The 72089-nt window shown below is 32.3% G+C and overlaps 4 protein-coding genes and 1 long non-coding RNA gene across 7 annotated transcripts in view; 2 read left to right on the forward strand and 3 right to left on the reverse strand.

The window, feature by feature from the left end:
* LOC107925688 (60S ribosomal protein L19-1) overlaps positions 1–2251 on the reverse strand; it is a 2952-nt gene extending 701 nt beyond the window's left edge. Inside the window, exons 1-3 of the mRNA XM_041082936.1 lie at positions 1971–2251; positions 440–562; positions 1–119 (exon numbers count right to left, since the gene is read on the reverse strand). The exon at positions 1–119 is cut by the window's left edge and continues 195 nt beyond it. Of these exons, the coding sequence (XP_040938870.1) occupies positions 1–119; positions 440–562; positions 1971–2082 (354 nt within the window). The 5' untranslated portion in view covers positions 2083–2251. The remainder of the gene's footprint in view (positions 120–439; positions 563–1970) is intronic.
* A 1035-nt stretch (positions 2252–3286) lies between these two features.
* Positions 3287–9714, forward strand: LOC107925605 (proline-rich protein 3). Its single transcript, XM_016856320.1, has 3 exons — positions 3287–3830; positions 9156–9290; positions 9374–9714. Exons 1-3 carry the CDS (start codon positions 3287–3289, stop codon positions 9712–9714), a joined length of 1020 nt encoding a protein of 339 aa, XP_016711809.1.
* Positions 9715–10615: 901 nt separating this feature from the next.
* LOC107925691 (putative GTP diphosphokinase RSH1, chloroplastic) lies at positions 10616–18010 on the reverse strand. Of its 3 annotated transcripts, none has more exons than XM_016856406.2 (24): positions 17630–18010; positions 17186–17375; positions 16458–16628; positions 16279–16344; positions 16090–16182; positions 15874–16005; positions 15649–15750; positions 15483–15560; positions 15335–15406; positions 15132–15239; positions 14847–14944; positions 14307–14367; positions 14145–14207; positions 14001–14057; positions 13812–13913; positions 13410–13568; positions 13160–13291; positions 12972–13058; positions 12811–12882; positions 12292–12378; positions 11753–12203; positions 11389–11450; positions 11230–11298; positions 10616–11075 (listed from the first exon to the last, which is right to left on the reverse strand). In XM_016856406.2, the coding sequence occupies exons 1-24, from the start codon at positions 17695–17697 to the stop codon at positions 10971–10973; spliced, it is 2685 nt and encodes an 894-aa protein (XP_016711895.2). In that variant the 5' UTR covers positions 17698–18010; the 3' UTR covers positions 10616–10970. The 3 variants fall into 3 exon arrangements, 2 of the variants coding, with proteins under 2 accessions (XP_016711895.2, XP_016711896.2); XM_016856407.2 differs by having other exon boundaries at positions 14307–14337; positions 17630–18003; XR_005906207.1 differs by having other exon boundaries at positions 11057–11075; positions 11859–12203; positions 17630–18003.
* A 3030-nt stretch (positions 18011–21040) lies between these two features.
* Positions 21041–22357, forward strand: LOC121210932 (uncharacterized). Its single transcript, XR_005906208.1, has 3 exons — positions 21041–21688; positions 21882–21972; positions 22269–22357. It is a non-coding gene; the product is annotated as an uncharacterized lncRNA (long non-coding RNA).
* A 26313-nt stretch (positions 22358–48670) lies between these two features.
* On the reverse strand, positions 48671–53491 carry LOC107925604 (proline-rich receptor-like protein kinase PERK13). Its single transcript, XM_016856319.2, has 8 exons — positions 53156–53491; positions 52947–53044; positions 52238–52857; positions 51985–52145; positions 51830–51894; positions 51554–51686; positions 51307–51453; positions 48671–48766 (listed from the first exon to the last, which is right to left on the reverse strand). The coding sequence occupies exons 1-8, from the start codon at positions 53489–53491 to the stop codon at positions 48671–48673; spliced, it is 1656 nt and encodes a 551-aa protein (XP_016711808.1).
* Positions 53492–72089: the final 18598 nt, after the last annotated feature.

The raw sequence follows: 72089 nt of genomic DNA on the forward strand, positions 1-72089 counted from the left end.
GTGCTTGTCAATCTTCTTTGATTCCCTATACTTGCGGAGCAAGCGTCTCAGAACACGCATCCTCCTCATCCACAAGATCTTTGTGGGCAACCTTGCCTCCCTTGTACCCTTGCGCTTACCTAAAATCAGCGTGGAAGTTAAGACCCAGTTAATCAATATACACAAATTTCCAACAATCAAAGTTTTTGATGGCTAACAAAAGATTCCTCACATGATTAAGAATCCTTGCAGTACTTCATTTAATCTATTAATAAAATGGTTTTGGACATTGTAACTTGGAAAACATGATGCATAATCAAGACGCAAGAATATAATATGATTTCTACATGATACAGAATCTGCAAGCATGTAATGAAGTAATTCAAGCTACCTACCCTGCATCAGTAAATAACTTCTCCCGTTAAATCTAACCATGATAAAGTACATAAAGAAGACATACCATAACCAGAGTGACGCCCCTTTCTCTTGGCTTCCTTCATGCGGCGTGCACGAGACCTAGAGTGAATCTTGGTTGGCTTCCTGATGATAAAACCATCTTTAACCAGCTTCCTTATATTCTGGCCTGCATGCAAACCAAATATGAACACGGTTATAACCAAAAACAATAACGGAATCATTTTTTGTGCTAAGCTACAAACAAACTACCAAATCCATAGACTATTCAATCTCTTATAATAGATTACATCAACTTCAACTTGCTACTAATTGTTCAGAATTACAGCTAGTAAAATATAAAAAAATTTCTTAAAAAATATCAGAGGAGAAAACAACGATTTAACCTTGTACAGCATTCAACGACTAATCTGAAATTTTAGTCTTCACATGCAGGAAATCTCAAGTCAATTAAAGTAGCATTCGCTATATGCTTTAGTTGAAAATATTTTCTCTCACAAGCAAACAAATAAATAATAGCATAATAAAAAATCAAATTGTATATATGCCAAAGCTCATCTAAGTGAACTATATAACACTTTACTGTTATAAATCACTTTAGTTTGGATGGGCGGTGTGTTTACCTCCGTGAGGTTAAAAATAGCGGTGGCAGTGAGATTAATTACTGTAGCGGTGAGATTAGAAATAGCGGTGGAGTGTGTGTTTAAATTCAAATGCAGCTGTAGCGGTGAGGTGAAAATAAAAAATGACTATTGAGGACATTAGATTAGAATTGATATATAATAGAAGTTTTCAACTTATTTTACTTATATAAAATTATTATAATATGTGAATTTATAAATTCATTTAATAAAATATTAAAATGTATCTTCCAATATTTTATTATAAATATTTTAATGAATTATATAATCAATTATTTATTAGATAAAATGATAATAATTTTAAATTTTTTATAGTTAAATATTCTTTTATAAAGATGATAAATATTATTTTAGTAAATAATAACATTATACTTGGATCAAATTTTGAAGTATCTAAACGAATGATTTTTAATAAAAAAAATATATAGTAACATAAGACCTAACAAGTTTCATTATTACTAGAAATTAGGTTACGATACAAAATTATTTTTACAAATATTGATTCATTAAACTAGGCCAAAATTTCAAGGATAAAATGGTAAAAAAATAAATAAAAATATGCCTATTTTCCCAGTTGCCTTTAATTGCTACTGAAAGCTTCAGTCCCGTTTCAGCACCAGCAGTGAGATTGAAATGAAATTTCACTACACTGGACTGGTGAACCAAACAGCAGTTCAGTGAGGTTGGGTAACCCAACTGAAACTCACTGGTGAAAAAAGCGGTACCAAAGGCAGCCTAAAGAAGTTTAAATGTAAACTACATCAGCAATCAGATATTAAATTCCTAAAAATTTAAAACATCTTGCTTCGTTTTCACTATTTACCAACAAAACGATGCGAAATCAAGTCCAAATCATACCTCAACTTAAAAATAATTATTACGGAAGCTATACTACTGGAGTCAGTAAAAAAAGTGAAGGAGAAGAGGAAAACGTACGAGAGTTGGCCATGGAGATCTCGTTGACTTCATTTGGATCGAGCCAAACCTTTCCTTTTCCACACTTTAGAACGCTCGCTGAGAGCCGTTTCTGGAGCTTAAGCGATACCATCTCTCTCTCTCTCTCTCACCCTCTCTTTGGTGTGCAGCTAACTGCTGTTAGCAAAGAAGGATAATGCAGAAGGGATAGCGGCTTATTTATATGACCGCTAACCCTAGGGTTTGGAGGGTGTCTGCTTGCTTGCTTTTAATTTTTGGACTGGGTTCTTTAACATTTTGGCGGTGATTTTTTTGTACGGAATGTCCTTTCAGTTGTATGTTTATAGGCCGTTAGCCCAATTAACTTGTTCATGGGCCCTGTAAACAATGAAGGATTTAAGATTAGATTCCGAGGTGTCAAAAAATGATCCAATTTCGAAATTTTAATTCATTACTTATGCTAACTTTATAGCACACTCAAAAAATTAGCAAATATACATATTAAAAATTCATATAAAATCAAATAAAATTTTGCTATTATGATATTATTTTATTAAAAAATATAAAAGGACAATAAAAAAATATTCTCGTATTTGTTACTTTGTATATAAAAAATATTTTAATAATATCCTAACTATTTAGTCGATTTATAACACTCAGGCTTATTACTACTATATCATACCATGTATTCAAAGGTTTAATTGATATATTATGGCACACTCCTCGTCGACCGTCCTACCTAGGCCTTAGCTTTGTTATACAAATCATATATGGGTCAATTCCACTGTACCTCCTAATACTATATCAGAATTCTAAATTAATCCTTACACTTCAAAATATTTCAATTGAATATATTATACTAATCAAGTTTTTCTGTCAACTTGAATGTTAATTGCTATCTCGTCTATATCTTGAAGTATGTTTAAACATGTGTATATAGCTCGGATTTGATGCATTACAAATCAAACTGTGTCACTCAAATTTATGAAAAATTTGTCAATGTAATAAGTTCACATGTATCTAGAATTAGATTTGGTAATGATACTTTGATGACTTAATTAGAACATTTTGAAGTTTAAGGATCAATTTAGAATTTGAATCATAGTCAGGGGATGGTTGGTGGAATTAACCTAAAATATATTAGTTAGTGGTAGTCAAGTATGTAGATGTTTCTGCCATCGTGCAACCAAATCATGACAAAGCCTATTTCTTCTATTGCTTAATCAATGGCGCAATATACCAAAATTTCCTCTATATATACGACGGTGAAGGTATCTCCCTGCACTTCATCCCATCATATTTCTTCTCTTTGTGCTCGGTAGTTACAGTTGGAAAATATGGCTATCGCCCGTTCCTTGTTGGCTACCTGCTTGCTTTTATGTTCATTGCTTGTCATTGCTTATGCGAATGACTATGGTGGTTATGATTCATCCAAAAGCCCTGCATATGATTATGATGCAAAACCAGAAGCAGAACAGAAGACTAACTATGAAACAAAACCGATGCCAAATGGAGAAGAGAAACCCAAGTATGGCACCAAGCCAGTCAACCAACAACAGCCAGAAGAGGAAGAAAGGCCTGATTATGGCACCAAGAAAAATTTCTATAAACTAGAGCTAGAAGACAAGGAGAAGGCAACGCCTGAAGAGCCAGAGAAGCCTGGTTATAGCACAAACCCACAGCCAGAAGAGGAAGGGAAGCCTGAGTATGGCACTAAACCACATCCAGAAGACAAGGAAAAGGAAATGGCAGAGCCAGAAGAGACAGAGAAGCCTGGTTATAGCACGAAACCAGTCTACCAAACACAACTAGAAAAGGAAGAAAAGCCTGAATATGGCACTAAAAATAACTTCTACCAACAGCAACCAGAAGAAAAAGAAGGTAAAGAGTGTTGTTCCAATAGGGTCGGAAGCGTGTAAATTATTGTACTAAAAAATCACACAAAGTTCAATTCCCAGGAAAGAGAGGTGGATCACATGGATCTCTTAAATACCAAGTCTTTCCTTAGACAGAATATCCCTTCTATAGTAATTTAATAGCACAATTAAATACTACTATTATACCCTCAAATATTGAAAGAAAAATAGGACAAGAAAGAACACAAGAGTTTTAACGAGGTTCGGTAAATTATACCTACGTCCTCGGGCACTAACACCAGATGATAACTTTACTATCTCCAAAATATTACAAACAAATAGAATTCCTTAAGAATTCTCAAATGGGAGAAGAGAGAAAACTAAGAGAGAAAGATTGGTTGGGATGGTTGAAATGAGAAATGATTAGGCCTATTTATAGTTGAGGTTCAGGGACTAACTTGCAAATGGCCTAAAAAATTAGGGACCAAAATTGCAATTATCCCATTCAACTTTAAACAACTTGCCTATCACTTTTTTCTTTCGGTGCCACTTGCACCTCCCATTTTTGACTTTTCAACAATCTCCACCTTGAAGATTTGATTAGGATAATCACATCTTCACACACTTCCTTCAACTCCCCAAATTCGATAAAGCTATCTTTTGTAGTGCCTCCAAATGCGCTCTCGAGCGCCATACACCTAAAGGTGTTCAAATTCTTAGGATGTTAATCAAGTTCAAACAATGATTAAACTTGATTGTTGTTACCACCTTGGTCATCATATCTGCGGGATTATCTGCTGTCGGAATCTTTTGAAGTAGAATTTTTTCTTTTTCAAAGACTTCCCGCACAAAGTGATATCTTACGTCGATATGCTTGGTTCTTGAATGATAGACTTGATTTTTCGCTAAATGAATAGCACTCTGACTGTCACAATATAGACTAATGTGACTTTGAACAACTCCCAAGTCTTTCAATAATCCATTAAGCCAAATAGCCTCCTTAACAGCTTCTGTAACTGCCATATATTCTGCCTCTGTAGTAGACACAGCTACTGTAGACTGTAAGGTAGACTTCCAACTCACTGGGGCTTTCACAAGAGTAAACAGATACCCCGTAGTTGAACGACGTTTATCTAAATCACCAGCAAAGTCGAAATCAATATATCCAACTATAAACTGACCAAGTGCTTCATCCTGTTCAAAAATTAAACCAACATCTACGGTTTTTCGAAGATACCGTAGAATCCATTTCACAGCTTGCCAATGTCCTTTTCCAGGATCATGCATATACCTGCTCACAACTCCAACAGCTTGTGAAATGTCAGGCCTCGTACACACCATCGCATACATCAAACTCCCAACTGCATTAGCATATGGGACTTTCGCCATATATTCTCTTTCATCTTCAGTCTTCGGAGATAATTGAGCACTAAGTTTCAAATGAGAAGCAAGTGGGGTACTTACATGTTTTGTGTTTTCATTTACACCAAAACATTGTAATACCTTTTTCAGATATTGCTTCTGATTTAAACAGAGCTTGCCTCTCGGTCTATCTCTACTTATCTCCATGCCGAGAATCTTCTTGGCCTCACCTAGATCTTTCATCTCGAACTCTTGATTCAACTGAGCCTTCAGCTTATCTATCTCATTTTGGCTCTTTGAAGCGATTAACATATCATCAACATACAAGAGTAGATAAATGAAAGATCCGTCATGCAGCTTCTGCAAATATACACAATTGTCATATTTGCTTCTTGTGTACTTCTGCCTTCTCATAAAGCTATCAAATCGCTTGTACCACTGCCTCGGGGATTGCTTCAATCCATATAGCGATTTGTTCAGCTTACAAACCCAATTTCTACCACCAACATCTGTGTATCCTTCGGGCTGAGTCATATAGATCTCCTCTTCTAACTCACCATGCAAGAAAGCCGTCTTAACATCAAGTTGAGCTAGCTCCAAATTCAACTGTGCTACCAAGGCCAACAAAATTCTAATGGAGGAATGCTTCACAACAGGGGAAAATACATCATTGTAGTCAATTCCCTCCTTCTGAGCGTAGCCTTTAGCTACCAATCTTGCCTTGTAGCGAATATCCTTCTTGCTAGGAGATCCATCTTTCTTTGCGAATACCCACTTGCATCCGATTGCCCTTTTACCTTTCGGTAATTGCGCCAATTCCCAAGTATTGTTCTTCAGGAGAGACTGCATTTCTTCATCCATGGCGCTTTTCCATTTATCACTTTCTAAGCTTTGCATTGCTTCTTGATAAGTGATAGGAATATCATCAACAACGGGAAAGGCGTAGGCCACCATATCAGTAAATCGAGTAGGTTTACGAATTTCTCTCCGTGGCCTTACAACTGCAACTGGTTCTGGTGTACTTAGTGGTTCTTGGGTCAGAACCTCTTCAACCTCTAATTCCTCCACTGTGGCTGGAGAATTAGACTTATTAACTGGGCAAATCCCCATCTGCTCAAACTCCACCTGTTTTGGAGTACACTCCACCTGCTGTGGAGTATTGCTCGTCTGAATATCTTTATCTGCTACCTTTTTCAATGTGGCAGATTCATCAAAGGTAACATCTCTGCTACAGATCATTTTCTTTGTGCTTAAGCACCAAAGACGAAATCCCTTCACTCCAGAAGTGATTCCCATAAAGAGAGCTTTCTTTGCCCTCGGATCTAACTTTGACTCCTTCACATGGTAATATGCAGTGGATCCAAACACATGTAAGGAATCATAATCTGTAGCCGGTTTTCCAGACCATACCTCCATAGGAGTTTTTCTTTCTAATGCAGATGATGGCAAACGATTAATAAGATGGCCAGCGTATGTCACAGCCTCAGCCCAAAATTGCTTGCCCAACCCAGCATTGGACAACATACATCGAACTTTCTCAAGCAATGTTCGATTCATACGCTCTGCCAATCCATTCTGCTGTGGTGTATCCCTAACTGTGAAGTGTCGAACAATACCATACTCTTGGCACACATCGAAGAACGGATCACTTTTATATTCCCCTCCATTGTCCGTCCTAAGCCGCTTGATTTTCTTGCCAGTCTGGTTTTCGATCATAGTTTTCCATTTAAGAAAAACTCTAAGCACTTCATCCTTAGTTCTCATGGTATACACCCAAATTCTTCTGGAAAAGTCATCAACAAAAGTAACAAAGTAGTGTTTTCCTCCCAATGAAGGTGTCTTGGAAGGCCCCCACACATCTGAGTGAACATATTCCAAAATACCTTTTATATTATGGATAGCAGTACCGAATTTCACTCTCTTTTGCTTTCCCAGAACACAATGCTCACAAAATTTTAATTTGTAAGCCTTTGCACCTTTCAACAATCCTTGCTTTGCCAGAATTTGCAAGGATTTTTCGCTGGCATGTCCCAACTTCATATGCCACAACTGCATTGAGTCCAATTCTTTGTTACCGGAAGCTGTAGCGACTGCTCCAATAACTGTACTACCTTGGTAGTAATACAAGTTATTTTTCCTGATGCCCTTCAATATCACAAGTGCACCAGATGTCACTTTCAAAATCCCATCTCTCATAGTAACAACTGAACCATTGGATTCCAAGGCTCCCAATGAGATGAGATTTTTCTTCAAACTGGGCACGTACCGAACATCAGTCAGAACTCTGGTTGATCCATCTTGATTCTTTAATTGGATTGAACCTATCCCAACAGTTTTACAGGCATTGTCATTGCCCATATAAACAACTCCTCCATTTAGTTCTACTAAATCAGAGAACCACTCCCGGTTAGGGGACATATGATAGGTACAACTCGAATCCAATATCCACTCATCTGAATGGAACGACAATGATGATGCAACCAGTGATAGTTCAGAGTCACTAGTATCATGCTTAGCAACACAAGCATCTACAGCAGCTTTTCCCTTATTCTTCAGCTTTGGACAATTTTTCTTCCAGTGGCATTTCTCATGACAAAAAGCACATTCATCTTTCCCGAGTCTGGACTTTGACTTTGATCTCCCCTTTTGAGTTTTCTTCTGAGTGTATGAACGACCTCGGACTACTAAAGCTTCTGTATCTCTGATTGAGTTTTTCTGTTTGTCCTTCTTTCTCTGTTCATAACTGTATAAAGCCGCACAGACTTCGCTCAGAGATATATCACTCCTGCCATGAAGTAGAGTAGTTTCTAGGAACTCAAACTCCTCAGGAAGTGACCCCAACAGCATCAAAGCCAAATCTTCATCTTTGAATGTCTCATCCATATTCAGCAAATCAGTGACTAACTGATTAAATTTGGTGATGTGATCATTCATTGTGGTACTTGGGACGTATGTGAAGCGAAACAGTCTTTTCTTCAAGTGGAGCTTATTTTGACTGTTTTTCTTCAAAAAATTTTCTTCAAGTGCCACCCACAACTTATTTGCAGAAGTCTCCTTTGAAAAAGCATACCTCTGCTCTCGAGAAAGGCATGATCGAATTGTGCCACATGCCAACCGATTGATCGCCTTCCAATCTTTCTCCTGTACATCATCTGGTTTCTCTTCATCAATGGCAATGTCTAGACCCTGCTGAAAAAGGGCATCTAGAACCTCACTTTGCCACATACCAAAATGGCCTGTGCCATCAAAGATCTCCACGGCCAGTCTTGCATTTGCAATTGTCGGTCTTGTCCACATGGACGATGTTGAAGCTCCTACACCGACCGTTTTCTCCATAATCTTTCAATATACCTAAGGAAATCTTTTCTGATGTGGAAGATCAGTTTAAACTGCAACCACAGAGCATACTACGATTAACCTTCGGCTCTTGATACCACTTGTTGTTCCAATAGGGTCGGAAGCGTGTAAATTATTGTACTAAAAAATCACACAAAGTTCAATTCCCAGGAAAGAGAGGTGGATCACATAGATCTCTTAAATACCAAGTCTTTCCTTAGACAGAATATCCCTTCTATAGTAATTTAATAGCACAATTAAATACTACTATTATACCCTCAAATATTGAAAGAAAAATAGGACAAGAAAGAACACAAGAGTTTTAACGAGGTTCGGTAAATTATACCTACGTCCTCGAGCACTAACACCAGATGATAACTTTACTATCTCCAAAATATTACAAACAAGTAGAATTCTTTAAGAATTCTCAAATGGGAGAAGAGAGAAAACTAAGAGAGAAAGATTGGTTGGGATGGTTGAAATGAGAAATGGTTAGGCCTATTTATAGTTGAGGTTCAGGGACTAACTTGCAAATGGCCTAAAAAATTAGGGACCAAAATTGCAATTATCCCATTCAACTTTAAACAACTTGCCTATCACTTTTTTTCTTTCGGTGCCACTTGCACCTCCCATTTTTGACTTTTCAACAAAGAGAAGCCTGATTATGACAACAAAGAACAACCAGAAGAATACAATAAGCCAGAAGGAGAAGAACAGCCTAATCTTCCCATTGGTGTTGAAGGGCTTGTTTTATGTAAATCAGGTCCCAAGTATTCTCCTATTCAAGGTATAATCCATTTGAGATGCACACTATTTAAGCATTTATATTTTATGTTTAAAGACTATTCAAATTTGTTTCAATGATCACAGGTGCTTTGGCAAGGATAACATGCCTAGTTGTTGATGAGAACGGGTACGAGAAGACTCATTCGGTTTGCAGTGGAGAAACCGATGCAAAGGGTTACTTCTTTGCGAGATTGTCTCCTTCGGTTTCAGAGGACGGAAGTTTAAGCAAGCTCACAGAGTGCAAGGCATTACTTGAAAGCTCTCCATTGGAGACTTGTAATGTTCCCGTGAATGTCAACAAAGGCATTAGTGGTGTTCCTCTTTCTGATTTCCGTATTCTCAATCACATAAGGATCAAGCTTTACTCCGTTGGACCTTTCTTCTTCACCTCTCAACCTAATAATTCAGTCCCTAATGGTTACTAAATAAGCAGCTTTAATTCTATATTATTTTTGTCCGACTGCTTTGGTGTTGAAGAAGGGGAGTGGGGTTTATTTCTATTTAATCGATTTGTTTTATTAACGTGTTAAGTGCTTAATTTGCTTTATTAATATTTCCTACGATTGTTTTGTTGTACTAATAAAGTTCAATGATTTATTTCCCCATTTTCTAAAATCCAATTGCATTTAAATAGTATATTAATTATCTAACCCAAGTTCACAATTAAAGCAAGTTAAAAAAGGGAAGAGAGAGTGTAGCGATTAGCGATTAGCAATCATCACATCGAATTACATTGACCACCGCATTGACCTCCACCAGTAATTTATTTAATTGGCACAAATAATATTGTAAAATCTTGAAGTACACTTATGAATTTAATGTTTTTCTAAGTGAGTATATTTGGGAATATAAATAAAGGTGTAAATGAGATACTAGTACACGCAAACTACTCGAGTTTGACTCGAAAAAAGTTCTTACTTGATTCGATAATTATCAAGTTGAATGATCAGTCGAGCCGAATTCGAACTTAATATTACTTGACTCAAACGGTTTAAGAACTTTATCAAGCTTTTCATATTTTTATATTATTAAATTATATTGCCCTTAATATATTATTAACTCTAAGCTTAATTATCGAACCAAACTCGAATTCAAACTTGAGTACAAAAATTGGAAAACAAGTTTAATCGAGCTCAAACTTGAGTCTTAAAAATAGATATTCGATCGAGCTCAAGTATCAAACTCTGAATTTTGAGTTGAGCTCAAGCTTGACAGTATTAAATTTAGCTTGACTCAGTTACACCCCTAAATACAATTAGGGAAAGGTTTTCCGATAAGTATAACTACGGAAGGGTTTGCGGGGTTAAGGGTATATTAAAAAATGTATTTAAAGAAAAACCAAATTATGAGGGTATTTATATGAAATACTTAAAAAGAAACTTGTATAAAGTGTTCACCTATGATCCTTTTCATACGAGTATCTTTACAAGTGTATACTCAACTCTAACCTTCTCTTTTTCTTCTACATACAGTGCGGGCGTTGATGCAGAGTCAACTTACTTGACTCCTGGTTTATTTGGTTATGAGCGTCTAACAAATAGATAAAGATTATGGAGTGGCGACGTAAAATTTGCTATAAGAAAGAACAATAGGTCTTTAGCTATATGTGGGACAAAACTTCATACCCAAGCTTGCATCTGGCTGGGTCAACTAGTTCGATTTGATGGATCCATTGTTTAAATTAGCACTCGAGGAGTTGGTTATTTTCCGTCGAGCTTGGCCAGCTGCAACCAACGGACCATCCCAGCACACCCGGGATTAAATCGACCCTTGAACAAGCATTAAGCTGTGAAACAAATGAGTGATTTGTTGATATGACAATTGAGAAAAGTATATAAATGCTCTTTCATGCATGCAAACATAAATACAAAAGGGGAAATCGAAAATGAAAAGGTGAAAGGAATATAAGAAACAATAAAAATTTGATTTGAACTCAGTACCAAAATTTCAAGGTTGGCTTCAATATGAAATACCATGACGGCCATTCCCCTTCCTCTATCAGTCTCAGCCTGAAAAAAAGAAAGTAGAACTGTTACGGAACTAGCAACGATTTGACAGTCAGAAGCAAAGCATGTGATAGATGAATTTAAATCACTCACCACACAGGAACATATGGTGATGCCTACAGCCGCAAATGCCGTTGTGACCTCAGCCATCATCCCTAAAATCATGTTTGCAAATTAAACTCTTTAGCCAAAAAGAAATGAGTTAATATAACCTAAAAGTCTAATATGCCATGCTATATCTAAGACTTCACTAATGGCTATTGGGATAGCTTGGTAGGATGATCTATTCTTAAGGAAGCAAATCAAACAGAGTACTCTAATTCAATAATCTCAATGGATGCCTCACAAATCTTACCAGAAAACCAAGAAATGCCTACTTTTTTCCCACTCCAATTGTAAGGATTTGTATACCACTTATAATAAAACCCTTCTATGAAATGATTACCAAATGATTTACCTCTTAGGTCTATGCAAACTACAGAAAACCACAGGATCGAATGTCCTTCAAGATTGTGCCACAAGGCAATTTTACTGGCTTGCCAATTTTCCAAACCTGGCAATACCTCAGGTGGTGGAATATTTGCAGGTATTATTTTTGCAGCACCATTGCCTTGTAATAACATGTTCCCGTCGGCATTCAAACTCACATGCTGTACATGCTTGTTAACTTTCCCGTTGACCTTAGCGGTCCAAATATTTCCATTTTTCGCAGCCAAGGATTCTTCACAACTTCTTCCTTGGGAAAAGTCCACAAAGTTCCCCGGGATTTTCTCCCATAGAGGTTTGCTCTGTCTGGAAATACGTGAGAACTCTTCCGTTTCACTCTCCTCTTCAGAGTCAGCAATGAAGCTATTTACTCTATCTGTTGTAATTTCTACAGCAGATAGTGCAGCTTGCTGCCTCAAGAACTGATTACAAGTAGCAATTAGACAATCAGAGCACTGACAATTAAGAGAATTAAGAGACTACAATTCATACACCACACAATAAGCCTACTTTCATAATTTTGTGCCTGGCACTGCGTGTTCTAGCATGTTGTAACCACTGTTTATGCCTTTGAAAAGCTGATTTGCTTGAGAGCGCCTGAAACAAGAGGAAAAGTCCTAGCATGAGAAAAACAGGGCTACTGCTCTGAAGTCTGCAAAAATAACCTATAATATTAATAGTTTAAAACAGAACCAGGTAAACATATACAAGTTCAGTCAACAGCTATAACAAAATATTTGTAAGTACTTTAACCCGAAACCTGTGTTCTGTTCTTTCACAACTGACAAAACAGTAAATACATGTAAATTTCTTTGACAATAGATCTAATCACCTAAATCATGCAACAATACTCAGAATTTGATGGTCCTTACTACTAGTTTCAAAATTTTGAAACAAAAAGAAACACAAAGACTATATATTTTCCCCATGCGTAGCAAGGTGTGATTCCCACAATTTAAACATTATCAAGGGAACATGATTGAGCATAAGTAATGGAGAAGTAATTGGAAATGACCAATATGTACTAACATCATAGGTGATAATCTCCACAACTTCGGCATTGGCAAGTATGTGCATTGGAGAAACAAGATTACCATTGACCTGCAAAGAGAAGGTCAAGCATTAAACTTGGCCTTTTGTTCAGGTTGACACTAGAATCGGAAAAATTGAGCCATAATATACAAAAATACCTTCGCAGCTACCATTTTGTTTCCAATGTCAGTGTGTATCATGTAGGCGTAGTCAATGACAGTAGCCCCTCTGGGCAGATTTTTAATCTGTTCATCACATAAAATATTTATCAAAACTCTAGTCACCATAGACTTCTGTAATTCTTTTAGCAGAAATACACGTGCATAACATTTAGTATGTGAATTACCTCTCCCCTTGGGGTAAAGACAAAGACACGACTACCTAAGAGATCTCTGGTAATGGTATCCACAAATTCTCTAGAACTCATGTTGCCAACAAACTCCTCTTGCCATTCCCTAATTGCATTGAGCCAACCAATCTGGAGAAAAGAAAGGGTTCATCCATAAATTTGCATTCTTGTTAGGGGACTTTAAAAGGTCTTAAGGAATCTCCTTCAAGGACTTTTAATTACAATTACTCAAGGAAACAAGGTATACCCTGAGTGCTATGTTAGCATTGTTAAGGCAAACTGCCTTCCCTCTTGAACTTCTACCATTTGCCTCTGCATGCCCAACTAGACCAGTAACAAAGACTCTCCCACTATAATGAGCAGCAATGCCTCTCTCAGCTATCAAATTCATCTCTTCAGTTCTAATCTGCATGATACCAACAATATTTAATAAATATGCCATTATTTTTTTTTTCTTATGGAAAAAGAAAAGATCAGACAAAATTACAAATGAGATCACTTGTACATTCATTAATCGATACATTCATTCAAAATTGTTTGGAAACAAGTTGTGGATGTCCTCACATTTAAAAAAATTATTTCAAACAATCGAAACAAGCAAAAGATTGTAATGAAAAATAGCTCAGAGGACCATTGAGAATTTAAGAACCTGAACTTCCAGGCGAAACATGCTTTCATACAAAAATGGAATTACAGTTGTATGAAGACTTTGATAACCATTAGGCTTTGGTGTTGCTATGTAGTCTTTCATCTGTTCAAGAGACAGGAAATTTTTACTAAATATCCATAATTCTAACATAAGAAAGACAAGTCAAGTGTGGAGAAAAAGGATACATACAGCTCGAGGAACAGGAGTCCAGATGTCATGGACTAATCCAAGAACATGATAGCAAATCTGCAGCAAAAAGAAGAAGCGATTGTTACCCAAGTACAGACACATTCTATCATAACTAAATAAGCTTGCATTGGCAGAATAATTCACCTGCTGTGGACTACACAAAGGCCCAACTCCAACTGACGGCTTTGGTTTTATGATTATACGAAGCTGGTTTATAACCAACAGGGATGAATGTGTCAATAAAGCAAAAAAAAATGATGTTTCAATTTACGTGTCAAGATGGCTCAAGGAAATATCAGAACAAACCTGGGCAATTTGGTTAACCTCACTGATTGAACTGTTGGATTTAAGCACAGATTTATAAATACTGTGATACAATAACAAAAAGTTACAAGCAAGGAAATTATCACTCAAAAGCAAGCCAAACAAGCCTTCAAAAAGCCAGCATAATAAGAGGTAAAAAAAAAAGTAATAGGGAACAGAAAATTAGCTGCTGGAATTCAAGGCAACACCATATTCAATATAAATATTAAAAATGTTATCATACATCTCACTTAGTCTAACTGTCTTAGGGTCAAATGACATCTCTACTCCTCTTTGAGAATCAGGTGAAACAAGAAATTATGGGTCCCAGTCTCCCAGCTCCATTCCCACAAAACTTAGAACCATTTCGTAGGTCATTTTTACACCAAACTACGCATACAAAGTCCCCACTTACTCAGTTGTAGATCATAGCCACAAAATGCAGTTTGAAATAATCCCAAAAGTTCTAGACATATGTATCACAAGGAAGAGAACTGAATAAATGATGAGCAAAGAAGCAGAAAAAGGTATTGAAGGCTTCACCTATAAGGTTCCTTGCACACAGCACGAATTTCAGTTTTAAGAGTCATAAGGTCCAGGAATTGATCATTCTCTATCCTTTTCATCAAAATTTTGTCTGCCTAGTACCAAAAAAGAAGAAAGAATCATAACCATGTAGATGTGATATTAGTTCAAGAACCTTCAAAGTTTAAACATGACACTTCCATAAAGTACACTTTCAACATTGAGCTACCATGTTAATTATCACATGGATAGTATTCCAGAGCTCAACTTAATACTATTGAGTAAAAGAGGACAATATTTTACCTCTACAAGCTCTTTCTCATGTTCATTATAGAGGTCAGCAACCCTTCTCTTCACTTTGGCATAATCTTCAGGATTTGTGTACATGAAGGATAAGTTTTCAAGTTCAGACTACAAAATACAATCAGATTGTGTTAACTCTAATACTATCTTGAATTCGTGAACATAAAATAGAAATTGTATATTAGAAAAGCATAAGAATGTACCTTGATTTGATACATCCCCAACAATTTTCCCAAAGGAGCAAAGACCTGCAATGTCTCCATTGCAATGCTGGACTGGAATAATACAACAACGTTAAAATAAATAAATAAATGACCAATTACCAGGTACGCTTCAACTCACACCACCAACCTGTTTATGTGGAGGCATGTGACAAAGAGTACGCATGTTATGCAATCTGTCAGCTAATTTGACAATGATGACACGAACCTAGAAGAGAAACCATTTGATTAGCACATTACTTTCCACAAAATAAAAACATCCCAAAAGATAAAAGAAAGAAAGAAATAATAATAACCTCCTGTGTCGTTGATAGAAACATCTGCCGCAGATCATCAGCTTTCACATCTTGTACTGAGTCATTTTCATTCTTATACTTCAATTTCCCCAATTTGGACACCTGTTCATGCAACAAGATTAAAGAAACCCAAAAAAGCCAAAACCATCTAGAGTTTTGTCAGACTTGACATTCAAGCTTGTACAGACAAGTACACTAATAATATGCATTTAATAAATAAAGCACCTTAGTCTCTCCTTCTACAATGCGACGTACAGTAGGACCAAATTCCTCCTCTATTCTCTCAAATGTAACAACATTTGTATCTTCCACAGTGTCATGCAGCAATCCAGCTGCAATAGACTCCCAATCTAACTCCTAGAATAATAGTCAAGGCAAGTTAGGCTTCAGATCAGAATGCAGAATACATTTTCCATTAAGAGCATACTTCTATTAACTCACAAGTTCTCCAAGAATGCGAGCAACTTCAACTGGATGAATGATGAACGGCTCTCCACTCCGTCTTTTTTGACCATCATGTGCATAAAAAGCTAGCTGTACCAAACAAAAAACTTGTGGTTAAGCCATAATGCCGAGAGATACTTTTCATAAAGTGCATGATAACAGTTTTTCACAAAGCAAAGACATTACCCTGAGAGCATTATGGACCAATTCCAACTCTTTAGGTGAAAGGTAAGATATAGTAGGCTTCAGATCCTGATGCAATTAGAACGATAATCAATATGAGCTTAAACACATGACTGTAACAGCCTTGCTTAAAGAATAATAAGTATTACTAAGGAAAGAAGTCTCAAATGAGTCAATTGTACCTCCCACATCCTTTCAGGAGAAACCTCACTAGAGGTATCTGAAAAGACAGATGAAGAACAATACAACTGCCATCTTTTACAGCCAACATGAAGCAAGCTTGACCTAAAGAGTTTTTCAAGCAGTACAAACGCGGAAACATCCATTGAATGCCATCCACCTACATCAGAAGCCTGGTAAAAACACAATACTGGATTAGTAAAAAAGCATTAGCAACTATGCTGTCCATGCATGCAATTCGTAAGTCACATTATATAGCACCATAACTTGAAAACAAATAAAAGATAAATATTCCAACTAAATGCCTTAAGAAATTGCAGCTTTTGGTTGCCCAATAATTTATTTTTTTTCAAAAAGTTCCAAACCTTAATACAACATACTCTTTTTTTTTTTTAATTTGAGTAATTTACGAACAACTTTTTGGATGATTCCACGCATTAAAGAACCCACCAACTCACAGTCTGAGCTCACCAAAACATGTCATTTTTGTCAACCTAACATTAACAACCTCTCCTACGTATCAATTTGGAATCTGATTTAAAGGCCTATTACAAGAGTCAATGTCCTATTCTCTTGCCACAGCATCAATAAATGAAATAAATTACAAATACATCAAATAAAGTAAATTCAATCTAAAAATCATCCCCGATGAAGATATATAATTTAACAAGCTTTTGAAATTCTAAAAATCTAACAAAGTGTAAGCTGGTGAAGTAAAAATCAAACTTACTGATCTGTTGCGATTTCTTCTTCGGTGGCGGGCTTCGGCGAAGGATGAAGAGTGAGAAGGATTGGCAGTGCTGGCAAGGAATCCAGTTAAGACTCTTGGAGCTTTTGAAGCACAAGAAAGAACACTACAGTCAAACCTTCCACTTCCTTCCGCTTTCGTTAACTTACATATATTCACGCATTCCAGGAAACTGCAATCAAATGAACCAAACACCAAAATAAATAAAATCGGAGTTGAAATAAAGAACAAGAATTAAATTCTTCACACTCTTTTAGTTGCTTAAAAATCCAAACTAAGTCGAATTTTAAGTGAAGAAACAAGCACCAGAGAACAGATATTCCGTCATTTTCCTAAACAATCCTTCTCAGTATCCAAACAAGAAACAAAATCGGAGAGCTTAGAAAATTAATAAAAATATATATATATTTTTAAAGTGAAACTCACCGGATAAGGAAGAAGCAGAAGCCATTTCTACAATAGCAGAGTAATCTCATTGAAATCGAACTAAGCATTAAACAATAACTCAATGATCAAACACATCAAAAAGAAAAAAAAACAGAAAGAGAAAAGGAGAGAGAGGTAATTGCCGGATGGAGGAGCTGATAGAAAAGAAATAGATTCGAGGATTGTCTCATTCGGGTTTCGAATTCGAGAAGACGTTACGTTTTTTTTTCTTCTTTTTTGAATTTTGGTTTGAGAGCAGTGAAGAGATGGAAATTTGGACCAATAAGCAATGGATTTGAAGCAAAGGATGGTGGTAAAGAGATAATCCAGAGTGAGAAATGAGAGAGATATTGAAGCCACACAAATATACACTACCTTCAATTTCCATATTTTTATTTTTTTTAGAAATAAAAATGGTGAGCGAAGGTTTTTTTTTTTTTTAAATCAATACCATGATTTGGAGAAAAATAGTAAAATAGTATACTTCGCTTTTCTTTAAGAAAAGCATAATTACTTCAATGTTTTTATATTTTTATCAATTTGGACTTTATTATTTTATTAGCTAAATTTAACATTTTAAAAAGGTACAAATCACTTCTATTTATTTAACGGAAATGTAGTAAAAGTTTGAAATATTAATTTTGGTACTAAACTATTAGTAAGTTTACGCTTTTATCACTCAACTTCAAAAAGTTACAAAATCGTTATTGAACTATTCAAAAATTTTCATTCAAGTCACTAGCTATTAAAATCGCCCTTTTTTGTTCACACTGTCTGTACCAGTCAGAAGTTCTCCTTCTCATTTTCTTTTATAGTTTAGTTTTTTTTTCATGAAATAATTTTGAATGTCATAAATTTACAAATCAAAATCCAAATAACTTTCTTCTCCAATCCTCGACACTGACCATCAGATCGATTTGAATCTAAAGTATGTTTTTCTACTCCTTGATGGGTACTAATCTATTATACCGATCATCAAATCGTCGTTTGGAGCCCATTAGTCGGACTTTAAAAAAAAAAACTTAACAAGCCAATGACTTAAATAAGAACTTTAGAATCGTTAGCAACCATTTTGTAACTTTTTAAAGTGCAGTGACTAAAACATAAATTTACTAATAGTTTAGTGACATTAGATATAATTTATCTTATATACAAGTCTACAAATAATTTAAAAAATCAAAATAATTAAAAAGTTCATTAAAATTTTGAATCACATATAAATGATTATGTGAACTGTTATATTTAAAATTTTAAAGTTTTAGTAGATATTTTTATTAAAAAAATATCAATTCAACTTTTCTTTAAAGGTTTACTTAAAAAAATATATAAACATTAATTTGAACCCATATATACACCATACCTCCCCTCTTTCAATTTCACATTTTACCGATATTAGTATCAAACTCTTCCCTTTTTCTCACAATCACAAAATACTCCATTTACATTTTCATATTCTCTTACTTTTCTTCAAATTTCATTATATCAATTTTATCAATTAACATAAAGTAATTTCCTTTAATTGTTATAGGTTATTTAGTACATTCAATTATTAAATTATTTATTAATCAGGAATATAACTTTATTAGTTTAGTTATATTATTAGGTTAATTCTATTGTTTTGTTTATAGTAAATAAACTAATGTATTAGAGAAATAATAAATTATGTACATTTTAGTTTATTAGTTTAATAAAAATTGTTCTCTTTTTTTTTTTAAGCTGTTTGTTTTTTATCTTTTGTTTTGTTTTGTTTGGCGGCGGTGTTAATTTTGGGCTGGCTATCATCTACCTTTTTCCTTTCCCATCAACCTTTTCTTTCTTTATTCTGCTCACTCACTACACATGTATTCTCTATTTTTAGTTTATAGATCTATTTTTTGGATATCTTTGTTGTCTTCACAAGTTGTGACGGATGTATGACGATGCCTATTGTTCGTTAAAACTCCACCGGGCACCAATAGTTTTTCTTGGAAAGTGGGTGACTCTTCGTCAACTTTTTTAATTTGTTTCTGGTTTGAGACTTTTTCAAAATAATAAATGATTTCACGTGTCGATTTAGATCCGCGTTGTCTTGAGTTTTATATGTTTTTTGTTTATTTTTCCATTGTTTAATAAATCTTCAGTTTTAGAAGTTTTTGTTTGCTATTGTAGCACGTTTTTAGTCTTGCTTGTGCATGTAATTTTAGTTTTACAAGTGATTTTAGAGATGATTTTGTTGTCATTCTCTCTAGTTTGGTGAATGCTCGATTCTTTTTTCGATTTCTGCTCGCCGCTTTGGACCATTCGGGGTTGGTTTCATTATCGTATTAAGTGTTTGTAATCACTTCAGGTATGTCGTGCTTGAGTTGTGATAAAACTAACTGTCAGCGTGTCATAATGTTCTATTAATACTGAGGCTAAAACCTTTGTTGTGTTGATAAAGCTTATCCTTCATCATCTACAAGAAATGTTAAGAAATGTTTACTATTTTTTCTCTCTAAATTGTATAGTTCCATTCTTAATGAATTTACCTTAAAAAAATTATTAGTTTAATAATTCATTATTTTATCCGTTAGACATTTATTGGAAAAACATTTTCTTACAATCTGTGATTATTTTTGGTTTCACGGACAAATCTTCGTACATTGAATTTTTTTTATTTTTTAATTTTGATTAAATTTAAAAATATATATATTTAAGGATTTAGGGTTCCAAAATTTATGGCTTTAGGATTTCTAAGGTTTTAGAATTTTCTAAAAATATTATTATCATAATTATTTAGTATTAGGGTTTATGATTTAGTGCTTTCGTAAATATTTAATGACTAAAATTTAAGGTTTAATATTTATACCTAATTATAAATGAGGGAGGACTGTGAGGGTAATTGCACCCAATTTTATTTGTATGCTAATTGTTTATATATTATTTTATTACTTTATATGTTAATTTTAACAGAAGTTGCAATTAAAAAATCAAATTCAATGTTGTTGCTACGATTGGATTAGAATCACATTTCCATATAATAATTACATAATGGTGTGAAAATTTTGTTAAATTTTGTAAGTTAATTAATATTTACCTAATTATATATATTAAATTATAAAATTAATTAAGACTGCATTTGTTTCACTGAAAATAGTTTCTAGAAAATTATCTTTGAAAAATAAATAGATTCTTTAAAAAAGATTATAATTTTTTTTTGTTTGAATAATTTTGTATAAAATATTTTTTATTATTTTAAAATTATTTTCTAAATTTTAATACAATTCTTTTAGAAATTGACTTTAATGAGGCAAATACACGAATTCAAAGAATTGGTTTGTAATTCAATAAGAAGTAGTTATAGTTTGCATTTTATTATTCTTTTAGAAAAATGATTCTAGGAATCTTCCTTTAATATTAAAGGAAAATAAGGCTTTAGCGACGTTTTTAGCGGAGTATTTGCTCATGTATTAAAGGATTGGTCGCAGCAGTGGTGGTCAATAGCTTGGCCTACGAACTTAACCACTCCATCGAATCATCTCAATTTTAAGGAATGGATGGCGTGGAACTTAGCTCCAAAAGCCTGGCATCATGTTCACAAAGTGCCATGGAAAGTCTTTTTCTCCTTTATTATTTGGCAAATCTTGCTTGCCATAAAATACAAGAATCTTCAAAAACCAAAATGACCACAGTCGAGTGGTCCAACCAACTCCGAGCAAGGCTGTGGAATTTTTGCCATGTCTGAACCCATGTTAACATTTAATCCTATACCCTCGTACATAATATTTTTGTTATTGTTGTTCTCATAAGGGGTCTTTACATCCTTTCAGAAAGATTATTATGTATGAGAAGTGGATGTCTACATTCATTCACTTTGAAAACTTCTAAACTTGTCCTACCAATATCTTAAAACTTATTGAATTTGTTTGTATTTTCAGTAAACTTTTATGTTTTTATCCTGGAAAATATCAATCCCAAATATTTTATCATATTAATGTTTTTGAACCTTGCATAATTTTTTTAGATGGACCTTGGAGTTGGCTCCTTTGTGCTAATGAATGCAGTTACTTAACGGCAAGCACGAAACATCAAATCATCAATGTGAGTCGTTATATTTTCCAGATGCTGGTGTTAATTTGTCATGTATATTGCTTACCATTGTAAATTCTTTCTCTATAATTTTGGCATCACAATTTTCTTTTGTGCATGCAGCATATCTAAATTTGGTATGCAGTATATAGATGTATATTGTTTCAGATCTATGTTCCACTAACTTTTCAAAATGCTTCCTAAGGAGTTGGTGGAAGGCAGCCTTTAAATCTGCAACTCCGCTACTACTGTTAGGATTTGCTAGACTTGCTTCTACATTGAGTCTAGACTATCAGGTAGAATATATTTCTTTGCGCTGGACTTTTTGCAATAATAGTTGTTTGCAATGGAATAGGATAAGTTGTGTACTATATCTACTTACTAATATAAAACAAATGGAACTCTGGGAGATGTCTAAAATAATGCTCTAAACTAGTTTGTACTCAAAAGCATTTTGCATAATAAGCATAGAATTTATACAGACTGGTTTTAGTTAAATGACGCCTTTCTTAATGTTGGTAGTTCAACATTTTAGCTGTTGATGATTGATGATCAATACTTTTTCTCGTTTAATGGAATTTCTCCCTTGTAGGTACTTGTGGGGGAATATGGAGTCAACTGGAATATGGAATTCAACATTTTGGCATTATTTTCTCACCAAGTTGAATTATGTTTTAGAAATTCTAATACTTTGTGTGTCTGTGTGTGTATGTTTTTTTTATGTATTAAATTACATATTGAATCAATGTTTATGTATTAAATTTAAATTCATTAATTTTTATATTTAGTTTTGAAGTTTAAATTTTAATGGAAAATTTAATTTAATTAATATTTTTTATTTATCCTTAAAAGTATATAGTTTAAAGTTCAAATTTCAAAAATTAAACATAATATAATATTTAACATAGAAATAAATATTATTTAATTAAAATAAAATAATTTTTTTAAGATCATTATTTTTAGCGGCGTTTGTGAGAAAAGTGCCGCTAAAGGTCATGATCTTTAGCGACGTTTGTGAAAAAAGCGCCGCTAAAGGTCATGGTCTTTAGCAGCGTTTGCGAAAAAAGCGCCCCTAATTTTTGCGGCGTTGCATATAGCGACGTTTTTTACGGCGCTTGGGAAAGCGCCGCTAAAGGCAAAAAAAACGCCGCTAAAAGTCTATTTTCTTGTAGTGAATATTATTAGGCACCAAAAGGTCCAGCAAAAGAAACTGGGATATTAGCATCCCCATACCATACAAACAAAAAACAATAGCTTACTCAAAAACAAAAATTAGATTGGACCTAGAAACATCAGCTATGGCCAAACTATTAGCTACACCATAGGTTAATAATAGGGCAATACGAAATCAATTAAATAAGAAATTAACAATGAGACACTGGAAATGATAAATGAAATATACACTTGCTAAGAAGAAGATTCAATATATATATATATTAAAGAAATAAATAACATTGATTGAATCATTATTCCACTTCCACACTTATGAATACACCATAAACATGGGTATTGAGCTAATACAAAGAGTTGATGTTGAAATTGAATTTTGCCTTTAAACATCACTATTTTCAACACTAACCACTTCAAGATAAGAATGGTCAGTTGATTGAGGAGATAATGAGTCCTGATCTCAAACATACATGATAGGCATGCAAAATTCAAGATAGTATTTTAAAAAAAATTCTAGTTGATATTTTCATTAAATTTTGGAGAAGAAATTTAATCCATCAACAAGTTTATGTTTTTTTTAATACAAACCAAATTACTGACTAGAAATCGACATATATGTTTCATTTTCATATACCAGTGTCCAATTAATCCTTACAGTGGTCAACAAGGACCATCCAACTAACTGTATAAGACCCATGAAATATGATAATATGATCAATGACAATATACTTTGAATTCATATAGAAAAATCTATAATCATTCACGAGAAGATCATGGGGAAACCCTTGTCGAAGAGTGGGAAATGTCATCAATCGCCATTATTTCTAACAAGAAAAATGGTAGTGAGTTGGGTTTTTCAAATTAATTTAAAGCAGGGGTAAGTTGAAAAACCATAATGAGAGGAAGAAAATAATGGGAAAAAGAAGGAAGAAGATAACCTAGGTCATTTGAGGAATTGTTACTGTCGAAAAGGGATAAGTGTCGGTGATGGTATTTTGATTTGTAAAACATTTGAGTTTGAAAGAGGAATATGAGAATCGAAGCGTTTTTTTTAAGGAGAGGCTTCAAAAGTTTGTAAAATGACTTACAAGTTTAAAAATATAAGTTATTTTACAAAAAAAAAAGAAAAGAAAAGAAAAGAAAAGAAAAGGGCTAGGGGTTTTCCTTAACTTTGAAAGCATTTTACTTTCATCATCTCTATTTTACATAAACAAACACCGAAAAATAAGAAAAATATTTTCTGTAAAAAAAAATTACTTGAAACAAACACAATCTAATATTATAAAGAGGATGATCATATTATTAAGATATCCGTACACAACTTAACTATGAGAGCATCATTAGTATTAGAGCCATACGTAAATGATGTGGGATTCTTGCATGCATCTTATATGCTTGGTGCTTGTAAATAGGAATCTACATTTATTAGTGCATTGCTAGAGTGATGGAAATTAGAAACACACACTCCATTTACTATGTGGTGAGTACACGATCAAACTAGAAGATGCGGCAATGCAAATAGGTTTACTAGTGGATGGAGGTGTCATTACTAGTGTAATTAAAGAAGAGAGGAGACAATTTGTTGATAGTTGTTGTTAAAGGTGCCAACAATACCAAATTCATATCTCATGGTTGGAAGTTAGAATAAAGTTTTTACCACCTCGATAAAACTACTAAAGAGTAAAGGGAGTAGCACTATTGAGCATTTATATTGGGATTGATTAGGGTATTGATGCCAGATAAATCTCAAAATCTAATTTATTTAAAGTGGTTGCCACTACTACTTGATTTGAAAAAAACTAAGAGGCTCAGTTAGGGATCTATTGTGTTGGCAACCTTGTTTAGGAACATGTGTAGGGTGACAAATCCAAAACATATTAAAATTAGTGGATATCTACTCCTCCTATAATTGTGGGTGTGATATTTGTGGTGCCCTAAACCCAGCCAGGACGGTCCGACTCAAATTTTGAATATCACATTAGCTGCTGAAGTGACTCTTCGTCAAACCACCACAAAACACACCAACTGACCAATCACATTACACAATTCATCACAGAATATTTAATAAAAACCTGATATCATGCTTCTGTTGCGCTACTCTGATCAACAATCAACAATAAAACTAATTCACAAATTAATATTTAACAGACAATTACCTTGAAAACTTTAGTTAAACATACATGCATGGAATAGAGTATTTTTAAAAGGTTATATTTGTAAGGACTTGTAAAATTATTTAGTTTAAAAACATATAATTAGATTTAAAACATAATATATAGTAATATGTTGGGAAAAATTCCATTTCACAAAGTTTAACAATAGTATTGTAGGATTAAATATATAAGTCTTATTTTGGAAATTTTATTAGAGCATCTCACACAACCTCATAACATTATTAATTAATTAGTTAGCAAACATTTAAAAGTTTACATGACTTGACCAAATTATGTGTTCCATCTTATAACAAGCACATGTTTGTATCCAAATCACACATAAAACATCTAAGACTTACCTCGATGATTAGCAACTCTTCAACCTACACTTACAAGTTAGTCAAATAGTTATTCAAACCAATTATCAGTCAATCACAATCCATCATTCAATGATCTATATAACAGAATGATAAAAGTTTTAAACTAAACAATTAAATAGTCCATAGTGTCCAATTACAACCCGAAAATTATAAGTCTAATATTAAATCCCATAACTTGGCCCCACATTGCCTTCCTCATTGGGTTTGGGAGAGCAACGACATACCCAAATATAACCTCAATTTGGATCACTTGGATAGCTCACTTCCACACCTCCTTGCACGTACTGCAATGTTATAAAAGAGAGGGTGAGCTTATGAAAGCTCAGTGAGTGCTCAAATATATTACAAATAAACACATCAGTAAGTTAAAAGGTGACATACTGTAACGATTCACATATTATTACAGTCTACACAAAGTAGTAAATCGTATGACACAACAGTTCTCATAAAATTAGTAATGCATATATAATAAGTAATTCGTGTAAATGAGCAGATCACATAAATTATCAATTCACATAAAATATCTGTTCATATGAAATAACAATTCATACAATTTAACAGTTCATTGAATATAATAATTCATTCATACCACATCGTAACTCATATATCTCAAAAATTGATAAATTGACATTTTTGTGATTATGAAACTTATAGGGGACTCAATCACCACCTATTAGTGGACTCTATCACCACAAATTGGATAAATGGATCTCCAAAACACACATCAGTTTTGGACTCAAAGAGCCTTACGCTGTCTTCGATATAAATGTAGCAAAAATGCTCACACTTTCCAAACACATCACGCTATCTATGGTGAATAGAGCTATGCTAGACATTCTTTTATCTCTCCAACGCATCTTCGGGCCACAATGCCTATCACAATAAAAATGGGTGAGTACTCACAATCCTATAGCATGCCAACTATATCCAATTGTTCCATAAGGTTATAATGCCAAAATATCTCTTTAACACATTCACAATATTCAGTATAATAGGGCTCGCAATTAAGCAGAGCTCGCACATTATAACACAGTTCGCAATTCACAATTCGCAGTTGAGTATAGTTCGCAAATAGTATCACTTTTATGCAACATATATTGCACACATAGCACGTTCACATATCACTCATGATTTAGCTCACATAAATTATTGTTCGCGTAATTTATTTAGCATAGGGCACGCAATACCTTAGCTTACATGCAATGCAACTCAAAATGTCACAATATACAGTTTGACAAATTAATGCAGTTTGCCATATTAATACAGGTTACCAAATTAACACAGTTCGCCGTAATAATATAATTCGTCAAATTAACATAGTTCACAATATAATACAATACACAAATATAATTGGCTCGCAATATCATAAATCTCATAATTCACTTACGGATTCGTGCATGCATAAATACGCATTATCGATAAAAGTCGCATGTTATAAGAGTCTACATTATATTATTTATTCATATATCCGGTCATAAATATTACAAAATCATATATAAAATCATATACAAATATTTATTTTTATATGTATACATATTTATTTAATGACTTTTGTCACTTCAAATTTTAAACATACATTAAAAGTCTCATAAATTTATATATTATATAAAATCATTCTCGTAATTATATATATACTAAACCATGCACATATATATTATATTATATATATAATAGTAAAATCCATTAATATATTATGTAAAATAAAGACATGCATATATAATATATAAGATAAAGTTATACATATATTTACGTGTATATATATTACAACCCACATATATATAATATAAGACGCATATATATTACTTATATAGCACCAAAGCACGCATATATACATGTATATGTTTAACACCAACATACCCCACTCATATATATTATATATGACTCCAATCTCACGCATATATATATTACCAACTCCCCCATTTATATATTATATATATAACACTCAATATATATATATGCTGTATACAAAATAAAGCCCATGTATATATTATAAGTTTATGTATTTTCCACTATTAAAATCGCACAGAGTATATATATTGAACGATTCAATCAAAATTATAAGGATTTGCACAATGAAGAAGTCAAGGTTCACATATCAATTAAGCAGGGGATTCACATATGTTCCCTTAACTTGTGTATTGGATTTTAAATGTAGTATATCAAATCACTCATTTTAGTCAATACCTTTAGCACAATAACATTAAACTAACTTTTATTATCCTTTTACATTGATCGTGAAACTTCCTGATGAATCCGAAACTTTGCATACATATTAATTACAATATAAAATCATTATTAGCGGCATTAAACTAAAAAAAATTAGTAAAATCACCACTCTAAGCTCACTTTTCTAATACAAAAAATTTAACTAGTTGCTGAAATATGTGTTTTACCACTCAAACTTTATCTCTAAGCCTTAATTTTAATTCTAATATTCTTAAATATAATCTAATTACATATCCAAACCATCAATTTCATCCAATTTTACTGATCTAATTTTTCCAAAAATTCAAGTTTGTATGAACACACAAAAGGTGAAAATTCAAAATTCATTAAAGTTGGATATCGATCTTTCAAATTGAGTTTAAATACCTTCTATTTAGTTAAAAAAAGATTAGAAATCAATAAAAAACAACACATTTACTCATTATTTCGAATTTCACCATTGTTGAACCGAAATTTAATTAAAAATGTTTAAATATTAAAAACTTTCAACACACTTGATTAAATTTTGAATTAGAAAAACAGTCTTAATCTAGTCATAATAAGTCAAGATGTTACCTTAATTTGAAGAAAACAACATGTCGATCTAATTCGAAGTTGAATGTGAGAATAACAATGACGAATTTGTTGAGGATTTAATGATTTTTTTCTTTAAAATTAAAAGGTGTTGAGGTGTTTGGATAGCTAGAAAATCACGAAGGATGAGTTAATTTTGAGAGAAAATATCATATTTGAATTTGGAAAGAAAATTTAAATGAGAAGCTAAATAGGAGGGAAGGGACGCGGGGGGTTTTAAAGAAGGAAGAAGATGAGCAGATTTTTTTAAAATTAAGGGGAAATTTCCTCTTAAAAATTTACAATTTTATCTTATTTTTCAAATCAATCCTTAGTTTAATTAAAACACATTTTTCTCAATTATTTTCAAACCTGATTTTATTTTTAAAATCCCTTTTAACCAAATTAATTCTCAAACACTTAATTTTAATATCTTAACCTAAAATTATTAATTCTATTTATTTTAATATTTATTTAATTAACTTCTAATTATTTTAATGATCTAACTTAATTACGATTTCTAGTTCACTAATCCTCGATTTACTATCCCGATTCTACTAGCTCACTTTTCGAGATGTGACAATATTACGTACCATTTTTATGTTTATATATTAAGTTTCCTTTCCAAATTCCTCTTATAATAAGACAATAATTATTTATTAATATAGTTAGTATATTCTTTTTTTTCATAATTTAATGTTAAGGAAAAAAAACATGTCACACCCCAGAATTGGCGAATCCAATTGAGAGTGAGATAATGCATGTTAATTCTGTTTTGGCGTACTATGATAGCATGATCTGCCCCTTGGTTAGTTGGTTGGCGAGATAGAGTTTTGGCACATACTAACAAAGAATTTACTTGTTGACAGTACCTAAGGATTTAATTTTATGGTGCCTTCAAGTGAAGAAAGACTTCCTTTGAGAACAATTATGCCTAAGGAATAGTACACCTGAATTGTATAAATACTGTTCAAGTAGATATTGTATCGGGTTTAGTTTGGAGTTGTTGAGATTCTGCAGCAACAGAAGCAAAGATAAAAGTAAAGAACAATATAGCAAGATGTATGAAAGATTACTTGTACACTAAAACAAGCCAACTAAACACATCATCACGGCAGCATGGTTGGCCACTCCTTAACATGAGTCAATTGGATTGATTTGACCCTCCTAGTGATTGGTCAACAACAAGGTGAACCTTTTCCAGATTTTCTTTTACCTACCCTGGATTTGGTAGGAAATTGGGGGGGGGGACCGAGAATATATTTATGAGAGGGGGATCTTTTAGATGGTTTTTCTTAATGATCAGGTTCTTCTTTCTAACCTCAACACTTTCTTCTTTTTTGTTAAGATTGAACTAAGATATCGTATAATGAATGGATGATTCAACCTTCTGGTAAGTCTTATAACCCTGTATGTTACGATTTTTGTTGGGTAAGGATGTTAAAAAGGTGTAAGAACAGTAAGGTATGAGTGGAAAACCCTATATGAGGGTTGCATGTGATTGAAATGCTAGTAAAATGTCTGCAATAGGGATTCTAATGAAAATCTTATTATCTTTTAAATAGTTACTGTCGAAACCATTTTCAAATCGAGTTTTGGAAAATGGGAATCGATTTTGAAAAAACGAAAACGGGAGTCGCCACCAATCTTTTTAGGTGTGATTGGATCACCTTTAAAACATTTTGTTTTAAAATCATTAGTTCTGGTCCGCGAGATGAAAGAATGGGTTCGGGAGTCGGTTACGTATGAGGAAGGGTTAGCACCCTCGTAACGCCCAAAAATTGGTACCTAATTGATTATCAAATGTCTTTAATGTCGGAAATTTAAAAATTTTAAGATATAATCCTCTTTAAAGTATTTGAAAATTTGGGTTTACTTGTATCAAAGTATTGACTATAGGTTAGCCCTTAGAAATCTCTATCTCAAAACAGCAAAATGTTACATCCAGTAAGTTAGGACATATCACTTTGCAATTCCAAGACAGTTACTTATATTTCGAAATCCTTTAAAAACTTTAGAAGGGTACTTGACTATTTGAACTTAACGAGAAAAGTTGCAACCCAATAAGTTAGGGCTCTACTTTTTCGAACTTTCCAAACACCAAGTATTGCCTTTATAATTTTTTGAAAATTTTGGAGCCTTGTCTTTTTAAAGATGATGCATGGAAAATCGTATTACATTATAAATCATAATAATATATTATTGCACTAGGTAGATAAAAAATGAATATTATGATATAAATATAATACATACGAGGCAAAAAAATGCAAACAAAGATATATGTATAACATGTATTGAAAATGAATAAACAAAGTATATAAACACACGAAATAATATTTAAATGATGCATGATAAAAACATAAATCAAATAATGTATGATATACAAATAAAAGAAATATAGTGCATATTATAATAAAAATAGACTTAACACATACATGATACATACAATATAAAAAATATGAAGAGAAACTAATATATATAAAAAAAGTAATTGTTTGCTAACAAAATATACATACAATAAAAAAACAAGACATTTCATAACCATTTTAAAATAGTATTTAATAGATAATATAATAAAAAGAATAATAATTATATGATAATATATTGGTTTAGAAGTATGTAAGAGATTTCATAATATAACAATATTAGTTAAAAAATAAAATAAAATATAGTACATAAATAAATAATTAATAAAAATATGTATATAGTGTGGGTTAAAAATATGATTTAATAATAATGCTTTACATTTTTAGAATAATATATATAAAATAATATAATTTGCGATACATGATATACATAATATATATATATATAAAAACAATAAATAATGTGAAAATAAAACATAATAAGGATTATATAATGAAATGTAATATAAACATATAAGAAAAATAATAGATATAAAGTAACATATAAAACAATATATATATAAGTAATAAATATAATATATGTGAAAAGATGTAAAATAATAATTTAAGGAAAATAATATATATAATAAGTAATAATAATATATAATTAAAAATAATACTCATAATAAAACAATTTTATAATATATAATATAAAAGTAAAATTAAAATAAACAAATAATACAATATATATAATAATATAATAAATATAGGACTAAATTTGATGTTTAACAAAATTATGGGGCAAATTCACAGAGCTAAAACTGAATTAAGACCCAATTTGAAACATTCGCGAAATCAAAGGGAGTCATTGGGCAGATAGCCCTATTCCCAAAACGTCACCGTTTCCCCTAATACGATTGTAAATCATTGGGAGGGTCGAATTGAAACAGAAGTAAAATATTAATACCAAATAAACAAATAAATAAAATGAAATTAAAAGTATAAAAATTGCAAGAGGACCAATTGGGCAATTAGCCCAATTCTCAAAAATGCGCGGACCCTCCCCGGGTAATCGGGTCGACGCGCGGATCCTATAGTTGTAAAACGACACCGTTTTAAATAGACTATATAAGTCAAATTTCACCCCCTAAAAATCATTTTAATATCCGTTTTTTAAAAAAAAGGAAAAAAAATCCTCTGGAAGAGGATTTGGGGGCTGATCCCGGAGCTGCTGAGCCTCTGTCCAGGGGTCTCCTCACGCGCTCACGCGCCGCCCTGTACGGTGGTCTGAGGGTTAAAATCCTCGTCCTTCCACAGGTAATCTCTTCCCATTTTTAAAAGCTACTATTTTTGCTAAAAATAATGTACATACATGCATATGTTCTAAAAAAACACACAGTTAAATCACCTTTTCTTTGAAACCGCTTGTATTCTCTTTTTATTTCTGTATGAGTATCTGTGTGTGTGTGTCGTTACAAGAGTTACAAAGGCTTTTTTATAGCCTACTGATTTATTACATAAGGAAAGAAATCTCTGATTTCTTGTCTATGGTATCTTTGACTGATATGCTGAGATTCTTTTAGTTTCCTTTTCTTGCTCTTCGTATCTGCTGTGTTTCCTTTTCTTGCAGATATCCCAACGATCTCGGCGTTAACGGTGGTGCCAAGGCTAGAAGGGAGGCATGAGATTGCGGTGCTTGGACGGTCACGCGAGGGACGGACGCATTGATAGCGCGTCAGTATGCATTGATGGCCTCAATCTGGGGAGTTGTACCGACACCCCCGAAGCTTCCAGAAACTGTTGCGGCGCGAGGGGAAAGAGCTAGGGTTGAAAACCCTAGCTGATAATTTTGGGTTTTATGGGCCTCTGTTATTCAGGTCCAGTTTAGGTCTGGGCCTTGGGTATATTTGAGCTAAGGTTGTAATTGTAATGGGTCAAGGGTGTAAACGGGTTAAGGGATAGTTTAAATGGTATTTGGGCTACCGAGTGTAGGTTTTAACTTTTGTGCTGTAAAGGGACTGTTTAACAAATAAACATTTATTCATTTTAATTTTGGTTTTGGATTCCAAGGCCCGGTCAAATTTGGGTTATTACAGTTACTCTTGTTGGTTTGGGATGAAAATTTGAAACAGAAGCTTTAGGTCGAGGTTAAAGTGAGTCTCTAGTGAGCCTCTAGACCTGCCTCCTACGCATAATAATATCATGACCCTTGTATGATTATCGTACACTTAGAAAGATGTCTTCTTAAGAAACTGTAGTATGTATGCTTGTTTGTGTGATTACTTGTGAATCATCTGTACGTATATATTGACATGTATATTGCACTGCATGATAATAACGATGTGTGGTAATCGTATATAAAAAATTATGCATTAAAAAATAAGGTCTGGCTGATAGTATGAATGAAATTTGTATAAAAATGTTTATTATGTCATTTGAGTGATGGATGACAATGTATGTTGGCAGTAAAGGGGGTTTAGGCGAAGTGTCAAAAAAATATATGATACGATAACGGATCCCCGAGGTGGTACCTTGATGACATCCATCGGGACAGTAAACACGAAGGCTAGTATGATGAAATGTAGTTTATCGAGACCATAAACACGAGATCCACCGGGATAGTAAATACGAGAAAAGGCTAGTGTGATAATTATGTGGAAAGACTATGGCCATGGCATATTCTGGAAATGGCGGATGAGCTGTATTTGTCTTCTAGGGTTGCTGTGTGTCCTTGGGGTGATGATGGGCAAGCCTCAATGATGTTGAGTTTAGGAAAATCCATATCGCTAAACATGACAGGTTTCCTAGAAAGCCTTTGTGGCATATTATTTATAAAGCCTTTGTGGTGAACTATCTGTAAAACCCTTGTGGTGAATTCTCTGAAAAAGCTTTCGTGGCGTATTATTCAGAAAGCTCCAGCAGGAGAGTAATTTAAGGGTACTTGTGGCAAGTTTTCTGGAAGGTTTGCATTATTGAATCCTGCAATGTCTAATTGACGAGTTGTGAATCCGCTTTCATGGTGATATCTGGCTATGACCTTGAGGTATTTTCTAAAAGAATTCTCGGTAGTATGCCGATTATTGAACCCACCATTGTGACTGACTAGGACAGAAAGCTTCATGCACTTGGAACCATGAGTGGTGTAAGTGTTCTCCAAAAACTGGATATTCTCTTGTATGTGTCGAAGTCATTTTAGTTTTTTTTAGATGATCAAGAATATTATGTTCCTTGAAATGGGATCATCTTTTGAATATACCCAAAGATACATTGTACCTGGTATTCTGATAGCCCCCAGTGCTAGTATAGGAATTCGTCAAGAGTAGTGTCAGCATGAGAGTTTCATCCAACTTCTATCTTCAAAATAGGTGTGGAATAAGATCAATTATAAATTTTGTAGTTTGTGATCTGCCAATCTAGTGGAGCATTTACAAGGTGGTCAAATTGGAGGTTGGCACATAATTATCCGTCAGGAATTAGAAAATTATCCTCAAAAGTTTAAAAGAAAGTATAAAATTATTAATTTAAGGGAAACTTAATGACATCGATTAAAGGTAATAATGTTTAAGGTTCACTAAGTTCTATTGAACTTACAGACGTTTATTTGTAATGCAGGTTTTTGAGTTGAACCAACCTGCCCGAAGGGACCAAGCCAGAAATGCACAGAGGTGGCTGATCGTAGCGCGATGTTATACATACAGAGGAACTTTTTAGAAACATGTTTTCAAATGACAAATAGTAATACAAACTACGAGTATGTCTAACTTATCAAACATTTATGTTGTAAGGCTTTATACTACCTTTGAGAGTTTGTGACAAACGATAAATGGTTCATTCAAACTTTTTGTCTTAAAAAGGATTTTAAATAAATAAAAGGTACATTCAGCATGGTTTTCAAAAATTGTAAAAATTTTTTAATTATGAAGGTATTGTGGTATCTTATATTCAGATTCAGTAAATCGGGTCGGGTATAAGGTGTTACAAAACTTTTTTTAAACTAGTGGAACTGTAAAAAGAATCATATGGGCATTCCAAATGAGTTTGAATACATATTAAGGTAAGCTAAACCAACAATCACTCAACTTTGATAAAATAACAAAATAATCACTAAACTTTCAACGTAGTTACTAAACTTTACAAAAGTAACAGACTAGTCATTAACGTTATTGAAAAGTGACAAATCAGTCACCCACTAACATTTTCTGTTATAGGCCTAACGAGATAGGTGACGTGGCCTGTTAACTAGCTGGCATGGCCAGTTAACTAGCCACATTGGAAACCCAATTTAAGAACCAAACAAAATAGTAAAAGAAAAATAAGAGAATAAATAGAGATGTTGAAACAAGAAAAACCATAAAAGATTCAAACTTTTTCTTCCTCATCGTTTATTTTACCCCTCTCAACTTTTCTTATCATTCAAACCATTAAGACTCTATGGATAAGTTTCTCACTATCCTTGTGAATGATGGTAAAGCTATGTCTGATGCTTGTTAGTTGTGTTTCATTTATTCTTTTTTAACTTTACTGTGAAGAATCTATTTTGGAATGTAGTTGAGGTAGGTAGTGCAGGTTTTTTTTACTATCTATAAGAGATTTAGTACGTTTACATATTCCAACCATCATATGTATGTTGGAAACGTGAATTAGTAGAGTTTTATATGATAATATGATAAGCCATATTAGATTTTCTAAATGGATAATTGTTGATGGAATTGACTTTGCAGGTGTGATTGGCTTCTTTGGAATGAGAGTGATATGGATGTGTGTTGTCTAGATGTGATACCTCAAGCTATTACATCAAAAATCACTTGGAATAATTTTCAGCTAGTCCTAAAAAACTTTACACCTCTATGACATTCCTCAGACTTTTCCAGTTCACAATTGCTGAAATTTTATTTAGATAAACTCAGATACCTTTAGCTGATATCACGTGGCCAAAAAATCCCACTTCTCGTAGCCATAACTCACATTTTTTTAAATTTTACATATAATTGTTTCTCTCGCAAGGTTTGTGGCACAGTTCTTAGATCTAATCATGATCATTTTCATTCTTCGAGTAAATCAAAATATCATCTATGAACACAATAACAAATCTATCCAAATACGATTGGAAAATTCTATTCACTAGATCCATAAATGTGGCAGAGGCATTATTTAGCCCAAATGATATTACCAGAAATTCATAATATTTGTATCGATTTTGGAAAGCGGTTTTTGACACATTTTGCTCTTTGAGTTTGAGTTGATAATAACTCGATTGAAGATCTATCATAAAAAACACGGTTGCTCTATTCAGCTGATCAAACTAATCATCAATACGTGGAAGTGGATACTTGTTCTTTATGGTCACTTTATTCAGTTTTCAGTAATCAATACACAATCTCAGGGTTCTGTTTTTCTTTTTCACAAATAACACTGGAGCATCCCAAGGTGATACATTCGATCAAACAAATCCTCGGTCTAACAATCCTTACAATTGTGCCTTCAAGTCTTTCAATTCCGTTAGAGTCATTTTATACGATTCAATAGAGATCAGAGTAGTTCTTGGTGTTATATCAATAACAATTTGAACTTCTGTCTCAAGTAGTAACCCTGACATTTTTTTAGGAAACACATCAGTGAATTCTTGAACTGTCGAAACTTGTTCTACTTTTTACTCCGGCACTCTAGTATCCAAAATATAGGATAGATACACTTCACAACCTTTTTCTTAGTTCTCAAGTAGACATTACTGATAATATATTGGTCAAACAATCAGATCTGTCTGCCCTAACATTTACTAGTTCACCATTTTTACATCTCATCAATATTCTTTTTTGTCTAAAGTCGACTACAACATCATGCAGAGTTAACCAATCCATATCGAGAATAATATCAAACTCGCCAAACGACAACAAAATCAAATTAGCTAGAAACTCACGAGTCTGAATTCTTAGTTAATAGTCTTTAGATATTTTATTAACAATGACACATTGACCTAACGGGTTTGTTACTCTAACATTGAATTATATCAACTCTACTGACATATTTCTTTCAGTTACTAATATGGTGCATATGAAAGATTGTGTTGATTCAAGATCAATCAAAACATGTACAATAACATCGAAAGGAAAAAATGTACCAGATATAACATCAAGAGTATTAGCTTCTTCTCTGGCCCGTATAGTATAAGCTATCGTAGGTGAACGAGCTTTAGATCTCACTGTCATATCTTTGGTTTCGCCTCAGTTGGCACCAACTTACTACCAGTTCTCGGTCTTCTACCCCTCATTAGAGTTGACACTATCCTTACACTCTATTATTTGCTTTAATCTGGCCATTTTGGGAAATCTTGTCTCAAATGGTTTTTAGAGCCACACAGAAAACAGGCTCCACTTTTCAGTCTACATTTACTCTCGCGAATTCTTCCACAATGTCTACAAGCTACTGATGTAGTCTATGATTGCATAGTATTTGAACTCGGTCCATCGTTTTCGAAAATCTCTGATGGAGTAGAGAATCGACTTTGAACATTTATCTAATTTTTAGATAAAGGAGTTGGAAAAGATCTGGTCTTAGTCTATTTTTTGGAATGTAAAATCTTGTATTTGTCTTGCTTCATCTAGTTATGCATGTCCTCTATTTCCTGAGCCTTCTCAAATAGAACAATAGACTCTTTTAATTCCAGGGCTCCTACTAGCATACGTATATCTTTATTCAGTCCCCACTCAAAATGGGTACACATTTCAACTTCGGTAGGCACAATCTCTCTGGCATACTTACTGAGACGAATGAATTCTCATTCATACTCAGCCATAGACATGTCTCCCTATTTTAGTTCCATAAATTTTCTCTTTTTTCTTCTCGAGATACAATTGGCTGACATTTATCTTTCTGAACTCGATTTGGAAGAAATCTCAATTTACTTGGTCTTTTGGAATTACATATATTAGATTCGTCCACCACAAGTATGCTTTATTTTTCAATAGAGATACAACACATTTCAAACAGTCCTCTAAGGTACACATCAATTCATTTAGAACCCTCAAAGTATTTTCTAGCCAATACTCAGCTCTGGCTGGATCGTCATCTTTATTGCCTCAAAAATTTCTGCCTCACATTTACGAATTTTATCAATAAGAGGTCAATTAAAAATTACCAAATTAGGATTTTGAGGATGAGGGGATGCCACAAGAGGCACAATCGAGAGAGGAGGGTGCATTTGGGATTATGGAGTTGAAGGGGTAGCTCCTGTGAACTATGTTAACCACTGGTTCATCATCTGGAAAAATGTATATCTTGCCTCGTTATCAAGCCCTTACGGATTAGGTAGACTATTAATAGCTCCCTGATTGAAAGTAATAACATTACTACTGACTTCATCTGATACGACACGGTTAGATTTGTCTAACATGGTTTATCTATATGAAAATAGAGTCAATTTGGATTAGAAGGCATCACACTATCGCAAATTATTGTGGCATGTACTTCTAGGCTTAATATGCATTATGTTTTAGTCCTAGAATCCACTCAATCTTAACTCTGATACAACTAAATGTAACACTCTTCACCCGAACTGATCTTCAGGTTCGAGCTATAGGATGCTACATTTGTTTCCAGAGCAACTACTGTCAAATATACAATCAAATTCATTCAAACATACAACTAAGTATTAAACTTATTTACATTAAGTTAAACAATCAAAACCAAGCCTTAGTAGAGTCTATGAAAGCTCTTTTATTGACCCAAGCTCAAAATAGGACCATATTGTAAAGTTTTAAATTTTCAGGGTTGACGTCATGATGTCACCAAATAATTTTTCATGTCACAATGTCAAGTCACTTGATGTCATTTATTGTCGATCGATGTTATGACGAAGAAGAATGGTCGTTGGGACAAGAACTCTTTTATTGGTAAAAATGAACCATTTGGTATTTATTTTTGTAAAATCCCTATACATGATAATATTGTCGGGTCAAGGTATTAAAATGTTACATTTGTTTTCAAAGCAAAACAATGTCAAATTTAATATATTTTTAAACATTTTCCTAATCAGAATTGGGTCAATATGTATTTCCTATATACCTCATAATCATTTTCGAGCTCTATATGGTTTATAATAGTTTTCTAAACTGCCTAGGGTCAAATAGGGATTGAATTATAAAGTTTACAAAGCTTTTCAGTTAGAAAAGAATTTCATCTTGTTCCTAGGGTTAAAGTATTGATACCCTACTGGGTATCAATACCAGATTGAGCTTCGATGTTTTGAAAAAAATTAGCAAAGATAAAAAAAGTTTTGATACTTGTTAACAAAGTATCGATACCTTACCCAAAGTATCAATGCTATTTTACTGTTAGATGTTTTGGAAATTTAAGGGAAAATTTACCTGAGCAATCCACACAATTTTAACCAATCCAATCCTTGATCAAAACTCACAATTTAACTAGTTCAGATCACAATTCAGGCATATAAACTCAACTATAGTTTCAATAATCCCATAATTCATCAAAATGAGTTCATTACGATTAAGTTTATAAAACTATAAAAAAATTCAAGTCCTTCAATTTGATCTATCAAAGCATCTCGTTCACTCTTAATTCTACCTATGTACATGCCATATCTAAAAACCAAAATGTCTGAACCATAATCTTTAAAGCTCGAGGATGTGATGTGATAAATCGACCTCGACCTCGAACTTCAGACTAGCACATTGAGCTTAGCTTCTACCTACTTGTTGAGAAGAAAATGTATTAAACTTGTGACAGCTTAATAAGTACTACAAGAACTAAACTCATCATTTAAGGATCAACTAACATCAATTTATATATTTATATATTTAGAGTTGTACCTTTCTAATTCAATACCATTACATATATATATAAATACATAATATTTCATGAATTACTTACCATCCCACTAAATTTTTTCTTACCATGCTTCTTTTTACAGCCCAATGTAGACTAAATAGAATACATAGGATATTCGGAACAATTGCAGTATTGAACCAAAGTGCATAGTCTTAGTACTGCACCAAAGTGCTCAGTTACAGTTTCACACCGAAGTGATTAGTCTGAGTCGCACACATCATTCTTCCAAATGGCATGCCGTTCATATCCTAATAGTTCATACTTCGTCTTCAAGGGCTCTAATGCTTTTATGCCGTTGCATTCATTCAATCCATAAAATACAATTCAAACTTTCCATTTTACCTCAATTTAGTCTTTGTTACCATGAATTCAATATAGCTAATAGTTTTACCATACAATCATTTTTCACATCATCATTACTTCGTCATAAGTCAATTACCTTTTCATTTCAACAATCAAAATCCACATGACTTATTTTGCTAAATTTACAATTTAATCATTTTTTACTACTTTAATACACTAAATCAATTTCATAACACAATTAAAATTTAAATCAAACTTATCACTTTTCACTACTAAAGTTCATACATAACAACAACATATTCACAATAGAAACAATTAATTTAACATGATTTATACCTAAACTAAAATTAATTAGAGAATAATTCTTGAGTACTTACAATTAGAGCTTGACTGAAACATTTTCTTCTTCTTCTTCTTCTACTACTTTTTGGCAACTTCTTTTCCTTTTTATTCAATCACTCAATCACTTTTCTTCCTTTTTTCTTCATTTACATATCAAAACATATAACATCTACTTATCAAAATCATAATAAATTAACATGTCTATGCTATTTCAATGAAACTAACATGAATTTCATGTAAAAACCTATTATCCTTACCTTAATCACTTGAAATCAAAGCATAATTCTTATTTTCTCTCACCTCTAAGATAACCGTTGATTCTTTTTTTCATGAAATTAAAGAGGCTAATAGGATTCTCTATTGATTTTACTAATAAATTATGAAAGAAATTGAAGAAATTGAGCTTGGAAATGCTTAAAAATGGTGGAAGGACATAGTTGTAATAAAATTAAAAGTTGAAATAGGTGAAATATGAAAATGGCATGGCTTGAAAATGATAATGGGATGATCTTTTTTCTATACCATTCTAGAAAAATATCCTATTATTTTAATCACAAAATGATAATTACCAATTTAGCCCACCAATTACCATTTAACATATTTAGCCCAAATACTTTCCATTCTCTTACAACTAAGTCAACATTCTGAATTAATATTCTTGTCTCAAAAGTATTTTTAATTCCCTGTCGAGTATAATTATTTTCTACACTAACATTAGAAAATTCCTATTTTATCTGTTTCCAAATTCTCTAATATTCCTAACCCAACGTAGCACTACTCCTAACTCTGATGCATAACGAAGATGTTACAATTTCGATGATCCCAACCATACCTAACATTACATACACCAAACACCAAATACAAAAGATCCAAAACATGTTCGATTTCATGCCAAATAAGCTTAAACATTTAACTTAACTTCCTTACAAGATATTCAAATCAAACTCACTAATTAAGCTTAGGTATTTCATTTCCATGGCATGCATTTCAATCAACTATCGAAACAAGTATAGTTTGCCAATACCAAACCATTCCAAAACATGTTAATTTATGTGCCCTACGTGTCTTAACATCCTAATCAAAATACAACCATTCATCTAGGCATCCCAAATGCTGATTCATACATTTTAAACCATATGCAAATCCAACAACTAGTTCACAAATAAGTATATCAATCAATCATCCAAATACCAACTTTTCATTACCAATTCATATCCAAATATGCTAATTCAATTACCACATACTCATTTCAAATCATTTATTAAATCATACCATTTCAACAAGGCATTAACATTACCAAAATCATGCATTAGGTAAGTTTATACTATATACAACATTCAAAGGTAGCATTTGTAAAACACCTATGTACATGCCAAAAATTTGAATTTAAAATGATTAAAAGCTATCTATTCAGAAATAGGATAGTGTGAACTTCAAACGATTTGCTTGATGTGTTCCGTAAGGTGAAATCTACAAGGAAAAGGAAAACAATAGGGGTAAGCATAATGAATGCTTAGTAAGTTCATATGAAATTTACTAAACTTACCTTGGCAACCAATAAACTAAACATTTAACATGATAACAAGTCAATTTGGCATTCTTTGGTATATGTTGAGATAACTAATGCATAACATCATGTACAACCAATCGGTTAGTAAAATTTCATAAAATGAACTTGTAACAATGATCGTATATATAACAACTCACATTAGAAACATATATGATTCAATTAATAATTAAACCATTTCAATATTTCCTATTTCATTAGGTTAAGATTTCACTTGAGAGAACTGTAGTAAATTGAACTCGAATACATGATTCTATTTTGCTCACACAAGTTGACAGTGATCAGGGTTGTAGTGGAAAAATCTCAGTTTGATAATGGTTTTCTTGTGTAACAAAAAAAGTAAAATTTTGAAAACCAAACCGATTTGTGATATTTATAGCAATAAACCTTAACCAAAGCCGTACTTGTGTTTTTGGCTTAACAGGCGTTCGTTGTTCCCGACTTTCAACCAAATGATCTTCTTCGCTATTCTTGTACCACAAACTTCTTCGAGTGTGGGCTTGAACAAATTGGATTGGATTGAAACACAGAACAAGAAAAAGTGTTCTCTCCTTTTAGGGTGAAAACAAAAATTCTCTCTTCTTTTTAGAAACTGGAAGAATTGTTATTCTAGAAAAATATATGTAAAATTTTAGAATAAATTCTCTCTATTTTTCAACAAAATAAAAATCTCTCAAAGTTGTGTTAATTGTTCTATCGATGCCATATATTTATAGGAAGATAAGGTAGAACCCTTATTGAGGTGTAGTGACTTATTTTAAATAGAAAAAACAACATCCTACTTAGAATAGGAATAGGGTAGATGGCATACCCTAGTATTCCTTCTAGGGTTGCTTGCCCCTTCATGTCCATGAGGGATTTTTGGGTCATTCTTACATTGGGTCCAATTATGAGTACTTTTTGGACATTTTGACTTAGTACTCTATACTGTGATCTAACCCTATTCAATTTTCTATTTTCCAAAATAAACATTAATATTTATATATAAAATAATTTTCTCATCCCTATTTTACCTCTAGCAAAATTTTGATGATTTTTCCCTTTGTAAATATTTCACAACTCAACATGTTCACTATGACCAAATGATTTATTTTCATTTTTGGGCTTATATATTTATACTTAAACTTAATTAATCAAATTTAATTAATTAAAACTTAATTAACAAAAAATTAAGCTTAATTAGACAAAAATTAGTGGATTTTAACTCATCCACCACTGTTTGACCATTTAAAGATGGTCTAATTACTTATTTGATCTTTTGGCTAATTAAAAATCTATAGCAATAAGCTTTAACAATTTAGTCATTGTACCTTAATTAACTATCAATTTGTCTAAATTACTAGACCAAACTTATATATATTTCTATATTAACCTCGTAAATATTAAATATTAATACGGACTCGAACAATAGTTATGAAACCATCATTTCTGACACAACTGAAAATTGGGTTGTTACACCTGTATCAGCAAGCGCATTCAATCTTCTATCAGCCACAGTAATGCCTACAGACATCAGCCCTCGACCTTTTTTTGTTTTGACACCGCCCAATATCAAACTAAGATTTTTCATCACTTTGTCTGACTCATCATCCCCCTCGATGGCAGAAACTGTAGACTTTTTTAGATAGTCCTTTACCATATATGGGCCATCACAAAGGAAGTGGGTTAATGGCCCTCTCTTCTTCTTTTCCCATGGCTTTTTGGACTTGGATTTATGAAAAGTTTAAGTATTACCATATCTATTCTTCGCTTACTCGTCTTTGTATCCCCCAACATTACCCTTTGATTTGAATTTGGGCTTGGAAGACTCAAGCTTGTCTTTCTTTAAAACAAGCCCAATTAAGATTTTGTTACGGTTATGGCTTTGGTAAGCTTTTGAACTCTTCAACGTTGCAACTCTTGTTTCACCCATGGCTTCAGTCTATCCATAAAGGAGAAGAATGCCTCTTTCTTGCCCATATCAGAAATCTAGAGCATCAATTCACCAAACTCCTGCACATACTTCCTAACTGTGCCTTACTGCATAAGTCGACGCAAATTTGCCCAAGCCTCATCCTCAGCATACTCCGAGTGAAAATGTGCATTTAATTTCTTTTGGAACTCCTCCCAAGTCCCAATTGCGGCTCCACCATATTTATCATCCGTGGACTTACAACGCCATCATAAGAAAGTGACATAAGTGATATACATGGCAATAGTTTGTACCTTAGTAGCATCATCTATGATGCCTTTGGCACGAAAGTATTGCTTAATTCCTCACAAGAAGTTGTCCATGTCTCTTACAAACCTCGTCTTCTTGAATTCTTTCGGCTTGAGGACATCCACGTTGGGTTTGGATGCTGCAATAAACACCCCATTACCTAGAACGACCTTGTAGATTGCGAGCTCACCCTTGAGCTCCGCAATCTCTTCCTTCAAGGTCATCGCCATATCTTCAAGAGTATCATCCCTTCCCATAAGCTTGTTTTTAATGGAACCAAGAGATTCCAATACATAGTCCTTAAGTTACTCCTTAATGATTCCAACCCATTAGTGAGTCTTCCCTCGACTTCCTCGAGTGTCTCTCTTACACCCCCTCATGGATTCCTTGAGAGTGACCACCCGCCTTCTAAAGTTGACAACATGTTCTTCGATTGGCTTGTTTTCTTGGCCCTTTCACGAGTCTCCATTGGTTTAACTTGATCAGCAACATATTTCAATATCTCAAACAGTACCTTCAAAACTTTTACTCTGATTCTCGTAATTCGTGCGGCCTTAGGCAATTTCTTCAATTCAAATCTGCCTAAGTCAGCCTAACTCTTGAAATTGAGAATTCTCTTAGAAATTATCTAAGGCACTGAAGTAAAGTGGAAGCAACTCAAAAGAGAAAAGATCTCGAAAGAACAGAAAAGCCACGAAAAAGTAAAAGCATAAAGAGTTTGAATGAATGCTCTCAAAGAATTCTATCACTTAAGAATGAAGTGATTAGAAATTAGGGGAGAGGTCTCTATTTATAGATCCAACAGTACAGATTAAAATATATCAATAGCCAAAATTAAAGGCAATCTACAAATCAAATATCTTAAGATTACAAATCAAATCTTCTAAGATTACGGATCTTCAAAGATTGCAAATGTTCTAACATTACTTTCCATGTTTACCAAGCTTTGTAGATGGGTTTTCAATCTTTCCAAGCAATAGGCCAATTCAGTTAGGCCATGTGGTCCCTCATGAATAAGATAGATTTGTAACACCCTATACCCGACCCGATTGACGAGTTTGAATACAAAGAGTCACATCGTACTAACTGGACTAAGACAACCAACTAAGAATTTTAAAAAATATATACTTAAATTATTGTTGAAAATGACCTGAAACCCTCTTATCAAATTTGTAACTAACTGATCTACCAAAATAAAACGCTATAGTTACAAATTCCTAGTTTAAGTTATTAAAATTTGAATTTATGAACATTTTAACAAAAATGACCTTTCAACATTTGAACAATTACTCATCATAACATAATTATACCAAATTCATACGCTGCTATGAAAAATTTAGAGCTTAAGGCTCGACCTCTAGGTCACCCTGCTATATGCATTTACAAATAAAAACACATGTTTGTTTGAACTTGAGAGAATTTTGGCTTGATCCCTCTTTAGTCTTCATATAAACTGTTATACCTAGAAGACAAAACAAAACTAAGTAAGCACAACAAAACTTAGTGAGTTTCTAATATTTCATACCTTCATGAAACTATAAGTTAGAATCTCATGGGTTTGATCTCCTGTCTAGCATCATTTACACCATTATAGTTTGCATATCTTCTTGGTGTACTATTATTTTCCCCATTGCATTGGCTCAAGTTAATAATCTGTAAACTTTCAGCACTGCTATAATCCTTCATTTCAATCACTCATGCTATAAGCTACAATGCAGAATAACTTTGCTTACCCATTCGTTCCGGTTCCTTACAAAATGAATCATTAGCTTATTTGCCAACAAAATGTATGCAATATGACTTAGTGATTTATACCAATGACGGATTGACCTCAGAGAACTTATGCATGGGGATTCATACGTGGCAAGCTTTAACATGCAGATATACACATAAAATCTTATATATGTGGTCTTGAGCTTGGCTAACACATACTGGCGGACCTTTATGTGCGAAATTATCATCATATATTCATATAGGCAGGTTGTTACTTGTGAATTCAATCTTAACCTATAGCTGCTATAAGACTCTTATTTGAAGGATTCACTACTAAATTCTTGTTTGGCGGATAGTCATTGCTGATTCTTGACTTAACGCTAATCTTTGATGGACTCTTGGATAATAGACATACTAAATCTTGTGAAAGATAGTCTTCTTGAATTCTTAAAATTGAATCATGAATATAAGATTAACGAAATGTCAACTTGAATCATCCTGATAAGTCTATTGTAAAAGAACTCATAACATAGGTACATTTCACATCAAAGGCTTGTTCGAGCTAACCATGTACAGAGGTGTTAGGTTACCCGTCTGGGCTAGACCTTTATCAATACAATAATAGCCTGGTCAGGGCTGTATATACATGTAAGGTTACCGGTCTAGGTTAAACCTTTAAAGCGACATCAGATTACTAGTCTAGGCTAAATCTGTGTCACATGTATCTTCTAGTCCGCAACAAATGCTGGATCTTGGAATCATCAGGAAATAACCTCTGACCATGTGTATGAGTCTTTTACTAAGTTCATCAAGACACTTGCATTTATATCTTCAATCTCATTCCTTTGTATCAGTGAACTGTCATACACACATATATATATGCAAATTCATATACGCGAGCTATTGAATTGTAAGATGGAGAAGCTTGGTGCCTTCTTAATGAATTCTCTTATTTGCTGGGAGTTTGAGATATAGCGAAACTGAAGCATGAAGTGTTATTATGTTGGTAAAATCCAAAGGCTGACTGGTACAAACTTAACACTGATGGTAGTCGGAAACCATACCAGAATTTCGTAAGTGCTAGCGGTGTAAGATGAGATAGTTTAGGGAATTGGTGTATTGGATTCTCGGTTACTCTTGTGAATTGTAGCATTGATCAAGCAGAGCTTTGGGGATTGATTCATTGTATCGATTTGGCTTGGAGTAAAGGTATTCGTAAGATATACATTGAGTCAAACTCTTTTACATCTGTGGACATGATTAATCACGGTGTTTTGCACTGCATTCGTTTTTTTGCCTAGTTCAAGAAATAAAAGGAAAGGGCAAGCTTGGTTGCCTTCACTAAACTATGTGCCAAGACAGAAGAATAATGTGGTCGAGTGGCTAGCCAAACTACACTCTTGTATGGATGAAAAATTATTGTTTTTGATATGCCTCCTACAGTGTTTGGTCGTTGTTGCTTGTAGATGTTGTTCGGGTAGTTTTTTGAGACTTGTTGCTAGATGACTTTGTTTAGGGCTTTGGCCCTCCTTTTATCAACTAAAAAAGGTTATTATTAAATGAACTAATTTAATTACAATATTACTAAAAGAAATTAAATAAGATTAAAGTTTAACATATTTATTGTTTTTAAAAAAATATTTACTATTTAATAGGATTGATATTTCTAAAGATTTTATTGTTTCACAAATAGATTTTCTTTTGAAATTGAATTGCAAATAATATATATCTATTTTACTAAAAATCAACCTTATTTATTCTTTTAATATAAAAGATTAAAGTAAATCGTTTAATAATAAAAAGGTAATTTAATCTCATTACTATATTTTTCAATCTTTATCTTCGGGTAGTGTGCTTTTCTTTTCTCTAAACTTTCAAACTGAGACTGAAAATGTGAAAGGGAAAAAAAGATGGTGTATTTTTTTAATCTAATTGCAAAGTTCCTGCATCTCGTCCATGTGCCAAACGCATGGGAACCTAAAGAGTCGTGACGTCATCAAATGTTAACCATTGCCATTAGTATGCTTAGAATATCATGGCTAAAGTCCCACATGATAAACATACCCAATAGATTATTCATATACTTGGAATCCTTTTGTACATTGATTCTAGATATATAAGACAATCCTCGTTTGTGTATTTTCCTTTTATATTTAAAATTGTCAAATCGATTTCATTTCACTCATAATTGAAGTTTGGATTAAGAATAAAATGTCTTAAAAAGAGAATTTTTTTTGATAAACCTAAAAATAGTCATTTTTATTTGACTTAGGTTACATTTTAGTTACTTATGTTTGAAATGTTACGTTTTAGTCACTTACGTTATCGTTTTCTTACGGAGTGGTCACTCTAGCGTTAAGCTCTGTTACCTCCCTAACGGTGGTCCTACATGGCAGTCCAATTGAGTTTTAAATGCCAACTTGGAAGTCCAAATTAAATTTATTTAATTAAAAACTTATTTTCATCTCAGCAACGGGACATTCAAGTTGGCATAACCCATTTGGACTACCACGTAAGACTATCATTAGGGAGATAACGGAGTTTAACGGTAGAGTGACCACTTTGTAACAAAACGATAACCTAAATAACTGCCACTAGGACCACCGTTAGGGAGGTAACGGAGCTTAACGGTAGAGTGAACACTTCGTAACAAAACGATAACATAAGTAACTAAAATATAACATTTTAAACATAAATAACTAAAATGAAATATGAAGCAAACAAAAGTGATTATTTTTACAGTTTACCCTTTTTTTTTTCTCAACCTTAGGAAATTGGATAGATCCCTAGAATTAGCGGGGCATATGGTACCTTATTTTTCCTTGGTTTGAAATTACTGATATTAAATTAATATTAATTAAATTTATAGTCGAGTCAAATTGAATTTTTAAATGAAAATTTTTAATCAATTTAAAAAACTATTAAACTCTTTATTATTTCATCTGGTAAACATTAATTCATTTAATAAATCTTAACTTATTTTGGATAGATTTATAAATACTATTGGTTGATCGGGGATGAAACCAAGTATTTTTAGGGATTAAAATAAAATTATAAAATTTCAAGAAGTCAAAAATAAATATATTGTAGTAAAAATACTTAAGTTAAATTATTTATTTTTTAGAGAGGATAAAATTAATTTTTTTTATATAACTAAAGGTTTAAAATGTTTAATAGAGGGTTTTATATAACAATTTTACTATTTGACCAAGGGGCCAAGGCTCCAGGCTGTTCCGGCTACCCCTCTGTGGCTGACAACGGCGTCCAATAGTTTTCCGCTGGAACTTTGGAACACCTATAGCAAGTGTATTTGTACACAATTTTTGCTTGAAAAATGATGCAACAACACGCATTTATTTTAGAAAAGAAAAATCTAAAACATGAAAGCCAACATAAGTGGTTTACAATTATCAATGTGCTTTGCATTAACATTGTGGATTTGGGCCTAATATAAGGTAACGTGTTTACCAGAATATAACTATTAAATCTTAATATGCATTTTATTTCATTTCTACCAAAATAATTATTAAAAATGTTATAATAAACGTCGATAATAACAGTAGAACGATCGCAAAGTAATAAAAAAAATATATATCGATTTTACGTGAAAACCCTTTCGGAAAAAAAATCACGGGCAGAGAAGAAGAAATTCAAGAATGTTAAAAACCAAATCAGAGGAGTTTCAACTACATCTATTTAAGAGTTGAAAACCCCTATTCCAATCAAAGTCAAATAGTAGAAGTGTAGTTCTATACACACTCAACTTGTGCGGTATGGTTTGTACCGCGTCCCCAGTTGTGGCCCGAGTCTAAAGCCCGTCACAGATCCCCTTATTTTGACACTATATTTATTTCTGCAAAAAGTAACGGGATTCAAATTATACAAACTCTAACAAAAAGGATTAAAGTTCTAAATACAATCATTGATACATATATTAATTTATTGTATTATTGTACTATTTTTATATTTATTCAAAAAGATTGTTCTAAGAAAATGTGGCCCTGTTTTTTTAGTGATTATAAAATAAAATAAAATAAAATTTTATATTTTATATTTTTACTATGTTAACATTAGAATAATTTAATTATTTACTTTTACAACCACGTTTAAATGATTAATATCCTCAACTATTTTAGTTAAAATATTGAAGTGAATTTTTTCTATAAAAAATATTTTTCCAACAAAAAAGTTTTTAGTATAATAAATTCATAATAAGTTGAAATGTGTATTTTTAAGAAACAAATAAGCATCAAATGCTAAATCTTAAATTTAAACATAATGAGGGATCATAATAATAATTTAACCTAAAATAATCTATCTAATCATTTTATCATTAAATCATTAAAAAAAATTTCTTTAATCAAAACTTCTAATTAGTAAAAAATAAATTCAGTCATTACAATTGTTTTAATAAATTTATATTAAAAGTCTATAATCATACAATAAATAATTATAATATAATTAAAATTATATGATAAAAAATAATACTATGCAAATTAAGTATTGTTCATTTATGTACATTAATGTTATTCTTAGGTTTTGCATTTGGTAGATTATTTATTTGTATTAAATTAAGGGTAAATTTGAAAGCTAAAATATACTCAAATCCTATTTTTATTTTTAAAAATTTAAAACATTTACTTTTTTAATTTAAAAATTTAGGTTCAACTGTTACTACTATTAAAATCCTTCTATTGAAAATGTTACAACTAGATTGTTTTAATTGAAAAAATAATGATGTTAACTATTTAGATTAACTAATAATATTATAAAACTACATGGATCAAATTACAATAGAAATTAAAGTGTAGCAATTAAATATCAAATTTAAGCATAATAGAGAGATTAAAATTAAAATTTAACTATTTTTCTAAAACTGCCATAGAAAGGTAAGAACTGACAATCTAAAAGAAATAGGAAGTTATGCGTCTATCTTTAAGACTCTTAAAGTATTCAAATTATATATATCCACCTAATATTTTAACCGAAAAGTTAAATATATTAATTATTTGAACTAATTAATAATATTATAAAATATACTGAACAAATTATGTTAAAAATTAAAATGTATAGATTAATTTCAAATTTCAGCATATTAGAGGGACCAAGATGAAATTTAACAATATTTTAGAATGAAAAAAAGAAAAGAAATGGAGAATGTATGAGAGAGCCACGTTCATCACAAGGAAGGTCCTTTGGACCTTTCTTTTTATATATGTGTATAGATAACCATTAAGTCAAGCATATACAGAAAATAATAATGGTTCTATTCAGGCATTCCTTTCATTTGCTAGCTTCAAAGAACAGTAAGTTGTCTTTATAACCAATGCAGTTAACTCAGTAATTTGATAAGAAACTTTGTTGAAATTAAGAATTTTGCTTTCTGTACTATATGAACGAAGTAACAAGTTTACAAAGATGATAATGATGTAAATATCCATTCAATCACTTACAATTGTCTGCAACTCAAGAGTTGCTAAAACTAGAAGATGCCATCACTCACCTTTGGTTCTATATGTCTCATATAGGCCAAAAAACCCTTTTTTTAAAAAAAAAAATTTTGTTCTAATTCTTCTTCTTCCCTTGTGTCAATGTTACAGCAAGTTCTGACTGCTGTGATTCTATCCTTGCTAATGGTTGCCTTTTCCTTTGAAGAGTTCATGGTTCCCTCCTTATATACTGCTGTCTGATGGAGATGTTTGCATGTAACAAAAATTCTCTCCTTTAAGAATGCTGATTACCTGTTTGATTTGGTGTTTTAAACAAAACAAAGGGTCAATTATAAGTCAGAGCTGTAATTCAAGGAAGGGTTCTCATTGTGTAGAATATAAATACCTGACACATATAGGGTCGAGAAACCGGCTTGGTCCTTGTACATGCAGTTGCAGCAGTCATGACTCTATAAATTCCATGTAGGTCTGACCACTCTGAGTCTTCTTCTAATAGCTCATAGAATTTTCTTTGTAGCATCAAAGGCCGAGCCTGTCATTCCCGAATGATGTACCGTATATGTTATTGGAATTTATAAGTCTGAAAGAGCTAGTATCGAACTCGAACAATAAACAAAGAATTGACCACTAACCCACTCAACTAAACTTTTGTCATCCTCAGGTGCCGATGTTCGGCAAAACAGTCTCAATAGCAGAATCCCGAACGATAGGACATCGCATTTCACTAGTTCTGTTGTTTCGTGACCTAAAGGATCCTTGAGGAACCTTCCATCAACAAAAGTTGATTTTAGATTATTGCCCAAGAAAACAAATAAAGCAAGTTGCCCTAATGATGAAGAGGTGTGTGTGTGAATGAGTGTGTGTGTATATATATATATATATCAGAATACAGAGTGATTCTTGCATACCCATTCTTGGAGTTAAAGGATAGTTGTTCATTGTGAAGCCATGTAGCTTTTCCGAAACCCGAAATCTAACAAAGTTAAGGAAAAGAAACATCAAGATCAGAGGATAAGAAGATGATATACCCTGCATAAGAGATTTTGGTTTTAAGGCATTTCACCATAGGCTGCAAATCAAGTCTTAGAAAAATGTTTTGGGGCTGCAAGTCGCCATGGACAACAGGCCATTGTGGACATTCTTCGTGCATGTATCGAACGCCTTGGGCTATAGCTATGGCAATATTCAGTCTGGCTTGAAATTTCAACTTCTTTCTTTCCGAGCCTGTAAAAGGAATGAAGCCTTTAGCAAAAATAAAATGTTCATAGTGAACATTTAAAAAGGAAGGGTTATACATATAGGAGGAGTACACTAACCCCAAATGTATCTATCTAATGACATTCCTTGTAGGAGAGGAAAGATCAAAATTGTTCCGTTTTCGCTCTGATGGAAACCCGTAATAACAGTTATGTTCTTATGGTTCATAAACAAGGCTGCTTTCATTTCTGCTTCAAGAATGCATCCAGAGTGTGGAACAAACCACTTTACAAATACAGATTGATGGTCAAAGTATCCAATATAGGTGCTATAATTTTTCTCATGTTCATTCCTAGTCCTTGTTGAAAACCTTTTTGTTATTTGTGTAATCTCTTCCCAACTTAGCTCCTGCGGCCTTTTTACTGTAAAATCAGCCGCGGAAACTCTTGAGCTGAAGTTACTACAAGGAAGATTATGACCGGCTTCGTTTCCTTTAAGTGGCTCTGGCTTCATTTCCTTACCGGTGCTTGGCCAAATGACCAGCTTCTCTTTCGATGTTGATCCCTTTATCAGCTTTGGAGACTTGGGATTATGTATTACTTCCATCAGCGTAGAACATTCTGATGACTCATCCTCTGCAATCCAATGATCATCAACAAAGGCTCTATCCTCATCACTCACCAATGATACATTACATTCGGTACCACTCAACCGGAAAGTTAAATGTTTGGTAAAACAACTGCAAGAATAAAGTGGATGAAACATTTGACACTTCAGTGTATAATCTCCAACTTAGCTAATATACAAGAGAAATTGGAGAAAACTAACCTATCAATAACAATCCAAGTAGCACCAACATTGTTGGCCTCTTCTGTTATGATATCGTTTGGTTGGTAGCCTGCAGCAACTTTTACCATAAACTTCACCTGTAATACAGACATTAAATTCGCTTATACAATTAATCGACTGAACCGTGACAAAGGACTTGTGTTCAAGTTTTTAAGTAGACACCAAGAAACAGCTAGAACAAGACTTACTCCATTGCTTTTGCATCTCTCATAGAAGGGTCTCAAAATTCGCCTATAATCCTCCTTTTTTTGGCTGACTTGATCACGAAGGAACCTGACGCGGGGATCGTCTTCACATGTATGATTGCACCTATGATCTCCACGAAAACCTTTGCTGGAAGATGGTCCGGAACAATCGACGGAGAGAAGGGTGAGAACTAAAATCTCATCCACCGTATTATTGCTCATGTACGTCGAAGCCTTCTCCAGTGGTACGATGCCTGTCTTGTCGGCGGCGGTGACTTTTTCTCCTTCTAAAACAACAATCAATCTTTGTACACTCTCCCTCCTTTTTCTAGTCGTCATTGTTTAACAAGGTGGCCCGAGAGTATATCCTTACACGTTATATCCTAAACATGCTAATAAAAAAAACCTGTTGTGTTGCATTTATTTTGAATTTTCAATGGCTGCTTTGCTTTCTATTGTATGTCTACATAGTTATTCTTGTTCCTTGTTATTAACGATGCCGTTCACACTCTGGGAATGTCCGGTAACCTTGTTTATTCCTTTGGCTATACACCGCATCGCGTTTTGACCGACTTCCGTAGAATTTGACGTTTTTTGAAGACGTTAATTCAGTTCCCTCGAAGTTGTTCCCAGCGTGGAATTTGCAATAAGGACAGTTCGGGGGAAAGTGTTTGAAGCATTGAAAATAGGGAAGGAGGATGAAACAAGGCTTTAGTTTCGTCTACTTTAGTCTTGATATTTTTTATTTATTTTACCTCTAACTTAAAAAAATATATATTTTAGCTCTCATTTAATTTTAATCCCTTAAACTTGCACTATTAGATACGTTACATATACGTGAATTGTCACATGAAAGTAACATTAGCAATTAATTAATTTATTAAATTTTAAGAAATTTTAAAAATCATAAAAATTAAAAATTATTAAAAGTATTTTTTAAATTTGAAAAAATTAATTAATTGTTAACGTGGTATACATATGGACTGCCATGTGGATGCCACATCAATAAAGTTAACAATTGTTAACTTTTTAATCTATTTTGGGGTGATTTCATAAATAATACAAATTTAAGGGCTAAAAGAGAAAAAAATAAATGGAGAGCTAAAATGATTTTTTTGTAAAGTTGGAGAGCCAAATAAGTTATATGCCTTTTTCGAATTTTGAGATTCCAATCATAATTCAAATGGTAGTAGTTAAGTGTGTTTTGATAAAATTTGATATTAGTCTTGTACTATTTGTAAAGTTACAGATTTAGTTTATGTTTTCCAATTGGATCATTCTTAGTTTTTATACTTTCCGAATTTGAAATTTCATTCTTGATAAAAATGATAAATGTTAAATCCGTTGATTGATTTTTTATGACTAATATGTGGAAATAATAAGTTGACGTGGTATTTCACATATGATAATATGTTTGTCACATTAAATTTTGGAAATAGTTAAACTTACTAAACTTAATATCCAATTTTGGAAACAATAAATTGACATGGTATTTCACACGTGATAATATGTTTGTCGCATTAAATTTTAGAAATAGCTAAACTTAATATTCAATTTGGTATTGTACTATTTCCAAAACTGAGAGGATTTAAGTAAAAATATGGACTCGAAAAATGAGTTTGGACAAAAAATAAGGCCCGTTTTTTAAATGGGTCGGGTGTACACCCCTCGCCCGACTTGATCGCTAAGTCCGACCTACGGAATGCTACACTTGTTGCCGGAGCAACCACAATCATATAACATTTAATTTGATTCCTTATACCAGTAAATACATGCATTATAAATGATAAGTAAAATATTCATTCATTCTCAGGTCTTAACGAGCTTACGAAAGCCCAATACCATCCTTAAATCAAATAAGAGTTAATCTGTGAAGTTTTTGAAACATTTAAGGTCAATGTCACGACTTTTAGAGTTTGGTGTCGTGACATTGAAGATCAAATACAAGCTTCCTTGACTGAGGACCATATTGCAAAACTTCCAAAATAAAACAGAGTCAATGTCACGACATTCAGGTTGTGAAGTCGCGGCATCACAGGCAATCCACTAAATTCCTATATCAAAAGACTTCTACCTAACAAGTTCAAACACTCAATTTCAACTTGACCATACCATACCAAAAACTTGTCAAAACAAACCATCCCATATGAACAATGCAATAAAAGTTCCATTTATCATAATTTATACCATTTCAACTTATTCAATTTCATATCATTCAAACATGCTATTTTAAATCACTAAACATAACTCAAACACATTTACCAAAACCAACCATTTCAATTAAGCATTAACATTGCCAAGATCAAGCATTAGTTAGGTTTCAAACCACGATTAACATTCAAAGCTTAACAAATATATAATACCTATGTACATGTCACAATTCCAAACTTTAAATGATTGAAAAGCTATCTATTCAAAAATGGGATAGTGTGAGCTTTGAATGATCTGTTTGACATATTCCGCAATGTGAAATCTACAAGAGAAGGAAAAGCAATGGGGTAAGTATAATGAATGCTCCGTAAGTTCATATGAAATTTACTTAACTTACCTTGACAATTCAATAAACTAAATATATAACACGATAATAATTCAATTTGGCATTCTTTGGTATATGTTGAGATAGCTAATGCATTACATCATATACAATCAATTGGGTAGTAAACTTTTATAAAATAAACTTGTAATAATGATCATATATAATAACAACTCACATTAGAAACATATATGATTCAATTTGTATCTAAACCATTTCAATGTTTCCCATTTCATTAGGTTAAGTTTTTGCTCGAGAGAACTATAGTAAATTGAACTCGGATATACAATACTATTTTGCTCACACAAGCTGGCAGTGGTCAGGGTTGCTCATACAAGCTGACACTTATGAATCTTCTCACACAAGTTGACATTTTATAAATTTGCTTACACAAGCTAACATCGTATCGAGGTTACCAATCCAAGCTAAACCAACGATACATGTAACTAAGAATCCGCAACAAATGTTGGATCTCATATCATCATGTAAATCCCTGATCAATTTCGTATTTAACCCTAATGACATGTCATACATATTATAAACTTTTACTAAGTTCACATGGGCATCATTATTATAATCATATCATTTCAAGCCTTATATTGGAATACATATGTCCAACAAATTCCGTAAACATGTAACATTCGTATCGTTACCTTGTACCCTTTTGTATAGCCAACATTTTCACGTTTTACAATTCAATCCATAAATTGCAAAACATGCCAATTTCCACATTTTCACTTAAATATAAACATAAAATTGAAACAAATACAATTCAACAAATAATTTAGTAAGTTCTATATGAACTTACTTGGCAAACAACAATAAACGAGACTTTAAAGACTAATAAACAATTTTTGCTTTTCTTCGATTATCTTCAGTTTGGTTCAATTTCTAATGTATACAATTATCTAATTTAATTTATAAATATAAAACACTGTTAAAGATTCTATTATATGCATGTAATGGTTCAATTTCATTTTTTGAATGTCCCTTAAGTTTTTCATTTTATTCAATTTAGGCTCTAAAACTGAAATAGCAATATCTTCCAATTTTGAGCTTCGATTTCAAAACTGATATCAATTACATCCTTGTTACAATTTATACACTTTAGTCCTTTTTTACCAATTTTGACCCTCTACTATCTATAATTACAAAAATTTTGCATCAATGCTGCAATTTATTCACTTTAGTCCTTTTTAACAAAACTAACAATTAAAATTTACACATCTAAGTTTAGAATCTAACAATTTAACATCAATTTCTTCAAGAAACGATCAATGAAAATTTTCAAAAACTTTAACAGTTTTACAAATTAATACATGGGCTAACTAAATCAAACTCTCATGACCTCAAAAGCATAAAAATTACAAAAAGAATGCTTGAAATTAACTTATAATTGAGAGACCAAATAGCTCGCAATTTTTCTCAAGTTTTATTTTCTTTCTCACGGCAAGGGTGAAAAAATCTTTATTATTGTAACTTATATACTTTTAATTAAAGTTTAATTAATAATAGTTATTTAATTAAACCTTAATCAATTAAAAGTTAATTACATTTATCTAAGTTACTGGATTTTAATATTATGTGCCACCATTTGAAGAACTAAAATGCTCTACCAAAAAAAAAAACTCTAATTTCCATTTTCATCCCTTACCTATTTAAAAATTTATAGCGATAAGACTTTTACAATTTAGTCTTTGTATCTGAATTAACTATCAATTCGACAAAATTACTAGACCAAACTTTAATATATTTCTACAATAACCTCGTAAATATTAAATATTAATATTTATGGACTCGGCTTACAGAAATGAAGTTTTCAAAACCACCTTTTGCGACACCACTGAAAAATTGGGTTGTTACATCGAGCTTCGGGTAGAATTTTTTTAACTTAGGCTCTGCCCAGCCTAAATCACATACCTATACTGTTTTTTTATTATTTTTAATTTATTAGGAAACATTTATTTTAATATTTTTAGTGTATTTGATGTATTATTTTTTAAAATTTATTTTTATATAAAAATAATCTAAAAAAATTTATTCCGGTCATGTCAAGTTGACATCGGATTTAACATTTTTAATATGGGCCGAGCTTAGATAAAATTTTAAGTCCATTTTCAACCTGAACTTAAAAAGCGAGTCTAAATTTTTGCATCTGACCAACCCAAATTCGAATCAACTCAACCATTATGAGTTGTAATCCTTATAGAACTGTTTTATGGTTATCGCAAAGCACTCCTTTTTTAGATTAAAAAAAAAAACCATTTCCTTTCTAACTAAACAAACCATTTTTTTTCCGTAGATATTTCCCATTAAAGTTTGCAATAATAATACGAATAAAAAAAAAAGATTACAAACAGATAAAATCTGTGAAGTTACTGATAAACCTAGAAGATGTATCGATGTAAGGCCCTAAAGCTGGCCGAAAGAGTGAGCCCTACAAAGGGTTCGTTGATATAAGTTGCTGCTTCTGATAGCTCATAATCCAATCGTTGATATGGGAGCCTGTCCTTCTGGTCTGCGTGCGGTTAACGACTTGGTAAGCGGAGGTTAAGTACTTGGCATAGGTTTAGAAGAAGAAATGAGGTGGAGTTCACGTATTGCATAAACAAACAAAACTCCACCTGTTTATAACATGATCAGAACCACGAGAGTTTTTATTTTTTATTTTGTCTATTTTGAAAACACTCCTTGGGGTGTCCATGTCTTCTGGTCTTCCTCAACAAGAATGGTCCTTGTTTGCATCACCAACCTACACAAACAATCACAAAAGCCAATGAAAATGCAATGCACATTCTTTGCAAAAATAAAGCACAAATTTTTAAGAGTTGATGGAAATAATTCTTAAAATAAAACAGAAAAGAAAACAATGAAAATATGTTAAAATAAGATTGTACAAAGAAAATAAAGAAGAAAGAATTTTGGACAGTAACACAGTTTATTGTTCAGGAAGGTTAATCATTTGTGGCTATCACTCTGTATAATGTTATTTTAACTTCTTTATTATTTATTAAAATATGTATATGACGAAGTTATTTTTCAAGTTTAGAAAATTAACTCTATGCGTAGATAGTTTGATCTGAGAATTTATTTGGTTGTTGTCTTAATTAATCTATTAAATATGCAGAAGTTGACAATTATGAGAGTTGATTTTCTCTTTACAAATACCTCATTTATTTCACTTTCTTTCCACCAAAAATCTCTTCAAACTCTCTAAAAAAAAACTTATTTTTTTCTTCTTTTTTTCTGTGGAAAAATGGTGGAATCAAGGCTTCAGGAAGAGCACATTGTAACTAGTTCTCAATATGGTGAAACTTCAAACTCAATTTTCTTTTAATTTTAATTTTTTAAAAATTTTAAAGTCTTTTTAATTTAAATATTATCCTTTTGTGATTTTCTTTTAAATGAAAAGTAGAACCAGTTTTCCGAATCTAACATAATTTTAAATTCTTGGAGATTGATAGTTGTATAGTAAAATGCTTGAGGAGTGTACATGTGGTGTAACAACTTGATTTTTAGTGGTGTCGTAATCGATAGTTTCGGAATCTAGTTATCCGATGATCGAGTCCATAAATATTATGAGTTAATTGTCTTATTATTAAATTCTGGTATGGTGAAATTTGTTAATTGAATAGTTAATTAGGGTAGAAGTAGTTTGACCCTAAAGTCTGTGGTCTTGAAAAATGAGGTATTAGGACCTTGTTTCTGTAAACCGAGCTCATAAATATTTAAAGTTATTATATAGGTGAATTAAATTTTGATCCTAAAATTTTATTGAATTGATGGTCAATTAAGATATAAGAATTAAATCATAAAATTGTAAAAATTAATCATTATTGATTTTTATTAATTAAAATACTTATTTAATAAACGTTTAAGCATTTAAGTGGCAATTACACCACTTTTAAAATATAGTGGCCGGTTTGTGCCTACTTAAAAGATTATACATGTTAATTAAAAAACATATTTTTATGATTAATAATATATGTTAAAATGAAATCAAATACAAACATCGTCATCATTTGACATTTCTTCATCGTTTCATCAACAAGAAGAGAACCAAGAAGGCCATTTTTGAAGCTTGAGGTTTGGACAAACTCTTCCTCTTGCGTGTATGTGTATTCAAGGTCCGTTTTTAATAATTTTTATGTTTTTGATATTATAGTAGCTTAATCTAGATAGTTTGAGTATTAAATCGTAAAACTGTTAAAGTTTTGAAATATTGTTATTGATGGTTATTGATGTTTTTATGGTTAAATGGGTTAGTTGTAAGCTTAGAATTGATTAAAGACTAATTTGTAAAGTGAAATTTGTTAGTTTTGAAGTTAGGGACTAAAATGAATTATTTCAAAATTAGCATAAAATTTTCGTAATTATTGACAATAGAGAGTTATTATAGGATGAAATAAAGTAATTGAAACTGATAAATTGTAATGAATTCAATAACAAGACGTGTGAATTTAATAAACAATTGAGATGCAAATGGGATGCTATTAAAGTCCCAAAAAGGAAAATGGGCATCGTGGTCAGGGGTCATTCGATAGCTTGAGATCTAGCAGATGTTGCGGATTCTTTGAAACTAGTGTTAGCAGTATCGAGCTAAGATAGTGTTAGCAACCTTAATCTGAAGCTAGTGTTAGCGGCCCGAGAATATCAGTTTGTATGAATAAATGGGTGTTGTGATCAGGATTAATTCGATGACTTGAGATTTTGCATATGTTGTGGATTCTCTAAAGTTAGTGTTAGCAGTATCGAACCAAGCTAATGTTAGCAATCCTGGTCCGAAACTAGTGTTAGTAGCCCAAATACATTGTATAAGTAAACAAATCAATCCCAAGCAATTGAGTTCAAATTATTGTGGCCTTCAAGCAAAAGACAAAAATGGAAATGGTAGTAAGTGATAGTAAACTGATTGGGAAGAATTCTATGAATGGATTTATGCATATTGCAATTGGGATATATTGAAATAGTATGTGCTATATGATAGATTGTTATGTTCTGTACATATATTATAAGCTCATGATATGTAATGTGTTAACCTTTAAACGTATTTGTTGACATGCATTTGAAAGTAACAGATTGCCAAAGGATTTTCATGTTTAATTTCAATATGTTTTAATTGTTTAAATTATTTGAATATTAAGGTAAGTTAAGTAAATTTCGTATGAATTACTAAGCATATGTAATGCTTACTCTGTTTTATTTTCTATTTATGTAGTTGACATTTTGTGGAACAAGTCCATTGGATCATCTCTAAAGTTCACACTACCCACCCATCAATTCAGTAGTCCTTTGATCATTTTGGTCGGTTATAAGTGGCATGTAAATAAGTCTAATGGTTAATAGTTTTGTTGTGTTTTGGTTAGTTAAACCATGTATATGCATATACGCCTTTGATATTTGAGCTTGATCCAGTTGGTAAAATATGATATGTTGAAATGATATTGATATGGTGAATGTATAAGTAATTAATGTTGTGGCATGATTGAAGTTAAATGGATTGTTTGATCTTGTGTATATTTGTTTTGGCAAGTTATAGATGTTGATATGTTTGTTAAACATCTGAATGTTTTAAGGTTGAATTTAGAAACGAATTGTCCACTTAGGACTATTAGTGAGATAATCCGTGATTTGTATATTTGCATGACTATCCACCAGTTATGGTTCGCAAGGCAGTCTACAGATGCTTTGTGTATGTATGAGTTTGCCAAGCCAAATTGCTATAAGTCTATCTGCAGGTGTTATCTGCCACATGTCTTTACGCGGAGTCTAAACACACCGTAATAGGACTATTGGTGAGATGTTTGTACGCGAGACTATTCGGGTTGTATTTGCCCACGAGGTCTACTCGCATTTCATCTGTTTGACATTTGTGTGGGTCAATATAGTGTAAATTATATCGATGTAGGGATTGTAGTAAACCTATTCTAATGGAATTTTTTGTGTGTATGTGATTGCTCTAGTGGCTGTGGTAGCACTCTGTAAGTCTGGCCCGGCGATCAGACTGGGTAAGGGGTGTTACATGTGGCATTAATAACGAAAAAGTTCAATATCATTCATGAATTTGTTTTTTCCTTGTTGGAAAGATGGAAGTTGGAAACACATACATTTCATTTTTCATGCAGGGAAACAAGTATTGCACTAGAAGAGGTTGTTTTTATTAATAGACCTTTCAATAGACAAAGAGACAACAATTTAACTTAGTAACTTTGATGTAGAGTACGAGTGTCATCGATTCTTAGTGTCGTGTCGTCAAAGGAAAACCATAGAAAGGTTTATGGTAGAACCTGATGTACAATGGAGATGGATCAATATGCTATCTCTGAATATAGTGCACATGGTTGGAAAAGCTTGTCACATTCCGCTCAATGCATACAACTACTGAGGAGATGGATCAATATATTATAAAAGTAGCATTAAGTGAGAATTGTGCATAATGAATTCCTTAGTAAAGTAAAATAAGGAATATAGTTGTTAAAAAATGAGGTTTATGAATGCCAAAGAAAGTTTAATTAAGAAGTGTGTTCTGATATATTAATAAAGTAGGGACTAAATTGTAGAGAAGTGAAAAGTTTTGTGACAAGTGTAAATATTCAAAATTTCAAGTGTTGAAATGTAAATATGAGAATTTGATAGACAAAAAGTGAAAATAACCCAATTTCCTGTAACAAAAATATTAATCATGGACCAAATTGAATAAGTGGAGAAATGTGAGGGACTAAATCACAATTTTACCAAAAGTGAATAGTGATTCAAGGATGGAATTGTAGAGAATCATGAATGACAAAAATGGTCATTTCTCAAATTAGAAAATTATCAAGTGTAATAATTATGGAAGAAAAGTGTTGAGAAATGATTAGTTAGATTATAAATAATATTATTTTAGTATTATATTATATTATATTATATTATTTAAATGAATAGATATTTTAGAAGAACCTTGTAGAGAATTCTTCATTCTCTTTTTCTCCATCTCGTGTCCACCTTGGATGAATGAAAAAAAGAAAGTTTGATTTCTTTGGAATTTGGTCCTTTCTATCAAAATTCATCATTTTCACCGAGAAATTAAAAGAATTTCCATAGCCATCAAGATGAAAAAAATGATAAGAAGAATATGGTGAATATAAATATCAACTTGGATTAAAGAAAAATAGAAGTTTTAGGAGAGAGGATCAAGTTAAGGTTTAAAATCAAGAGAACAATGTATGAATATCAATGTTTTATTATGTTTTCATGTTTAATCTTGTTAGATAAGTATGGAAGTGATGATAAAGTATAGATTTCTCATGAAAAGTTTAATGTTTTTGACATGATATTGAAAAGAGAGATAGAGGAAATGATTCATGTAACGACTTGAAAGTCAATAGAGTCGAAAAATGTGGTTTAGAAGATCATTTTCGTAAATCGGGTCCTTGAATATTAAATTAAAATATTTGAAAATTTTTTAGAAAAGAATATTAAAGTTTGTTAATTCAATTTTTCTATTAATTGCTTAATTAAGGTTCAAGGATTAAATTGTAAAGTACAATCGCTATAGATTTTGAATTAGAAAATGTCTTGAAGACTTAAATTGCAATTAACCAAAGGTCTAAAATTGCAATTAGACCATTCCAATATATGTGTTGATGGACGGTTTAATTAAGGGAAATCAAATTAATTAAATTAAGTTTAATTAGGTAATTAAGGTTAAAATTAAAAGTATATGTGGCTTATAAGTGGAAAATGAGAGAATGTTAACACTTTTTCATCTTCTGAACACCAAAACACCATAGGAATAAAGGAGAAAAACCATTTTTGGAAGTTACACATTTGACCCTTGATCAAGTGAGATTCCTAAGTCCTTTTCTTGTAATTTTATGTTTTTAGGTTGTGGGAGATTGATTTAGCTAGCCCTTGTATCAATTTATAAAAATTTTAAAGTTTTTTAAACTTTCCATTGTTTATTTCTTGAATAAATTGGTGTTAAATTGATAGGTTTTAAGCTTAGATGTAAAAATGGGCTAGATTGTAAATTTTAATTTTTAGTTTTCTTCATAAGAACTAAATTAAATATAATGTAAAATTGACAGTAGTAATAATAAATAGGAGGTCTCTAATGGGTATTAATGACATCATATTTCAATTTGGAGCTTTAAATTGAAAATTAGGTTAGTCCCCATTTTAAGGACTAAATTGAATAAATTAAAAAATATGTGTGTAACACCCCTCACCCGTATCCAACGTCAGGATAAGGTTTGAGGAGTTACGGGACTTAAACATTCACAACATGCAAAACTGGGCCACAAAATTTTACCAAAAATTAAAACATCTCGAACACATGCATATCGTCCCTTATATAGGTCTTCGAAACCTATAACATACATTGGGGTGGTTCGGGACTAAATCAAGAACTTTGAAAATATTTGGACAAAAGAACTTTGAAAATATTTGGACAACTTAACTAATTTTCTTGCTTCAGAGAGTCACACGCCCGTGTGGATTGGGCCGTGTGGTCAATTTCAAGGCTATTTTCCAAGCCAATTGTCACCCTTAATTACCTACATACACTTATACATTTTCATAGCAATTGACATGGCATATTTGAGTAATTGTATATTCACAATCAAGACACAAGCATGGTATTCTTACAACAACACATAACATATTACCAACCACGCATGGCAAACAAGCATATGCACATCACCAATATCAGACATAACATGAATAGCTAGATTTATAAGTCAGAATCATTAGCTCACTAAAGACCAATATATTTGGCCAAATTATAATAACCTATGTTATAAAACTAGGTCCCTATACATGCCACTCACTTCATAATTCTAGCATATGTGTTTATACTGTCAAGGTGTTGGCTTGATAGTGTGATGCTGCCTCCGACGATCTCCAACCCCGAGTTAACCTGACAACACTAAAAGAAATGGAAAGGAGGGGGTAAGCTTTATGCTTAGTAAGCTCGCATGAAAATAATAAGCAATTTAGTAACATGCTTTCCATAGTAAAACTATCTCAATTGTACATTTACACATGTTCTGGTTAAGCTATTTTCTTGAGTCGCAGTCACTAAATCATTTATATCTGGAGATGCGGAACTCCAAATTAAGATCTGTAAATTTTTCCAAAAACTATACTCATATATCTTTCCACCATAAGTTTTTCATAATTTTTTGTCTATCCAATAAGTACAGTTTATTATTTAAACTCTCCCCTGTTTTTCTGTTTGACAGCTTCGACCACTCTTCACTAAAATTTAATTATCTTTTGTTACCAAATTCAAACGAGGTTTTAGTTTCTTTCTTCTGAAAAAAAATTCAATAAGGAATCCAACCATATAAATTATGTTCCTTAAATATTTTTTTACAATTTTTAATGATTTTTACAATTCAGAATAGGGGATCACAAAATCAGTCTGAACCAGTCTTACAAAAATATAAATATCTCAAAATAAAGAATTCCTTTGTTTGCTCTGTTTCTTTTATATGAAAATATATTCAATAATCTTTAATTACATATCTCATTCCACTTCTAGTTAAACTTATACTATTTTTTGTGATTTTTCAAAGTCACTCCCTTGCTACTGTTTTAGACTGTTTATCCCAAATTTCATTCCTTCACTAAAATTTCTTATTATCAACTTTCAAGATAATACTTGTCCATATTCATCTTATAAAAAATTCAATCACATATCTAACTCATAATTTAAAACTCATATATTTATATTCCGGTATTATCCCACATTTTTTTTCACGTTAAATTTCATTTAGCAAACTTGTTTCTCCCGGTGAACACTTCGAACCGGTAGTTTTAGCACATAGCTCCACACTATTGGGCTAACATGTAATTGTGGCATACGCACTTAGCGCCACTTTTTAAATTAACATGTATAACCGTGACATATCTACTTAGCACCATGTTACATGTTTAACCGTGGTATATCCACTTAGCACCACGTTAATGAATCAATATATGTAACTGTGGCATCCACTTAGCACCACGTTACATGTATCAATATGTATAATCGTGGTATATCCACTTAGCACCACGTTACACGTATAACCGTGGTATATCCACTTAGCACCAAGTTTTTTCATTTCGAAGGTTCAACCGAGATTTCCTCATTTAATCTCAATTCATCAACCACAAATCACCGTTTGTGTCCATCAATTGAACAATACTAAAACTTATTTCATTTGCACTCTCTTCACAAGTCCATTTCATTTCACATGTCAAACATGTACTCATGAGTTTCGAGTACGTACTTGTGCTATCTCTTAGCACAACCACTCATGCAAACAAGACAATCATATGTAAGATCTCATATTCTCGGTAATCACCCATTTCTTTTAAATATCATATTCCATCAAATTTCTATTAACATCAAATTCAATACAATTATAACAATTTATATTTCATGTATATCAATAATAATATGAATAATAGGCTTATTAAATCACGCGAACTTACCTCGGATCCAGAAATGGCAATTTACCATTATAGTCCACAACCTTGTATTTTCCTGATTTAAGCCCAAATCTCGATTTCCTTGATCTATAATATCACATTTAGCCTACTAATTAATCACACTATTCATATGGGTCTAAAAATCATATTTTTACAAATTTTCATTTTGACCCCTAAAATTTTGCATATTTTCACTTTTTCCCTAAGATTCGGAAATTAAAATTCTTCCTATTTTCTTATGTTTTATGACATTCTAATCGTTTTTCTCTTCTATAGCAACATCAAATTCTCACTCTAACATGTACTTATGAACATTAGGTATTTTTACCAATTATGTCGTTTTACTCGTTTTCATGTAAAATTGCTTAGCAAAAGTTGTTTAACACAATTTTAAGCTTCATATTCTACCATTAAACATAAAAATACATGCATATCATTCATGGGTAAATTTTTAAACATAAATCCTAGCTCAAAATAATGGTAGAAATGAGCAGATCATGTTACCAAGATTTCAAAAATAAATAGAACATTAAAAACGGAGCTCGAAATCACTTACTATTAAGCTTGGAAGCTTGGCCAAACCCTAACCATGGCTGCTCTTGGTACATTCTACTGTAGCAAGAAGAAAGGGACACAATTGGGGTTTAAAATTTGTCTTTTAATTCATTTTACCCCTAAATGACCAAAATGCCCTTTTTACTATTCTTTCAAATTTTACCCAACCAAGGCCATTTTTTTCCAACAAGTTATACAATGGTTTAATTATCATTTGAGGACCTCCCATTTAAAATTTTATGACAATTAGACACCTCTAACATGTAAAACTCAACTTTTGCACTTTTTACAATTTAGTCCTTTTTACTAATTGAGTGCCCAAACGTCAAAATTTTCGAACGAAATTTTCATGAAATCATTCTGTGAAATCGTAGATCATAAAAATATAATAAAAATGAAATTTTTCTCATCAGATTTGTGGTCCCGAAACCACTGTTTCGACTAAGCCCAAAATCGGGATGTTACAATGTGTGACTTTGTAATTGTTTGTGATTTGAGCTGCAATTTAATATTATGCATTGTCTATAAACAGCCTAAAATTTTAGTGGTGTCAAAATAGTGATTCGAGATCACTAAATTCAACGACTGAGATTAGGAAATTAAAATAAAATAATATTTAGAAGTGAGAGAGATGTTAGAAATATTTTAAATATGTGAAATTAAAATTTAAAGAGAAATTATTAAATAAATTAAGTTAAAAACGAGGTATCGAGACCTCAATCTCGTAAAACCAAGCTGAAAATATTTTTATAAATATTTATGGAGTGTTAGTAATATGATGTCAAAATTTTGTTAGAAAATTTTATCGTTTGGGTGGTTAATTAAATACAAAGGACTAAATTGTAAAGGTGTAAAACTTGTGAAAGTGATTAAATAGCTTAAGTGTCTAATGAGGAAGGGCCTAAAGATAAAATTTTCCTAAAGAAGATATTTTGGACGGAAATAGCTGAGAAAAAGTCAGGAAATTAGTGAAATAAGGGCAAAATTGGAATATTGCCAAGATTAACTAAATAAAGTTAGGACTAAATTGGAATTATCTGGGTTTTTCTTCATTTTTCTTCTTTCTCATCAGATAAAAACGCCATAGGAGGCCTGGAACAAGCTGGTTTTTCATATTTTGCATCATGTGAATTTAATTCTTGTTTTTTCTTTGTAATTTGTGTTTTTAAGACTTTTACAACTAGGTCCTACTATTAAATTCATTTGTTTTTTATTCTATGAGTGAAATTGAAAGTTTCCATGAATAATTTATGAAATTTTATGATGATTTAGCATGGATTTGAAGTTTTAATCTTATTATATAATGATTTTATTAAGCAATTTTAGTGGAAATTGATTTTTACGACCTAATTGTGAAAAATTTTGGAATTAAGGTCTAATGCTGAAATTTTGATTTAAAAAGGTTATGAAGTAGTTTAAAGTAATGGAATAAAGTGTTAATTGAGAAACATTAGTTCAATTGGAGGGTTAATTGAGTAGGGACTAAATTGTAAAATTGTAAAATTTAGGGTAAAAGTGAAATTTTGAAAATTAAAGTGCATAAGCTGTAAATTATAGTATAATTTGAATAAATATTAATGAATAAATGGAAAAAATTTATATTATGGATCAAGAAATCGAGGATAAACGAGGAAAAGAGAAAATTTCGGAATAGTTCCGGAAATATCTACAACTACTGCAAATTGTTCCGGGTGAGTTCGTACGGTTAAATTATTAAATTTAAATATTATTTTATGAATGGTTATTAATATTTGTGTATGGTAATTGTTGAAAATAAGTAAATTATGTACAAAAGTTACGAAATTGAATTGAGTATTTCGAAGGAACGGAGCACAGAAAATGAGTACGATCGTTCAGTGAAAAAGATGAATTGACGGTAAATTACCCAAGTAAATCGAGATTCATCATTTGTTGCGAATTCTCGTGTTTGGTTTTCGTTTAGCTCTTACGAGCTTCCGTTAACTCATATGAGTTTTGAGTTTCAGTTAACCCTTTTGGGGTTTCAGTTCAGCTCTGATGAGCTTCAGTTAGCCTTCGGGCTTCCATTTAGCACTTGTGTGCTTCAGTTAGCCTTCGGGCTTTTGTTTAACACTTGTGTGCTTCAGTTAGCCTTCGGGTTCTGTTTAGCACTTATGTGCTTCAGCTAGACTTCGGGCTTCAAATCACGATGTACTCAAATCCGTAAGCCGTTCCTTGAATGGACAAGTTGGTAAGTCGGCAAATGTAATGTGTGGAAAAATAAATGTAAGTAATGTTATTATCATTATTATTGAGCTCAATTAAGTAAATTTTTTTTAAAATTAGATTATGAATTACAGGATGAAAGTAACTTACTTGAAATGTCCATATGATTTGAATTTTGGAAAACTAATATTTGGTAAGATTTATAGTTAAAGCCGACGAACTTACTAAGCTATAGTCAGCTTACTTGTAATGTTTATTGCTCTTTGTAGATTAACGGGAGGGTCAGAGAATTGGATCATCACACTCAAGTCACACAATCTCGATTTTCCTATAGATTTTGTTATAAATATTTTAAATGGTTTATATGGCATGTATTGGAGCTTATATGACTATATTTTGTATTAACTCATGAATATATTAGTGAAGTTAATATAAGTTGATATATGATATGAATGGAAATTAACTAAGATGTTTAAATACTACTTGAAAGTATGAATGGATATAATGTTAGATAAAATAAGGACTAGTGATATTGTTATGAAACGAATGTGATTTGGATGAAGATTGTATTTATTGAGTTGTTGTTTGTGTTGAATTGGTTGTAAATTTGTAATTGCAGGGAAGGTTAGATGTTTATAAATGGGTTATATTGAGTTTTTTTAAAATAATAATAATAAAATAAATAAACAAAAAAAGTAATTATATAACAAAAAAGAAATTCCGAAGTACTTGAATAAGTCATTATTCATTTATAATACATGATTTAGGCTTTAAGGGTTCATAAAAGAGACTTAATGATTTAATTTTAATATGTTTGTTGTTTATTCATGAATTGTTTGTAAATTAATCAATATGTTCGATAATGCCTCGTAACCCTATTCCGGCGACGATTTGGGGTTAGGGGGTGTTACATTGTCAATTTATTATTAGTAGCTAAAAACAATGCAGAACCATCAAAAGGGAAATGAAAGGCGAAAGCTAACGACGAGTGACGCGAGCTTTCGATTTGTATTTCTATTGCCCTCTTCAATTTAATTATTGCTTATTCATGTTAAATTACATGAATTAGTTATGAGGTAAGTATATAATGTTTGTATGAGTTAAGATGAGATGTTTGATATGGTATATCGAGATAGAGGACTAAATTGAATAGAATAGAAAGTTGCATGACTTATCTAATATATGAAGTTGATATGAAATTTGGTTGAGATATGTTATATACATTAGTGGAATAGTGAACTGATGATGAATTGAGATTGACAAAATGTGAATTGAACGTATAATGAAATTGGAATTTGGTTGCCTATTAAATATACAGGTCATATTTCGGTTCATTCGATGATGTATTGTGTGTGCCAATATAATTGTTTTGGCTTGTTGATAAGTCGTAATTTATACATATTTTTATTCCATTCTTAGCATATTTTTGGATGAATTATCATCAGATTTGTGGAATTCGATGCTCCTAATCCTTTAATTTCATGTTTTATACTTAGGTGAGCATAGGAGAGTAAAAAGAGCGAGAAACGGGCCAAAAATGGAGAAAATGGGTCAACGTGGGAAATCAACACGGCTTGGACTTCTTCACATGGGTAGACCACACACCCATGTCTATTTAACAGATTATAACACGGCCTATGCCACACCACATGGCTGTGTCACACGGGCGTGTCCCTGTCGAGCCAAAGTCTAGTCCTATTCGGAAAAAAGTCACTCTTGAGGGTTTTGAAGCATTCTAAAGCCTATATAAACACCCCAAGAGGTACCTAGAAAAGACACACAGAGTAGGAGGCATGGAATTACTCGAAGAAAGCCGATTGATCCATCTCAGAAGCCGGATTCTCCTTCAAGATTGAAGATCTCCCTTCAATTTCCTTCAGGGGTTTTTGGGTTTTCTTTATGTCTTGTTATCATTATTCTTCTGAGATGTTTTCTTTTACACATATGAACTAAATCCCCAAAATACCTAAAGGGGATGAAACCTAAGACGGATCTTGTTAATTTCTGAATTATATGATAAATACTTGATTTGTTCTTAATTATGTGTTCTTAATTCTTGCTTTAATATTTCAGGATATTGATTCAAGTATCGATGTGCTTATTCAGAGGAGCAAAAGTCCCTGTCTAAGAGTAGATCTAGCATAATTAAGCGGAGTTGATTGCACCCCTAGACATAGGGCGACATAAATCTGCCAGATTAGGGTCAAACCTAATAAGGGAATCCATAGATCGAATTAATGCAACACTAGGGGTTTTAATTAGAAAGAGATTTCAATTAATCAACCTAGGGTTAGACGTTGTTAGTCTCGAGAGAGATAATAATATAAATTAGGGATTTCTACGGATCGAGTCAAGTGAATAAATCGTCTAATTCAGAGTCAAATAACAAGTGAAGTCTAGGTGGATTCTTCCTTGGGTATTGTCTAAATCAATTAGTTTTCCCAAAAGTATTTCCCCAATTTACTTCCTATGCATTCTTAGTTTAGTTAATTAGTTTAGATAAAACAAATCCCCTTATTTTTAGGCTAGATAATAAAAAGAAGGTTAATACTAGTACTTTTAGTTCCTGTGAGTTCGACATTCCGGTCTTGCTATAAGCTATACTATTGTTCGATAGGTGCGCTTGCCTTTATCGTGATAATAGTTAGTTTTCAAGTACGATCAATCATAAATATAAAACTTATCACTCATACACCAAGTTTTTGGCGCCGTTGCCGGGGAACTAAGATATTGGGAACGCTTAATTTTTATTACTTTAGCCATTTATTTTATTGTAATTTAATTTTTATTTTTATTTTTATTTTGTTTATATTACTAAATTTTCTTTTATTTACTTCTGGTAGGTTTTTATAGTTTATGACTAGAAGAAACTCGTCAGGACCATTACTTTTTGATAGTGAGATCGAAAGCATAGCTTGCAGAAATAGAAAAGAAATAAGGCGAAGCCTACAACACATAGAGAAAGGGCAAGAGGACGATAGTCAAACTACAACCGAGGGGATGGCTAAAAATCATAATAATCAGCTACCTCATGTGGTTGCCACATATCCAATAAATCAAAATCTTGCTCCTCATTCTATGTATGATTATGCTAAACCTAATTTAACAGGAGCTGAATCGAGTATAGTTAGGCCTGCTATTGCTGCAAATAATTTTGAACTGAAACTTAACAAGATTCAAATGATACAACAGTTTGTTCAGTTTGAT

This window comes from Gossypium hirsutum, chromosome A12, assembly GCF_007990345.1.
Source record: "Gossypium hirsutum isolate 1008001.06 chromosome A12, Gossypium_hirsutum_v2.1, whole genome shotgun sequence".
NCBI classification, from domain to species: Eukaryota; Viridiplantae; Streptophyta; class Magnoliopsida; order Malvales; family Malvaceae; genus Gossypium; species Gossypium hirsutum.

Coding starts and splice junctions, on each gene's coding strand:
- LOC107925604 (XM_016856319.2), bottom strand. CDS start 53,491: ATGACGACTAGAAAAAGGAGGGAGAGTGTACAAAGATTGATTGTTGTT. Junction 52,858..52,946: donor ACTTGGATTGTTATTGATAG/GTTAGTTTTCTC, acceptor TTATTCTTGCAG/TTGTTTTACCAAACATTTAA. Junction 48,767..51,306: donor CTCGACCCTATATGTGTCAG/GTATTTATATTC, acceptor CACTTGCTATAG/GTGTTCCAAAGTTCCAGCGG.
- LOC107925691 (XM_016856406.2), bottom strand. CDS start 17,697: ATGCTTAGTTCGATTTCAATGAGATTACTCTGCTATTGTAGAAATGGC. Junction 14,058..14,144: donor CTTTGTGTAGTCCACAGCAG/GTGAATTATTCT, acceptor TTTTTGCTGCAG/ATTTGCTATCATGTTCTTGG. Junction 12,883..12,971: donor ACAAAATGGTAGCTGCGAAG/GTATTTTTGTAT, acceptor TTCTCTTTGCAG/GTCAATGGTAATCTTGTTTC.
- LOC107925605 (XM_016856320.1), top strand. CDS start 3,287: ATGGCTATCGCCCGTTCCTTGTTGGCTACCTGCTTGCTTTTATGTTCA. Junction 3,831..9,155: donor GCAACCAGAAGAAAAAGAAG/GTAAAGAGTGTT, acceptor TTTTCAACAAAG/AGAAGCCTGATTATGACAAC. Junction 9,291..9,373: donor CAAGTATTCTCCTATTCAAG/GTATAATCCATT, acceptor CAATGATCACAG/GTGCTTTGGCAAGGATAACA.